This window comes from Myodes glareolus, chromosome 6 (assembly GCF_982192425.1).
Source record: "Myodes glareolus chromosome 6, mMyoGla1.1, whole genome shotgun sequence".
Lineage (NCBI taxonomy): Eukaryota > Metazoa > Chordata > Mammalia > Rodentia > Cricetidae > Myodes > Myodes glareolus.
The window spans coordinates 58,420,378-58,492,466 of record NC_142031.1 but is presented as its reverse complement, the minus strand read 5'-3'; the positions used below and the strand labels follow the sequence as shown (position 1 = coordinate 58,492,466).

Genomic DNA, 72,089 nt, shown 5'->3' with positions numbered 1-72,089 from the left:
TATCTGACGACCCACTAGGAGACATCCATGACTGCTCCTATGACTTGAATTAATGCCCTGCCTCCTGAACTAGTTCTTCAGCCTATGTCTTTAGGAACACAAGGAAGCAGACACAAATAGAGCCCACAAGCCTTGACACATGTCTGTAAACAAGAGCCATGATTGGGACCAGCTCTCTAGGGTAGATCTGGAACTCATAAAGATGGACTAACATGTCCTGTGGAAGAGGAGGCAGGAGGAGTGGGGGAGACAGAGGGGACAGGGGACTTCAGGTGAACAGGGGTCTCCCTCTAAAACAAGTGAGTGAGGCTCATATTAACTCAGAGACTGAAGCAACTAACAAAGCCTACACCAGTCTGTTCAAGATGCTCAGTATATACACCATAGCTTTCAGTTTAGTACTTCTATGGGACTCCTGAATTTGTGAACAAGTGGGTCTGATTCTTTTTTTTTAATTTTTTATTGATTCTTTGTAAATTTCATATCATGCATCCCAATCCCACACATCTCCCCATCTCCTCACTTCTGCCCTTACAACCTCCTTCCAAAACAAAATTTAAAAGTAAAGCCAAAAAAAAAAGCAAAGCAAAAACACCTAAGAAGTAATCTCAGAGTGAAAGTTGTAGTGTGGCCCAGTGAATCACGCAGTATACCCTTTAGTCCATACATCTTTACTTGTAAGTGTTCACTGCAATGAGTCATTGGTCTGGTTCGAGGCCTCTGACTTCTGATACATTATTAATGCTGGGCCCTCACTAGACTCCTCTTGGATATCTTATTGTTGCCTTGAGACATGGAGATCCTGCAGCTTTAGATCTGGCCCCTCCATATGCTCCAGTAGTACATAGATGAGAGGGATGGATGTTGGGGAGGGCTACCTCATAACCTTGGTTCTGGCCCTGTGTGTAGCTGGGTTAGTCAGTCCACCAGCTTTTCCTCATTGACACCAAGGTGAGCTCTTTAGCACTGCCCCAGCTAGCTCACCCCATGCAGCAGACAGAGAGAGGAGGGGCCAGTTCTCCTGCTCTGGGGCCCTAGCTCTAGCTCACTGGTACTCACAGCACCAGGGCCAGGTCTACTGTTTTGTCCAGGTGTGGTGCAATGTCCACCCTCCCAAGTGCTGCAGTTGGTGAGGGACAGGGACAGTTCTACCATTCTCATGTCCCTAAGGCCAAGTTTCCCACCTGTCACAGGTGGCAAAGAGTAGGGAGAAGGGCATAATTTCCTTACCCTTGTCACCCCATAGCATGGGAGGGCAGCATTCCTGCCCTCATGCCCACAGGCCCAGATCACCTGTGTCCCTGTCAACAGGGTCAACTCTAGTGTGCTGTGCAGGCAAGCTGCAGGACCTGCTCTCCCATGTACTGCCGCTGGTGAGGGGGCAGGGCCAGCTCACCCACTCTTGGGACCCAGGGGTGGTTCTCTCACCTGCTGGGGGGTCTGATTCTTGGGCCTTCTCTTTGGGCTTTTTGATTTTTCTGTTAACCTAACTTGTCAAACTTCAATATGATGGTTTTTTATCTTATATTAATTTTATTTTGTCATGTTTTGTTGTTACTCCTTAGAAGTCTGTTCTTTCCTAACAAGACACAAAATGGGATTAAATCTGGTTGCGAGAGGAGGTGGGGAAGAACAGGGAGGAGATGAACTAGCAGGAGCCAGGCCTTGTGGAGCAGACCTGCTGTTTAATAGCCAACCAGCCAGTTCTCATTCCATTCAATACTGGACTTAGAGTCAGTAGAGATAAGTGTACAATGCAGAGAAAAGCTATCTATAGTTAGGCCAAAAGATTAACCCACTGACATTGCAAAGCTCCAACGCTCAACAGCCTTGTGGCTCCCTGGCTTTCCCATCACTGAAAGCCTACTATTGCTTGTGTCTACTGCTAGCCAGTTGGATAGCCCTTGAAGGCAACACACACATCTTACCGTAACACCTGAACCCCTAGAATCAGGAACAGGGCTATATGACATACCTAGGGGAAAGAATGAATAAATCAAGAAAATGGAAATGTCATGATATCCATGAGGCCTTGAACTTGGCTGTCTATGTCTCTTTTTCTCTTGGAGGAGGGGTTTGGACTTTTGAGGCAAAGAAAGCTAATATCCCAAGAGTCCTGAGGACCAGGGAAGAGTTCTATTCCTACTCTCTCATGCCCATCAACCAATACCTATCAGTCATGGGCAGAAAAAGATATGTACCCTCGCCTTGATTGTAAGTGAAAAGGCTTGAAATGTCCCATCTAGCCTGAAGAATGACCAAGTATCTGTGACGTTTGACAAGGGAGGCTTTCCTTGTCTGGCCAAACCAGGGCCCCTAAAGCAAGATAGCAAATGTGACTTGAAGATATCAACACTGGGATTTGGTGCAGACCTCCAACGATACTTTTTGGTATAGCCTTTCTGCATTAAGCCTGCATTAATAAAGTCTTTCAATTTCTGTATTTTGATCCTTCCACATCTGGGCCTAGAGGACCCAGTAAGTTTTGACCCCTCTTAGGCTTAGCCAATTTCTAGAGTTCATCAACAACTCACCAGTGAGCTTCTCCCAAAGAGTTGAGCAGTTCATAGCCTGGACACAATGACCTCAGCCACCATCCACCTATGTACTAGCCCGCAAGATCCTAGGGCATGTGCCAGACAATGCCATATGGCCCAGAGCCCACTTAGAATCTTCAAATCAGCCAGCTTGCAGCCTATTTACTGTGGCTCACCAGCTTCTTCCCACTGGAACCATAACCAAGAATCATGGCCTCAGTTTCCCCCATCTACTCTCTGACTCCTGTCTGAGCCTAAAAGGTCTCATATGGTCCAGCCTCTTCATCTTGGAGTCATTTCATTAGTCTAAGGGTCTCATGTGTGGGCTTTGTCATATCTAAAGAGTCAGAGTAGGGAAAACAGCATTCTATAAATCAGACTGCTTCTAATAATTAGAATAGTGGATTGACCATCATTAGTAGAAAGTACAGCTAACCCACTGCAAAGCCAACCACAAATAACCAAGAATGATCAGCGGTTCCATGCTCTGGGTTTAATATCACATTGTAGAGACTCCTGTCTCAAAACTGAGCCAACAATTCTCTGCACACAGGTTAAGCCAACCAGTCCATCTTGTAAGATCTCGCTGTGAGTACTGTAGGCTAGCGACCTAATATGCAGCTAGTGGGAGCTGGCGAGAGTCAACCATGCCAGACTCAAGGGCTAACCCATCCCAACCCAATACAAGCACCTCCAGCGCACAGGTATTACTAATACAAACATTATTCCTTTTTTGTTTTGTTTTGTTTTTATTTTGTTTTGTTTTGTTTTTGTTTTGCTTTATTTATGAGAAAAACACTTGTCAAATAATCATTATGCCATATGATTAAAATGTTGCACAATGTAAGCAATAAAGAGACAACCCACAAAATGATAGTAGTACTTGGAAACTATATAATCAATAACATTAATATCCAGGATATATACATTTCTTGATGTTAATAAGCAGAATCGGTTAATAAACAAAAATGCACCACCTGATTTAAAAATATGATATCTTGCTGGGCAGTGGTGGTGCACGTTTTTAATCCCAACACTCAGGAGGCAGAGGCAGAACCATCTCCATGAGTTAGAGATCAGCCTGATCTACAAGAGCGAGTTCCAGGACAGCCAGGATTACACAGAGAAAACCTGCCTTGAAAAACAAACAAACAAAAAAATTGACATCATATCTGAATAAATATTTCTCAAAAAAAGAGTAGCATCGAGATCCCAAACTCACTGAGGCCCTGTTGTGGCTTGGTGATCTTCCCAGGAGGATACCAACAGATGCCATCTTATGGCCCTTGGTCCTTGTTCAACCCCTTCCCACATGTGCTTTTTACAGTAAGAAAGTAGACAACTGATTCAAACATTTGGTTGAGAGCCCTGGGACTCTAAGTAATTCCTTCCAAGTCTTGAAGGGCTCAGTCGCCAAAGCTCATGGGTATCAGCCTCTGTCCCCAGTCTCTCTTCTGATTCAGAGGACGTACTCTCCCTCGATCTCTCACTAGGTGCTTTGTCCTGTACTTTGGTATCCGGTCATCACTTCTCTCTTCTGACTATGTCTGTTCCCTGCTGTCTCATGAAATGCAAGCTTGCCTCCCACAGTTAATATTTTAATGCATTCAACAAATAGTACTTGTGAAAAGAAGTTGAGCTGGCGGTCAAGCACTTAACTTCCTCTTGTCCATTTCATGCCAAATTTAAAAGAAAAACAAAACCTATAAGGCCATGACCCACCTGAATAAATGCAGGGTCCAGGGACCCTGCTTACTAGGCTTCCTTGGCTCCCCAGCAGTCATGGTTCTGCAAAGCTTCCCAAAGACATGAAGGAAGAACTACACTTAACCCCGAGTTCTGGTAGGACCAGCACCTCCCATCTCTGACTCATGTCACAGAAAACAACAGTCCTACCCGCCCAGAGACCTCTCAGTTCACGTCCATTCGATGTGGATTCTGAGTCAAACTCTCAAAGGAGACTACTTTGAGATCACAAGTCAGGTAAGGCCATCTATGGTCAAGGGTGGTGTCTTAGTTAGGGTTACTATTACTGTGATGAAGCCCCATCACCAAAACAAGTTGGGGAGAAAGAGTTGATCTGGCTTACACCTCCATATCACTGGTCATCAAAAGAAGTCAGGACAGGAACTCAAACAGGGCAGGAACCTGAAAGCAGGATCTGATAGAGACCATGGAGGGTGCTGCTTACTGGCTTCCTTTCCACAGCTGTTCAGCCTCATTCTAATAGAACACAGGACCACTAGCCCAGGGATGGTACCACCCACAGTGGGCTGGGCCCTTCTCCATCTATTACTAAGAAAAGGCCCTACAGCTGGATCTTTGAAGATATTTCTTAACTGGGGTTCTCTTCTCTTAGTTGACTCTAGCCTGTGCCAGGCTGACATAAAATTAGCCAACACAACTGAGCCCTTGCCAACTTGACACACAACACTTTTGAAGATATAACCTTTCCTTTTTTGGTTCATGCCCAAGGTCTCAGATTAATAAATACCACAAAGATAAAACATACGTGCCACAATCTTTACCAATTCTCCATAAAATCCAAAACCTCTTCAAAATTCAAAGTCTCTCAGGACTGTGGGTTCCTATAAAATAAAAAAAAAAAATAAGCTAAATACGTTCTTACTCACAGAGGGAAGAACGAGGCACGGTCACTATGAAATCAAAGCAGAACCACACTCCAACAGTGTAAATAATTCAATGCCCAATAGCTGGGATTTACTCACAGTGTTTCTGGGCTCCTCCAACGGCCATGGATCACTTCTCTGGTTTCATCCTCTGCTGCACACAGCTCGTCTTCTAAGCTCAGGAAGCCTCCACTCCACCGCTGTTGCCGCTCTTGGTGGTTGTCCCATGGTACTGCCGTCCCCAGAACACTGAGGTCTTCTGCTGCAACGGGGCCACACTTTCCCCAGCATCCTCTCAGGGGCTCTCCTCGTGGTGCTAAGCCTCAGCTTTTCTCCGTCAACCTTTCAGTCCTGGGCCTTCCACTGCTACTGAGGCTAGAACTTCACCAATGGCCTCCCCTGGCCTCTCACAGTGCCGAGGCTCAGCTGTTCTCCGTGACCCTTCACGCCTTCAAAACCAATATCACCTGGGTGACGCTTACACGACCAGGTTTGGCTGCCAGCACGAGGTACAACTTTGGCAGCGCCTGGGATACAACTTCTGCACACTGGCCCTAATCAAACACTTCCAAGAAGACTTCACCTCCAGGATGCTGGTCTCTTCTTAATCATTGCTAATTTCTCAGCTCTGGCTGACCGGCATCAATCACCCCAGGAAAGGAAAAATTTCACTTTAGTGGTTCTTATCTCTTATTAATCACAACCAGTTCTTCCGCTCCAGATGACCAGATACCACGGGTTATTCACGCAAGTGACCCAGTATCCTCTTTGCTTCCCGCTGAAGCTCACAAGCCAGTCGTCCTTTGTCTGCACGGCTATCAACATTCCTATCTTCAAAGTTCTAACAGAACAGCACTGAGCTCTTAACACTCAATAGCTGTCTAGTCCAAAATTCCAGTGTCCCTCCACAATTCGCCCCAAAGCAACATGGTCAGGTCTGTCATAGAAAGACCCTGCTCCCTGGTACCTCTTTCTCTTAGGGTTTCTATGGCTGTGATGAAATGCCATGACCAAAGAAAGTGGGGAAGGAGAGGGCTTATTTCGCTTACACTTCCATATCATAGTGTGTCATTGAAGGGAGTGGGGACAGGAAGGAACTCAAGCAAGGTGGGAGCTGATGGAGAAGCCACAGACGAGTGCTGCTTACTGGCTTTATGGCTTGATCAACCTGCTTTCTTATAGAACCTAGAACCACCTGCCCAGGAATAGCCCCACCCATAATGGGCTGGGACTGTCCCCATCAATCACTAATTAAGAAAGTATCCTGCAGGCTTGCCTACAGTCCCATCTTACGGAAGCATTTTCAAGAAGTTTTCTTCTCTCAGATGACTCTTGCCTGTGCTATATAAGATTAGCCAGCACACCAGCACAGGTGGTGGTATCGCATTGTTCTTGGTCTCCTTGAAAATGTTTACCTTGCCCTTCTGCTTTCTATTGAAAATGTCCCTTTCCTCTGACATCTAAGACATCGCCTTCAAATATCTTCCTGCCTCTCTCATTGGTCCTTCATCTCCATTACAGATTCCTCTTTGATTCCAAATTTAAATGCCCACACTCCCTCAGGGTTCTTTTTAGTGATCCTCCCTTCTATACACACTATTTCGAGAAAGTTGTGGTAACTGTTGTCCCTCAGCTCCTGGTTCATTTGAGACTTTCTCTCTAACCAAATAAAATCTCCCGGCCATGCCTTCCAGTAATGCACGCCGCTAGCCTTCCAAGTGCTTGTGTGGTGGCTGGCTTGCTTTCTCACCTTCGAATACACTGAAATTCCATCTGGTCCCGTTGCGGGACATCTTGTTAGATGTTCCAGCTTTTTATTGTGTACAAACTTGATGCAATAATGCACAACCATCGGAAGCCACGCTCGACAGAAAGTGCGGGTCTGGAGACACATCATCCAGCATCTGCATCGTTAAGTATTTGAAAGGACACGGAAAGAAATGCAGCTGTGGTCGGAAGTTTGCAGAGGTAAGGCCCTCCCCTTGGATCTGTCTTGAAGATCTGGGCCTTGCAGCTTCCAGAACTGTGAGAAAATTCTTTTATTTCTGAGCACCTTTGTTGATGGTAGCCAATTAGAGCCAAACAGACTGGGGCGTAGAAATACATAGCATGATATAGTCTTCCAACAGCCGGTACCCTGGCTCAGCAGTGCCCAGCTTTGGGTGAGCCCTGGGCTCACAGCTGATCCTCCTCCAGACTCTGAGGATTGCCCCACAGCCACACCTACATCATGGTTGTCACATATCTTAGGGTGAAGGGACTGCATCAGGTCCGAGCGCGGCAAATATTGCAGTCAGGTTTTGCCTTTTTACCCCTTTCCCTCTCCCTTGCTGAAAGCCAGCACATTCCTAAAGCTAGGCCCCAAGATCTATTCCCTTATTTAACTACTAACTCATCCCTGAGACAAAACCCCAAGGTCCAACTATCAAAATGCATTATTTGGCTAGTGTTTTCAATCAGGATTTCCCAGGTCACCGTAAAGCAGACCCCCTTGGAAACCCACACGCTTGCTTTTCTTGCTTGTTTGTGTTTGCTGCTGCTGCCTTCCCTTCCCTTCCCCTCCAGGGTAATAAATCTCCCTTGGGCTAAGAATTTAGTGTTTGAATACGTCCTGTACTAACTCCAGGGTCTGTCTATATGACCCTTAGCTGAGGCTTTTCCCCAGCAAGATTGGTACAGGCCTTCTCCCTCACACTGGAAATACATTCTTCGTGCTTGCCTCCACATTTTTGTTCGGCAGCTGTAATGTGGGGAGCCGGAAAGAGCCAGAGAACCCAGCTGTTCATCATGCGGTGTCACCATGTGATACAGCCATCCAACGACCTTGGAGTAACACAGGCAGGAAAAGACCCGATCTAGGAAGAAAACAAGTCCAGTGTTCTCATAGATAAAATAGGAACATTTTACATTTCACAGTTGTGAGGATTCACAAAATAGTGAATGAAAGCTAAATGAGAAAGTAAGAGAAGATGACACCCCCCATATCCTCCCCAGAGTTTCAGAGGGGCAACAGATCACATTTCCTACCTGCTGTGGCGTCAAACCACACATTCACATCTTGGTTAAAACCTCAAACAGGCTCGGCCTGCATGTGAATCTCTCACAGGAGCCTGAAAGAAGGAAGGCTTTCAGAAACTCAATTATTCTTCATCTAGACCTGGAGCTCAGGTAAAGGGCCATGATCTCAGAGGTGAACAAACCTGGTTTTCTGCCTGCAATTCTGAAAGCCGCTTCCAGCTCTCACCCTTCCCCCCAAGGGCTAAAGACTTTCATCAGAAGAGGTGGCAGATTGCTGAGTGCGATTTCATGCAGCCCACACTCGAAACATCTGCCTTGATTGGATCCGCAGCAGCTACACTCCACTCTCAGAAGACACGGGTGCTCGTTTCGTAGAGCACAGAGGACATCTAAATACGTACTGGGGCCTAGAGTCACAGCTTGTCAAACAGCTGGCTTCTCACCTGGGGTGGCTCAGCCATACTCCTAGCATTGGAGCAACTGAAACGCAACCTCTATTATCAACAGCTGCCAGATACTGCCAAGGAGAAGCACCCCAGGGGCAGGATGCATGCCTTCAGCAGCTCTTCTGCCCTCTCTGCCCAGAGCTAATGCAGCAGACCGTCCTCTTATTCACTTTCTTTTTTAAGTCTTTCCTATATAATTCTACATTTTTTTTTCTGTTCGAGCATCAGGAGACTCTAAGTCTTTGGTTTGGTTGGTTGTTTTTCTTGTTTTGTTTTGTGGGTGGGGGAATATTGAGACAGGGTCTCATAGCTAAAAATGACTTTGGACTTCTACTCCTTCTGCCTCTACCTCCTGAAAAGAGGAATGTAACTGTGTGCCGCTGTGCCTAGTTCATGTGATACATGGGACAGAGCTCAGGACTTAGCACATTCTAGATGATAGATAGGTAGGTAGGTAGGTAGGTAGATAGATAGATAGATAGATAGATAGATAGATAGATAGATAGATAGATAGATAGATAGATGATTGATGGACAGATGACAGATAATGATAGATGACAGATAAATGATAGAGATAGATACATTATACATACATAGATGGATACATGGATGGATGGATAGATATCTTCCTGGAAAAGCCTGAATAATTTTGTCATAAATGTTTTCTTTCTTCTCAGATAATAGTTAGCTCTGTGGGAGACAGAAGACTTGCTAACAAAACAAAGAGATTCTAAGGACAGATCTGAACCACAAAGAAGATTAGACACAGACCTGGAAGTGGTTCCAGTCCCACTACTCAAGCCGCTTAGAAAGTCCCCAGATAGGTCTGAAGCCTGACCCCGAGACCTAAAGTGTCCCCAGCCTCCTCCCTACTGGGCACCTACACAGAGAGGAGTTGAAGACTGGATGCTTGATTCTCACAAAAAGGTGAGAAAAACAGGTGTTGGGGAATATTGTGATAAGGTGTGTTACTTTTGTTTATGTTGCATTTGTTTAACTCTGTGAAGCTGTGGTACTTTGCCTGTCTAGAACATCTGATGGTCTAATAAAGCTCTGAACAACAAATAGCGAGGCAGGAGAAAGGATAGGTGGGGGTGGCAGGCAGAGAGAATACACAGAAGGAAAATCTAGGAGAGAAGAAGTAGCCAAAGGAGGTCAGCCATCCAGCTACACAGAAATCCACGGAGTAAGAGTAAGATTTACAGAAGCAAGAGAATGGGAAAAGCCCAGAGGCAAAAAGGTAGACAGGATAATGTTATAGAAAGTTTTTATAAGCTCGGGTATCTTTTTGTTTAAAAAAAAATAGGAAAATTGGAAGATTGAATAATAGATTGGTTTGTGAGCTATTATTTATAGACAATTACATTGGTATAGATTTTTGTATATTGATACAAAGTTAAATAACATTGAAGCATGGATGCTTCTACCTCTGTTCAAAATATTTTCTATATATTGATATATATTTGCCATATTGCAATGTACATTTCTACATCTGATCAAGATACTTATACATTGTTTACATTTGAAGGTCACTATCCTCATTTATTGCACAGTTGTTTATTGTCTTAGTCTTTAAGTTATATAGGTATTAAGAATTATAGATCAATAGTCATCTATGTTTGTCATCTTAGAGTTAGACTAATCAGATTCTTTAGATACATAGAGATTATATTCTACATAAACAGATAATCTTCAAGCACTTCAAAGAGCTGTAGAAAATGGCATTTAAATAACTTAGAGTCCTGTTAAAGTGAGACACAATCGCTCCTGGCAGCACTGATCTATTCCTGATAGAATATTGAGCACCAAAGACACTCCACTTGGAGCTTGTTTTCTTCTTGGTCAAACCGACCTTTGGGCAAGGAACTGCCCATACCTCAACCACTGATAAAGTATGTGGTATCCAAAAATGGATCAGGAGGACTGTCAAATCTTGCCAAGACAGGGTAAGACATTTGAAGGTTTTGAAAATTTTCTTGCCTTTAAAAATAGTTTGTCAGTTATTCTAGGCCTTCACCAAAGTTGGTTGCCTCAATGTTGCAAATGAGACTTTGGGTGATTGTCCAGGTAGCCAGTTGTCTCTGTCATTTGTTGAATATTTTGAAAGTTGCTTAATTGCACTTCCTACTCACTCAGGTAACATTATTTCCCTTCTTGGATCTTCGATGGGGTTGAAGACTAGAGAAGTGTAATTACTTTCCTCTCATGACTTGGCCAAGTTATTTGTTATACAAGACTTAAGCTAGTTAGAATAGAATATTTGTTCTAATTATATATGATTCTGTATTAGGCTTAGAACTCTCTTATTTAAAGAAAAAGGGGAGGTGCTGTAGGAAGTATTACAGCTTGTATTAGCCCGGCTACTGAGGCGTGGCCTCTCTTACTATTTACTGGGAAGCCGAGCGTGCTTGCACCCCTTCTTTTGTTCCCCTTGCTCCATGCCTGGTCAGCCACTCCTTTGGGTCATGTGATTCAACCAGTCAAGCAAAGAATTCTGATTTGTGAGTTTACCCCTTAATAAATGCCTATCTATTTTTTATTTCTGAGCTAGTGTGGGATTTCTTTTAAATGTCCAACTGCCATAACTCCTGGTACAGGATAATATAAGTTAAGAAAAGCTGGCAAGAAACAAGCCGAACTAAGGCCAGACATTTCATAGCCAAGAATAAACCTCCATGTGATACATTTGGGAGCTTGGTGGTGGGCCCCTACCCCCAAAAGAGCCACAAGAGTAAAAACGTATTACCACTACAAACAAATGCGGAACTCACTCTAGTAGAAGAGTCAGTAGGACAGGACAGAAAGTCCAGAAGAGCTGACTCTATGTTTCCCTGTGGAACTGCCACATTACCCATGGAATCTATGCTGGATGGAAGGAACCGGACAGAGAAAGAACTTCAGAGACAGTGTGCCCCATAGAAGTACTCTTAAACGTATTCAAAAACATAATTTCTGGAGTTTGCTAACAATGCAGATTCCAGGGTTCAGAAAAATATAGAATCAGAAAGTGTAGCATAAAGCCCATGAGTCAGCTTTCAAAGCACACCATAGTTGACAAGTCTGACAGAGATGTCACATGACCTACCAACGATACCCGTTGTGTTGGCAAAGCCAATAACTAACATAAGGTCAACAGCGAGTTTGTGAATCTGCAGCCCTATGCCTAGCCTCAACTCATAGATCACAAGATGAAGCCAGAGGTAGCAGGAGTCAGGGGTCATACCCGTCTCTGCTGGTGAGAGTCCCATCTCTTTCTGACTCCAAGGGCAGAAAGGAAAAGTCTTCTGGGACAGAGACAAGGCGAAGTCTTTGTTGCTTGTCCAGGGACTTTGGAGAAGGAAAAGTTGATTCCAAGTATCCATTTCCTATCCTCAGTGAGCAGAGTTACGGTAAAGAAATTATCGTCAGCCACTGAAGCGTCAGATAGAGGAGGGGTTCCTAGCCTACCCTGAAATTGGAGCCTAAGAAGTGCAAATTGCTCCCTGAAAGCTGGGACCTTCTCATGTGGCCCTTGCCCTGATCCTTCCTTCTGCTCACCCAGCCTCTCACCTCCTCTTTCATTTCCATGCTAATGTGCCATCTCCATCACCTCTTCCCCTTCCTCGCCGCCATCCCTGCTGACTGCTCAGAGCCTGTAAAGGACAGGCTCTTCTCGCTGAGACGCATTATCCTGCCGCTTTAATTACTCTTGCCTTTCTCCTCCGTGACCTGAACAGAGGCCGAATACTACCCCATACTTCTCCATCCATCATTTTAACTACTCCGCAGTTGCTCATAAGTGTCCCTTGCTCTGTTCATCACCAAAGTACCCGGGGCTTCCTGAATAGCACATAAACTCAACCACACTTGCGCATGAAGGATGTGTGAGCATCCCACTTTATAACCTTAGCCTAGAGTGAGAATGCTAAAATTTACAAAGGGCAAAACAGGAGGAAGGGGGGAGGGAAGGACAGAGACACAGAGAGAATGTGTGACACAGAGACACAGAGGAAGATTTCCTACGCTTTTCAATTTGGAAAAGAGAATAAGAAGGAACGCTCCTGTCTGTTTGGTGGAATGGGGAGTAGTGAGTGGAAGGCTGGAGGTGGGCAGGCCAGAAGGGTCCGCAGATCTCTCCCGTGCCAGTAAAGGACTATCCTGAGCCAGCCTAAAGATAAATGGCTCTGTGTTTGGGATGGAGACTTGTAGTGGTGTCTGAGAAAGAATACTGGGGTCTAAGAGTTTCGTCACAGCCAAGTCCAACTGAGAACTAAGTGTCTTGTCCCTCGCCTTCTATCCTCAGCAGCCAAGGGTCTGCACAGTGAAAAGACAGAGATTGGAAGGCAAATTGCATAACAGAGCAGATATCATGTACACATAGGAGTGGACCCTTAGCTTTTGTTGTATCCCAAAACTAAATACTGTGTAGAGCAAATTTTATATGAAGGCTTCCCTATGCATATACAGACTCCTATGCAATTCCTTCCAGATTGACACAGAATAGTCCTGTGACTTACTTTGGACCATATGACATCAGCAGACATAACACAAGTCAACCTTAGGGGCTGGTTAGGGTCATGTAACATGTAACACAACTACCTAAATATTAGAAATGGGAACCCCAAGAGGCAACACAGAGGACCAGCAAGAGTAGCTCCCAGGCAGAAAGGTAGACGAGGTCCCATTGAACCTCCCTGTGCTAGTGGAGGAACCAAGCGGCATGCGTGGCCCCAGACCCAATGATCTGGTTAGCCAGGCCAACTTCAGCAGATGGGCATGTAAGGGGGTGGTGCCCACAGCAGCTGAGCCGCAAGCTGTCAGGCAGCGATGGGCAATTAGAAGAGTCTTCGGCAACCCGGAGAACATAAACAGCACAGAATCAGCGTTGGGAGCTAGTAATGACACATCTTTGTAGAACTGATTAAATACCAGCCAAATACCCACAGCAAGCAGAACCATGATGGTGAAATATTACAGCTATCACCACGGGAGCCAGAGTACAGGCTTTGCTGTGCTGGCACCCGTTAAATATGTATTAGGGTCCTCAGTAATCCTAAAGAGCCAGGCAAAAAATAAAAGGTATGTGAATTTAAAAGTAAAAAAAAAACCCTGCTTATAAACAATGTGATTATCTGTATATTGAAAAAAGGTTGCCCAAGACATCCATACCCATAGATAATTCCTTTACCAATTAATCAAGTTGTAGGTATGATTAATTCAAGGGTTTCCAGTTTGAGTCTTTAGCCTGGGTTATCATAGGCTTGACCCACTGTAATCATGGGAGCTTATTAAAGGGCTATCAGTATGGAATAAAGAAACCAAAAGAACAAGAGGCTGGGGTGATGTGAGGCAGGGATCAAGAGTCAAGGAATTTTAATGGCTTCTAGAAGCTAGACAAGGCAAGCAAACAGATTCCTCCAGAGACCCCAGAAAAATAAGAGCCCTGCTGTGACATTGCCTAGGGACAATGATTAGATATGACCTCCAAAACGGTAAGAGAGGATATCTGTGTCATCCTAAGCCACCAAGAACATTTTATCACCGTTGCCATAGGAAACCAATATATTTTCTAAAGATATCTTCAACCAACAAGGATAGAAGACATGGCCTCTATCATCAGGTAATAATAATTCTCTTGGTCTCTATATCTCTGTCTCTCCTCTCATTCACTGTCCCTATCTCTCTCTGTCTCTGTGTATCTCTCTCTCTCTCTCTCTCTCTCTCTCTCTCTCTCTCACACACACACACACACACACACACACACACATACACATTGAAAATGCCACTAAGAGCAGATTAATAAATGTAAAAGCAGAACTTGCCAAATTGTTGGGTCTGTTGGGAAAGTGACTGGAAGGAAGTGTGGATTTTTCAGGGAGATGATAGGTGGAATTGGTGGGCTGAAGCAAACATGCCATGAACGCTAACTTCGCAAAGGCTCTGTGGCCTCACTGACCCCAGACTTATGTGAGACTTGCATCCAGGGCAGAATAAATCCTTCTGCTTCCAGAAACACTTCCCTGCTTGATCCACTGGAGAGGTACAAACTCCTAAAATCCTGTTAATTCATGCACACTAATTATAAGAAATTTCTTTTTAAGCTGAGTGGTAGTAGTGCACACCTTTTATCCCAACACTCAGGAGGCAGAGGCTGGTGGATCTCTGGGAGTTCAAAGCCAGGCTGGTCTGCAAGAGCTAGTTCCAGGACAGGCAACAAAGCTACAGAGAAACCTTGTCTCAAAAAAAAAAAAAAAACAAATTCTTTTTAGGAAGAAAGATATAAAAGACTTTCTCCTTTAAAGCATTTATAGATAAAATATTGATAAATAAATAGGGACAATGCTACTTATAGAGAAATAACTTCCTGCTGACTTCCCTTCTTTGTCTTGGTCTGCTTGTTCCATGTCCAACCACACACAAGGCAGCCACCATGTCATGTGTTCCTGATTGCTTTCACTTAATTTATTTTCAAGTTTTATTTTCTTTAGTATATGTGTATGAGTGCTTTGCCTTTGTGTGTGAATATATATATTCACTACGTGCACACAGAAAAACAGTATTGGATCCCCCAGGACTGGAGTTAGAGTCAGTTGTTAGCCATCATGTGGGTGTGAGTGATTGAACCTGGAAGAACAACCATTGCTCTTAATCTTAAAGCCATCTCTTCAGATCCCTTTAATTTCATTTTAATGAATAAAAAACTAAATTAAAATTCAACACCCACATGTAGGCGGTAGCTACCAAACTACACAGGGTTGAAACAGAGCATTTCCATCAACCCATAAAGGAGCCACAGGATGAGGTTAGCTTATACTTTAGACAGCCAATGACATTGAAAATGGTCACCGTGCAGTTTATCAGAACATAGGCTCTGGCACCACACATATAAAGATGAAGGACATATCTGTCTTCAAGCAGGCAAAGCTGTAGTCAGATAAGAGATATCTACTACAGGTATATCAATGTGACTAGATTTGGAGTCACCTAGGAGACACACTCTTAAAGAATTCTGCGAGAGTTCATAGAGATTAACTGAGGGAAGACCCCAAGTGTGATGACACCATCCCTCAGGCTCGGGTGCTGGACTGAATAAAAATGGAGAAAGAGAAGTGAGTATGGCCTTATTAGTTCTTTGCTTTCTGGTTCTCTTAGATACAAGGCATCCCAGTGGCACTGTCCCACCTCCATGAATCCCACCAGGCCTTCCCTGACATTATGGACCTACCACAGTTTGAGAGCAAACTGTGAGTCAAATAAATCCTTCCTCCCATATGTTACTTTTCGTCAAGCATGCTGTCAAAACCACAAGAAAACTAGTTACTGTCAGTATTTTTTAAAAAAAAAACACATGAAGGAGAAATTAACCATATCTATTACATAAGAAAAGCTTCCAGAGAGGCCAAGAATGGTAGCATATGCCTTTAATCCAAGCATCAGAAGGCAGAGGTAGGAGGATCAAGAATGCAAGGTCAACGTGGTTAGATAGCATGTACCAAGCCAACCTGAGCTACATAGGGAGAGCCTATTTCAAAGGAATTAATTAGTTCATTTTTTCAAAAGAAAGGACAGTTGAGATAATTCATATAGGAAAGAAATTCAAAAAAAGGGATTGGATTGGGCAGGTCAAAAGGACAGTTAGGGGACCGGGGACCATGAGTTTGGGAAACAGCACATCCCTTGAAGGGGTTGAGCTGGCAAATGATATGAGGTGAGGGCTGATGGTGGCCCAACAGGACAGCACAAAGGTCACCCCGAACATGCCACAGGGTTAATATTGTCCTCTAGCACAATGAAGGGCTGAACTGGGTTTTAAATAGAAAAGCAGCGTGGCCAGACCTGTGTTCTAGAAAGGTTATTCTAGCTGCCAAGGGGGAAATGGACAGGACAGAAATAGATCAGAGATAGGGAGAGCAGAGAGGAGTCCGGTCATAAACAGAAGAGAATTAACAGTTGAGGTACGATGACAGGAAACCGGAGATGTGAGGGCTGTTTATAGAAAATGGATTAATATTTATTTTTTAAAAAAATTCTTCTTATGAAAATATAACAAGTGTAAGATGTGTGATTATTCTGACAACCCAATAGCATATGTTTTGAGAGAAGGTGTTATTGTAATTTTATGATGGGCTCTCGTTAAAGCTCACATAAATATATTCGGAAATGCTGAGCACACAGGAAATCTGAGAAAGCCATCACCACCAGCTGATCTCAGTTCCCAGCACAGCAGCCCTGGGAAGGGTGCTCGGGTCCAAGCAGACTCCAGTTGTGATGGAAGACCAAAGCACAGAACAGAAAGGCTGATGGATAGGAAGTCTGAGAAGCCATGTCCTCCAGAGACCCTGGACAGTGACCTCAAGAGTCACACAGACATTAGTTGTTTGAGGCCCAGCTCAGCAACTCACCAGAGCCAGGCCTTTTAGTGAATTGTTGACCTATTCGAACTAGTCTTCTTCCCTGAAACACAGGCAATACCATTTGACTATTAAGGTTTTCATGAGGATAATTAATAATATATTGACCATGATTGTGTGACTCACCTTGGCTTTCCCCCAGAGCACACTGTATCTGAGCAGCCAATCTCCACAGCTCTGGGAAGAAGGATTTGCATTTCACACAAAGCCTTCAGTCTTGTCCACTTTCAAGTCAGTGTCTGTTATCAAATAAAACATAAAGATCCTAGAGACTCGGGAGAGTCAAGTATTAGAGAAAGAGGAGACAACCAGAGCCGTATGGCTTCTCCTGGAGACTCCCCTAAAGAAGTGCAGCCCATGAGTGCTGAGAACCTGTGGGTTCTGACAAGTCCTTTAGTGGAAACGTGACCTAATGGGATCCAGGGTCCCCACCCAGCCTCTTTCTTGAGACAGGGCACTGCAGCTCAGAGGGAAAGCCTCTGATGACGCTGATCCATCCCATAATTCACAGAGCAGTCGGGCACCCATTTTACCAGAGTTTGGGAGACACACGAAGAACTAGGAAGAAAGTTGCATGAAGTGTTTGGATCCACCGACAGATAGCTAGAGTTCTTGTCTGCAGGATGTAGACTCTAACAATGCTGATCTCTTGGTACTGCCCAGGTCACCTCCACACAATGAAAACTGCCTTTAATAGATCACTACCAAGGGCGAATTTCCAGGTCTCTTTTGTCTTTTACTGGTGTATACTCATTGTTATGGCACTGTAATACATAAAGTCATTCATAGCCTAGAATATAATACACTCAAAAAAAATCTTCCCCACATACCCTCCACACCTTTGTTTCTACTTTCATATGATGTATACACACATGATTTTCTGTCTATATAAAATCTAGGAACCACAAGTGAGAAAAAATGCAATAGGTGTCTTTCTGAGACCAATTTATGCCAGTAGCCTTTAAGTTACCCACCCACTTGGGCATGGCCTCTTATACTATTTATGCCAATGTAAAGTGTGTGTCCAGCCTCTTTTCTAGCTGTGGGATTCGGTTGCAGTGCTCTGTTCCAGCAAAGGATTGTGATCTGTGAGTCTACCCCTAAATAAATAACCATCTATTTTTCTCTGTTCTGAGCTAGTGTGAGATTTCTTTTAAGCGCCCATCTTCAAATTTAATTTACTGAATATGGTTTCTTAAATCCATATTATCCTTATATCAGCATCTGCCTTGTTCCCCACCTGCAGTCCCCATCTTCCATAAGAGGACCCATCTCACATCCAAGCAAATGATCCTCTTTAGGGAACATCCATTGCTATAGCCCTTTGTAACAGGCCCATTATATGGCCTCGCCAGGATATACTGACACAACCCGAACTTCATGCAAAGATGAACCCCTCGAGTAATTAACAAGAATATATTCTTTATTGAAAGAAGAGAGTTGAAAACGTCCCACGCTTGTCATCTATACCATTTCTCAGAAATTTCGCAATGTATTCATGTCTTATATAAATTTAATATTCTACTCTGGGATTTTTGTTGTTGTTGTTGTTGTTTAGAAGAACAGAAAGGCTCTTTTGGCAGCTTCTGTGTGGTTGCTTTCATATAACTAGTCCTTACAACAACCCTATGTGGTCGCTTTTTAGGAACCAAATTGTGTGCCCACAAATCCACGTTGAAACCCTCCCCTGCAGGTGCGAGAATGTGGTTGCGTTTTAAAATGGCCAAGCTCAAGAGAGACCTCCGAAGCAATTCTTAAGCCATTTGGCTTGCGTCCTTGGAAAAAGAAGGGATGAGGACAAAGGAGAAAGACGCCAGGGGCAGCAACCATGCCAAGAGGCAGCCAGGGGCCAGCCATCTGCAAACCAAGGAGCCAGCCTTCCGTGAAAACCACCCTGCTTGCTCTTTGGCCATGGACCTCTGTCCTTCAGAACTGTGAGAAAGGAAGTGACTGCGGTTTAAGCCACCTCCACAGTGGGGCCTCGCTATGGTAGTCCTAGAAAACTAATGTGAATCGGCTCAAAACTACCACCTTTTCAGATGAGAAAACACTCACCCAGCTCACACTTGGATCTGAACACGTGCTTACTGTGTAACTTGTGCTTTTAACACAACCCTATATGGTTTCCTTCAGTAAAGCAAGTTAGGTTCCAGGCATACTATTATTTCTTAACCTCAGCTTGTGTCTTCGCTCTGCTTCCCACTACCATGATAAAATGCCCTGACGAAAGCAAGTTAGTAAGGAATACGTTTGTTTGGGCTCATGATTCCAGTTACCGTCCATTGCGGCATGGAATTGACAGAAAAGGCACTGAAGGTGCCTGGTCATAGGGAATCTGCACTGTGGAAACAGAGAGGGAGAAAGGCTAGTACTCCAATGTTCTCCTTTAGAGACAGCTCAGGATCCAAGCAGAGGGGATGGTGCCGCCCAGAGTAGGCAGGTCCTCCTATCTCAGATAATCCCCCATAGGCACATTCAGAAGACCATCTACCAGGGAATCCTAGATCTCCTCAGTCTGATAGTTGAGATTAACCATTTTGGTTTGTCTGAAGTTCATACCTGCTTCATCTTCTACTCATAGCCCCTCATGCCCACTCCGAACTGATGCTCATGTCCAAGCATAATAAACACCAGCCTTGACTTTGACTCCATGCTTAGCTTTTAAAATATCTGCAAATCAAATGCATGGGTACATCTAGCTCTAATTTTCACCTGTGCATGCATGTGTGTATATGCGTTTATCTGTGTACATCTGTATGTACATCTGTGTATGTATGTGCATGTCTATGCATATGTCTGTGTGTGTCTATCTGTGTGTGTCTGTGTATGTCTGTGTTTGTGTCTGTGTATGTCTGTGTTTGTGTATGTACTTCTGTGTATATATATCTCTGTGTATGTATCTCTGAGTGTGTGTTTCTGTGTGTGTATATCTGTGTGTGTGTGTGTGTGTGTGTGTGTGTGTGTGCGCGCGCGCGCGCGTGAGTGTGTTGTTTGGTGTTAGAGTACGAAAGAAAAGCAAAGATGCAGCAGAAGATGCCGGTTTGTGATGCCTTCCCCAGTCTCCTGACCTCCATCAGCAGATCCACCATCCCAGTGATGGCTTCTCATTAAGATTTACTAACTGGCTAAATCATTAAGATTTACTAACTGAATAAATATATAAATTCGTGCAATATATTCCCTATAATAACTTACAGAAGGTTGCTTTCTGTAGTTGTAGAGAGCTGTTTCAGGTCCTGGTACCTATTATACAAACGTTCTAGAACTGAGCTACATCCTCAGCCCTGAATTTGGTTTTTGTCTAGCTTTACTGAGAAGAGAAGAGACTTTGCTATGGAACAGCAAAGTCACCTCGCTGTGTCGGTTTCCTGAGACCCCATAGTGGAAGGAAGTCTCAAGATCTTCCTGGTCCAACAGACATGGGTCAAAACCTATGTTCAACCCATGTTGGCTCTAGAAACAGAACATTCTTAAATAAAAGTGAGTGTCTTAGCAGCTATAGGTACAGCCTTATCTACCACACTCATAAACAAGTCCTGAGGGGCACATCCAAAGGAAAGCCCACGTGTCAGTCCCCTGTATTTTTCTTTTGCAAAATGTACATGGAAGTGATAGAAAAAATCAGATTTTAACCCTGAGCTAAGTAACAGAAATTAGTGACTTCCTTTATTGTATGTGCGTCGATATCCTTCCCTAGAGGCCTCAACAGCCCAAAACAACTGAAAAGAGGATCCAGGTGTGTCCACGGCCCACATGTTCCACCAGAGGGATCTCCTGCCTCCCCCTCTTTCTATCTTTCTTACAGATGTTGGCAAAATGTGAGGTAGATGCCAAGTGGAATGGAGCAGACAAAAGAAAGTGTCTCTGACCACTCTGGGATCATCATACTATGAAAAATTATTCTGATTTTTTCCTTCAATATGTCTTTAAAATATGAAACATTGGGGAAGGGATATCATAACGCTAGATGTTAGCAATGCTGTGTGCTGATGTAATAAAAAATAATGGAAATTATGTATACAGTCCAGAACCTTTATTTTCAAAAAAGAACAAGAGGAAATGATTTCCTAAAGAGCCTTGCTCTCAGGGGGAAAGATTGACCCAGTCCTCCCGAATTCGCAGCTCAGACCTGACACTTTGCTACGTCCTTTGACCAGGACAAGGCTGAAGGCAGCAAGATTCAATTCTGTGGAACCCAAGGATGCCCTTGACTGCACTGTGCATTATAAACCTTCCACAGTCCAGGCCCATGGCCCTGCCTATCCTGCTTCCACTTCTGAGCTGTGCAACCTTCAGTAAGTTGCTGTACCTCTCTGAACTTGACTTTTTCCATTGCCGTAATAACTAAATCCCACAGCAAGAAGACGAGAAGAAGTGAAATACTAGTTGATCCACTCTGACCTATCTGCAGATGTAAGTTACCAACTTCCTAAGTTATATGTGCCTCAACATCCTTACCGTTACTGTGGCTTTCACAGGCTGAAACGCTGACAAAAAAATAACAATAATTATCAAAATCAACACAACCAATCTCAGAAATGTGCAAGACACTAAGAGAAGACATGCAAGGGAAGAACAAGATGAGGTTCCTGCCCCCAAGGAGCTTCTAAGAGGGTTTTAGACATAAAATATTAAATAGGGAATCATAAAAGATTACAATGAGCAAGTTTATCACTTTATGGAACAGTTACAACTAACTAGAGAGTTAGTGGTGCCAGTCAGTCACATGCACGTGGAAAGGGGAAAAAAATACAGTATGAGACAAAACTAGTCCCCTTTGGTGTCTGAGCAAACATGAAAATACCCACATCTCAGGCACCAGTGATTCTAGGAGCCCGCTCATCCCCTTCCCACACAAATAAATGGTCCTGGTCGAGCCTGGCTGAGGACTCAGAGGAAGATTCTGTGAAAGGGTGGTCTCAAACTAGTCTTGGTGGTCACCACTGTAAGCCCGGGGTGTGAATCTGCACAGTCACAATCATGGTCACCACTGTAGGTCTGGGGTGTAAACCTGCACAGTCATCATAGTGGTGACCATTGTAGGCCTGAGGTGTGAATCTGCACAGTCATCATGGTGATCACCACTGTAGGTCTGGGGTGTCAATCTGCACAGTCATCATAGTGGTCACCACTGTAGGCCTGGGGTGTGAATCTACACCGTCATCATAGTGGTCACCACTGTAGGCCTGGGGTGTGATCTGCACAGTCATCATAGTTGTCACCACTGTAGGCCTGGGGTGTGATCTGCACAGTCATCATAGTTGTCACCACTGTAGGCCTGTGGTGTGAATCTGCACCGTCATCATAGTGGTCACCACTGTAGGCCCAGGGTGTGATTCTGCTATCATCATAGTGGTCACCACTGTAAGCCTGGGGTGTGATCTGCACAGTCATCATAGTAGTCACCACTGTAGGCCTGGGGTGTGAATCTGCACCGTCATCATAGTGGTCACCACTGTAGGCCCAGGGTGTGACTCTGCTATCATCATAGTGGTCACCACTGTAAGCCTGGGGTGTGATCTGCACAGTCATCATTGTAGTCACCACTGTAGTCCTGGGGTGTGAATCTGCACCGTCATCATAGTGGTCACCATTGTAGGCCTGGGGTGTGATCTGCACAGTCACCATAGTGATCACCACTGTAGGCCTGGGGTGTGAATCTGCATAATCATCATAAGCCCCAGCCATGTCATACAAATGTTGCAGAAAGAAAATGGATGAGCACCTCCAAAAACTCATTCAGTTGCAGAGGAAAAGGCTGAGGTTGCCAGGCAACAAGGAGGAATATGCACATGCACAGAGTACCTGTTCTGTGACATCACTGTGCTAAGTGCTCTGTCACGCAGGACTCCCGTTGAGTAAATATTCCCATTTCATAAATGAGGAAACAGGATGGTAGCAGTGAAAAGGATGGTGTGAGATCTCAAGCCCATTATATGAAGGCTGAATCTGAATCTACGTCATACAACTGCCTCTGTCCAGGGTCTTCGCAGTCCATGGAGAAAGTGGACAAGACATTAAGCCAGACACCACTCCTACTTACTCACCGAAGGGTACTGAGTCAAAATGGCACAGATATATTTGCATATTAATGATAATGCAGTAGTATTCACAATAGCAGATAGGAACCAGCCTTAGAACACAATTCGCTTAGTGTCCAACAACAGGGGAACGGCATAATGGAATTTCTTTCAGCCCTAAAGAATGAAGCTATCCCACTTCAAAGAAAATGGATGCAACTAGAAATGACCATATTAAACAAACTGAGCCAGTCTCAGGAAGACAAAGATGCTTCCTCTCACTTGAAGTTCCTAGAATTATATAGATACATTAAATGATGCTTTTGTGACATGAGAGCTGAAGTGATGAGGAAGAGGGACAAAGGGATAAAATGAGACAGGGAGTGGGGAAGGAGGAGTGTGTTTGCCTCTGCACTGGAGGGTAAGTGTCCTTGGGTAACATGGTGTCACTTACAATGAATAGATACATTGAATGTTCTGAACTTTGTAAATTAAGAACAAAGCTTTAAAACTCCGCATTTTAATATTTTCTCAAGTATTTAGAAATTTCATAAGAATTAATCAAAACAAATTTAAGGACCCTAAACAAACAAAAACGGCCACCAGAGCCAGATAAAGTGCTATCTGTTTTCTTACCTTACTTTTTTCTTGGCTCGGAGAGGGGGAGGTCTTACATAGAGGATCCTCCTGACCCTTGGAAATATCTAAGCCAGAGGACAGAAGTTCAAAGGTGAAAGAAGGTTCATAGCTCCCTGAACACAAAGATGCACACCCCATCCTCAAATGAAAATGAGATACCTGTCAGAGAGGCTTCATGGAGGGTGTCTGGCTTTGCCCTGGCAAGCGGGACTTGTAAAACAAGTCTTAGGGGCAACCAAGTAAAGGAAGGCTAGAAACCTAGGTCCAGCAGCAAGGAGAGGCTTTCCCTAGAAGGGTGTCTACCCAGGGCAAAAGCAGCAAGAACTGAAGTAAGAATCCATTCTACCTTGCAAACTTTGGCATAAGGGTAAGCTGAGTTCCACATGCCAGGGACAAACATGCCCTCCTTCCTACCCCCACATCAAAGCTAAGTCATTTAAAATAATATTTTTACATTAGCACATACTTGGAAAAATGGCATCAAACTCAAAAATTTGCATAAATTTTCAAATAAAGCATGAGACTTCAAAGAAAGCCCTCACTGTAGGCAAGATCCAGCCAGCAGGTTTATAAGGAGGGAATGAAATCTGAGATGTGGGATGCATGCGGTGAACAGCCAGGCCAGTGCTCAAGGGAGGGCCAGTCTGGAACTGGAGTCAGATCCCCACAAGAAATGACATAGGAAACACCTGGCCCCTGGCCAGCAACAGGGACACTGTTTCCCGGATTTGGAAAGTTGTCTCGCAGGCCAGGAACACCTTCATATTCTAAATATCGCCCCACTTGAGTCCGAGTTGGTGCTCTCTTCTCTGACCACACCCACGTCCTCTGGATGCCACCCAGTTCCCTCCTTCCATCCCTCTGTGCCCCCTTCCTCTCTCCCCTGCCCTTGCATAGAGCTGCCGGAGGGAGCATTGCCGTTACCTGCTCCTTTGATGCTGTTTATCAAACCCACAGGGGAAGACTCTTCCGTGTTCTGAACTCCAACTCTGCTGGAGTCCCAGTTGCAGGTCACATTTCTGAGGACCTGTGAGTCTTCAAGGACTCACAAGGTCCTTGAAGGTCTTCAAGGTCAAGGAACCCACGGAAGCCCTAGAGCACAGACAAGAGGACTTGTCCAGATATCAATGTCCTAACCTCCTTAGCGGTTAACCTTACTCAGAAATAATTTGGTAAGTCATCAGTGAAATTACCCGAGTCACAACACCAATAAAATTACGTGGTGCAAGTGAGAAGGAAATGTGGAACACATAACAAACCTGCTTAGGAGTTTATTATGGGGGGATTTAAAAGCCTGGTGAGGTCAGTGTGCAGAGAGAGAGAGATGAAATTTTAAGGGCTGCCTATCGCATGCACACAGAGGGATGGCATGGTTACGCCATACTCAGATGATGGAGCTCACGCATGCATGCAAGGGCTCACACAGCTATGTCATACCTAAATAATGCAACCATGCTGCACGTGGGTCACACAGGGTCCTTTAAGATTCCCAGGGCCATTAGGCACTTCTGCCTGAGGGCTTGTCCACACATGTGTGGCCCTGGAACCCGAAAGTGTCAGCCATGTTGTGTGGCTGAATCACTACCAACAGTATAGGGTCCACTGTGTGCTGTGTTAGAAGAATTGGGTTCTAGGTCTGTGGGATGTTGGCCCCTAAGCAACCCTGGAGTTTTTTTCCACTCAGCAGCCTCATTTCCTGTCAGAATGTGCACAGGTTTGAGTCACACTGGGCGTGGGGGAGGGAGGGGGGGCTGCAGCCCTTGTTCTTGCCTATGATGGAGCTACATAGTTTTTTCTTTTTAAAGACAGTCTCCTGTTAGCCAGACTAGCCTTGTACTCACTACCTAGCCAAGGATGATCTTGACCTGTTCCTCCTTCTTTCACCTCCCAAGCACTGGGGTCACAGGTGTAATCCACCACACCCAGTTTTATGTAAACCAACTAACTGAGCAACATCCCCGGCCATAAAGACTTATCATCTTGTGGTTCTGGCTCTGTGGGCTACAAGTCAAAGGTTCAAGGGAGGGTGGGGCTGCTCATCCTGGTGCTGGAGTTCCAGGTTTCTCCTCTTCTGGTGCCATTAGTAATCTTCAGGCTCCTTGTCCTGTAGAGTTGGCTCCACCCATTTTCATGTTCAGGAGTCTTCCCACTGTGTGCTTGTCTCAGTCTCTTCACATTTGCTTTTTGTGACACAAACCATATTGGGTTGGGGTCTGCTCCAAAGTATGTAGCTCCAGTCTTGGTGCTTTGTCATGTGTTACTCCAGGTCAAAGAGGATCTCAGAAAGTGTGAGCTTCCCAGAGCTCCAAAGTTGAGTCTTCCGGAGTGAAAAAGCAGACTCCAAGGAGACGAGGGAGTAAAGTGTTCTAGGCATAGAGGAGAAGCAGAGGCGTGAAGATTTTCACAGCCACCACTGGCTTTCCAGAGCACCTAAGAACTGAGAAGGTGTGACCTGCTAGAGTTCCATCACAGGCAAAAAGAAGGGCTGCAGGGCGCACCCCGGGTATGACCCAAACCTGTACACATCCAGACTGGAAGTGAGGCTGCTGAGAGGAAAAAGGCTCCAGGGTTGCTCAGGGGTCAGCAGCCCATAGTCCTAGAACCCAGCTCTCCCAACACTCAACACAGCTCAGCATACATTACACAGAATTCTGCTCCACATGACTGCTGTCATGTGAGCTATGATTTAAAAAAAAAAAGTGGATTTCTGTCTCCAACAAATCTCATTTTCAAAAAAATAAACAAACCTTGTTCAGCCAAGAACCACCATGACCCAGTGTCCCAGTTTGTATAACAAACTATGAAGCCAAGGAGCCAAGCCAGGCAGTGCTATGACTTCTACATTGGTGGGTGTGCCCTGTGACACCTGCCCAGTGGCAGAAATCACCCGATGACTCCTTTCACGGGGGGGGGGGGGGGGGGGGTCCCTGCCGTTAAGCAGGCTGTGGCTGTATTAGAAAACAGATTCCCACGGTAAAGTGACTTTAGACCCGAAATCCTGATCTCCAAATGTTTCCAGCATCTTCCAATTCAGACCCTCATCATAGCACTCCTATCCTGAAGGTCCCAATATTTCTTCTGTGTCTCTCAAGGGCAAAACCCCCACCCATCACCTCTACCATTTCAGCTCCCTCCACCTCTGCCCTGCTTCTGTGCACTCCCCAGTGCTCTCCCTCTGACCACAGCACTGATTCCCCTCCTCAACCACTGCCAGTGGTCTGGATCTTTAGCAGGGGAATGCTGCCATTCTGGCTGGAGGAAACTAATTCTGAGGTAAGTTTTATTGGCATCTCCTTGAGTAGACATTGAGATGATTCTGACATCTGAATTTCACGTCCAGATCAGCGTTCTTGAGAGAACAAGATGACCTGGTTTTGCTTTTCCCCTGTGAGTCCTGAAGAGTCTAACAGAACAGCTGCCCTTCCCCGCAGCGCACCCAAGGGAGGCCTCCTTTTAACGGGGGCATCGGTTTCTCACGAAGTACAGAACAGTCAGGCAGGGAAATGAGTCGAGGGTCTTTTGATGTTGTTGTTTTTGGTTTTGGCTTTTCAAGGTAGGGCTTCTCTGTGAAACAGTCCTGGCTGTTCTGGAGCTCACTCGGTAGACCAGGCTGGCCTCAGACTCACAGAGATCCTCCTACCTCGGCTCCCTGGGTGCTGGGATTAAAAGCATGTGCCACTACCCCCTGGCCAAGTCAGGAGGTCTTAAGGCAGAGACACGAATGAGACCTAGAAGTAGCTGATCATGAGCCTGGGACCCCACAGTCCATGTCCCTCATTGTCTTATACAGTATTATGGAGGACAAGTGCCAGAGGGAGGGGGAACAGAGAGGACAGGGAACAGTCACAGGGAACTGGTGCTCTGTGTGGCCTTTGCTGACATGGGAGATGATTTAAAGATTGTACTCTTATATGAAATCCTCAAACAAAAATAAAAGCTTCAATTAAAAGTTTAAATAAAATACCCACTCTTTCTTCTCTGTTCTTCCTAAATAATATATTACATATTTCAAATATAATGAGGACTACTACTTGGATTTCAAACATCTCACAGTCCGAGCATGAGCAACAGTTAACAATGGAATAGAGAGGGAAGACAGGATACCAATCACATCATGAAGTTCGAAGACAAAACCAGCCTCAAATACAAACAAGCTAAATCCAAACTGACTGTGGGCAGGGGCGGGGGGCCATAGACTTAAATCCATTGGCCTGGAGATCTCACATGGAGTGTTTAGGTTCCAGAACTAAAGGCACCAGTTGTGAACATCACCTTTGAGGCGAGGGAAGAGCATATCCATGGCACCATCGCCCTGGTGGGCACATCCTGCCTGGCAAGCCTACCTGGCAGGGTGGTAATGTAGCTCACAGGGTTCACAGTTGAATGGGGCCTCTGATGACTTCTCTCGCTCAGCAGCCGGCGCACCACCTTCTGACACTATGAAAGCTAACCAGAGGGAGGAAGCTTCCAGCTCTGCTCCAGCTTGACATCTCAGTCCTGAAACGATTGTGTGTTGTCTTCAGCAACAAGGTCTTCTTATCCAGTGCTGGTGGGCAACCCTGGGCATTACCAATAGACTGTACAGTGGGTCTGGAGGGCCACTGATCGACAGCTCATAGAGCATTATCATGCTTGGTAGTAGGAATCGTGTTAATAACATTGGTGTCTGGGAACGGCATCACCTGGCCATGCAATCTTTTTGTTGTGGTGGTTGTTGTTGTCATATTTTCAATTAGCTTGCAAAATGACAGGTTTAATGTGGATTTTCAGAATGTACCTGCCAGCTGTGTTAGCCAGTCCTTCCATCACTGTGATAAAACCCCTGAGAAATCTGCTTCCAAGGAAGAAAGGGTTTATTATGACTCACAGTTTCTGCAGTCTGAATCCATGGTCTCTTTGTCCCACCCCTGGAGGCTTGTGGCAAAGCAGCAGGCATCATAGCAGTGGGAACTGTGCTGGAACGAAGCCGTTCGCCACATGACTGAGACAGAAAGACAGAGACACAGATCAAGGAGGGTCTGAGCCAACATACACCCTTTAAAGGCACATCTGCGTCTTTTAGCAGGGAAGAGAGGGGGAAAGGCGGGGGGGGGGGGGGGACTGCTGTCTTGCATGCTAATTGAAATTAATATGAATCATCTTCATCATCATCAACAACAAAAAGAGTTTTCAAGGTAAAAAGGAGATTTCTGGTGACTGCTAGGCCTTATGTCCTTATGGACCACTGTGCAAACAGCTTACCTGTGACCTAATCAGTTGACGGAGTGAGGAGTGGCTGTCATTATTCTCCAATCAATACTCAACTAGAGGCCTGCACATGTAATCTTTTGTAAAAATAAATAAATATTGATTTGGATAGTGTGGATAGTGTGGATAGGTGTCTGGGTATGTGTAGGTAATGTGGTAGGGTACCCACAAAGGCCAGAAGAGAGTATCAGATCCCCCGGACCTATAAACCATTGTGAGTCACCTAATGTGACTGCCACCGGGGATTGAACTCACGTCCCCTACAAGAGCAGCAAGCCCTTCTGGCCTCTGAGTCATTGCCCTAGGCCTCACGTAGGCCTTTTTATACCCAAGTCTTAACATCAGCACTTGGCAAGGTTTCCAATGCAGAAGAGGCCTTTCACATATGCTGAGAGAACAAAGGAACTCATGAGCCATGAATTACAGCTCATGGCACAATAATGAAAGCAAGTGAAGGAGGCCCAAGGAGCACAGGATGGGGACTCCCACCCACTAAGAGAGGCAGGGGAGAAGCAAACAGCAGAGCCGAGCTTGGGAGGTGGCCTAGAAGATGGAGAGAAACTGTTAGGCAGTTAAATGGGGCCAGCTTCCTCTCTGCCTGCCTCTGCCCCCAGGCATTAGAATCGAAGGTGTGTGCTCTCCACGCCCAGCTTCTGTATTAGTCATGCTTCCTAAATAAAGTCACTAGCACCTCCTTGGTGGTCCCACCCTCCAAATCTTCTCAAGGACTACCTCCCAAAGACCTTGCCTACAAGACAACAACAAAGCATAAACTCTGAGGTCTGCCTCCAACTCATGGCCATTGGGCAACACAGCAAACCAGAGCAATCAGGTTTGATGCACTAGGGAACACAACTTAGGAAGAAGATCTGGCAGATAAGACTGGCTTGTCTAGACACAGGACATGAAGGAGACCGAACGCCAAGAGACCTGAAAGGAGCTGCAGCTTGCCCATGCCCATGCCATTCAAGTCCAACTCCAGACCAACAAGACGAGATGTCTCTCATGCCCTGTGCATATTGGTCTATTTATAAACGTTCGGCTTTCTGGAGACCAGCAAATCTGTATTTTCAAGTACGTTTTTGTCCTCAAATATATATTTCATGGAGCACTTCATATCTATCCACTCCAGCTTCATGTACACTTTGGTCACTCATATGGCCTTCCAGGCTTTTCCAGTAGGTCCATGATATGTTTAGGAAGTCCCTTAAGCTTGGTTGGAACTCTGTGGAATTAAAAAAAAAAGAGTCAAATATTTAATTTGGCTCAATAAAGCTTGGTTTAAGCTTGATGGGTGTGATTATGCCCTGCACCCCTAAATCTCCCTGCCCAAGATGGGGTTTCCACTTGGTTCAGTCAAACAAACCAATGTCTCCATGGTGGGTGTGGTTCTTCAAGAAGGGGGTTTTCCTCCCAGGAAGAGGACCGTGCCTTAGCTGTCCATCACGAGCTGGAATCTGAAGCTGGAGGTACGACTTCATGGTCAAGAGCACTTGCTGTGTGACCGTGAGGACATGAGTGTGGGTGCCAGCCCCCACATGACAAGGTAGGCATGGGGGCTTTGCATGCATAACTCCAACTCTGTGGAAGAAGTGGAGGGTGGAGACGGGAGGATTGTTAGGGCTGGCTGATAGCCAGCCTAGCTGTAAAACACAGTTCCGTGGTCAGGGACAGATGCTGCCTCCAAGGAATAAAACAGAGGGTAACAGAGGGCACCTGGTGCCCTCCTCCAGCATCTATGCATGTACACAGGTGCTCGCAAGCCTCACATATACACCACACGTTCACACACATAAACACGCACATACGCAACAGAAAAGCAGTTAGAAAGAGGAAGAGAGAGAGCAAGCAGGGAGTGGCGGGGAGCTGAAGTAGATGCGGGGAACCTGAGGAAACCCCATCCAGCAGCAGCAGCCGCTGCTTGGGCAGGAGCCAGCCCTCCTACATGGGCACATCTCGGATCACAAATCTTTAGGACGGAGAGGGATAACTGAGATCATCTGCTCTAATATCTACCATCTGCACAGCACTTTGTAAGTGATTACTCACACCCACAGATCCCCGCAGCTTCAGTAGCAGAGGTGCTGGGAGCAACATGCTGAGTCTGGGGCCAAGGCAAAGGAGACTCAGAGAGGTGATCCACACCACCCGCCATCACGCGGTCACACTGGTCATCATGGCTGGACTCAGAGGCACAGCCTTGGCTCTCAGTCTTGGGAACTGAGTGTGACCCAATAGATGCACGACGTCCCAGGACCGACTAGGCCAGCAGAACTAAAGCTGGTCTAGCTTCTGAGCTGTCAAAGACAGAAAGAGGTGACAGCGGCACACTCCCTCCCCGTTGGCACCTTTCCTACTGACTTAACAGGCTCTACAAACACATAGCAAACAAGATCTAGAGTGTCTGTTGTGGGGGATGTTCTTCTAAATTAGTTACGGAGGAGAGACGATCCATTCTAAATATGAAGACTCACAGTTCCAGGGGCTAGAGTCTGGCCGTGAGTAAAAACAAGGAAGCCAGCTCAGTGCCAGCAATCACTGCCCTCTGCTTTCTGTGGGCACAGGGTGACCTCACACTCCTGCCTTCATGCCTTGCTGACCACGATGGATCCTACACTGGAACCCTTCGCTAAGTTGTTTGTCAGTTCATTCTGTGAGAGCAGTGAGACCACAATTACCACACCGCCCTCTCAGTGCCCCCGTCTGTCTGAGAGAGAAAGGTCAGGAGAGAAAAAAGCTGATCTCTTTTTCTGCCATTAAAGACCCTTTGAAGCCACCATCAACAGAGCTGTTCTCTTCCGCATCTACTCCTTGTAATCCTTGAGACCTGCGACAGCCAGCAACCCTCTCCCCTCAAAGAAGAAACTGAGGCTCAGGAAGGAGATTCATAGTCCATCAATGAATAATAGAGTGAAGAGCTAAACCCAGGGACTCAGGAGATGGTTCAGTTGGTGTAAGCACCTACATGAAGCATTAGGGCCTGAGTTCAACTCCCAGAACCCCTGTAAAAAGCCAGGCATGGCCTCCTGCATGCCTGTAATTCCATCCTTGGGAGGGATGGAGATAGGAGGATTGGTGGGCTTGCTCACCTCTAGTGTAACTCCAGGTCCAGTGAGTGATCCAGTCTCAGGGGAATAAAGTAGAAAGTGATAGAACAGGACCTGGCATCCTCCTGTGGCCTCTGTACACATGAGAAGAGATAAACATGCCCACATATGAAAACATCGCACGCTCACACATGTATGCACACCCATCCATGTAAACATCACACTCACACACGTATGCATGCCAGCATATGCAAACATCATATTCACACACATATATGCATACACACATGCAAACATTACACTTGCACACATATATGCACACCCACAATGCAAACATCACACTCGCACACATATATGTACACCCCACACATGCAAACATCACACTCATATACATATACATACACATAAACACACATCTACACTATACTCACAAATACACACATCCGTTCATACACACATACACCATTCACATGCAAATTCCACATTCAAACACATATACACACTCATGTGCACATATATGCATACACACAAAAGAATTAAACTTGTCAAGCAAAAGGCTCTTTCCACTAAGCCCCACCGATGACACTTGGCTGCCATCCCACCAAGATAACCAGAGACAGAAAATGAAGCCTGTAGAGGAAAAAGAGGAGAGGGTTTACTACAGCCTGCAGTTAAGATACGGGACTACTATGCAACCCACTGGTGCGGTCAAGATTTCTGAAAAGTTGTGGAAATTCTTCTGTGTGATGAACAAGACAGCCCAGGATCAGGATAGGCCTGACCTAAAACAGGGTCTGAGGGCTGCACTGTAGATGCTCGAGGGAGGCTGGCTTATCATCTCATCTCTCTCAAGTCTATGCAAACTAAGCTATAAATCTAGTGGTAATCAGTACCCGGGAGGTGCATTAATTAAAAAGTTATAATTCACGAGAGGCCCCTATTACTTGATAATGTATCACCAATGCTTATGAATACAAGAATTAATTACTTGGGCCCAGATGTTGAAAGAATGTTTTAATTTCTCAAGTGCTTGATTTGAAGCAGCCACCGATTTTACAAGGCATTAGAGTAAGACAGTGCTGTTGTGTACTGGCTGAATGATTTCCTTAGCAAGCAGCCATCTCTGATCCGTGACTTAGTGCTCGGTATTTTTCTATGCTGAGTATGTTATTGAACAAGCACAATAGTTACCAAGGGTGGACATCATTAGCAAGATTCAATACGTTAATAAGAACTGAGGTTCAGTCATCAACAGAACCAAGGGCACAAAAATCATTGAATAATTAAGTAGATAAATATGTGTCCCTGAGATGCCACCTACTGTAGTGACCCTTGTTTCAAAATGAACCTCTGATCCTTCTGACTTAACAGAATTTCAGGGAATGGGAACTTGCTCCATTGTAAACAGACTTTCCCTGATTTTCTTTTGAAACGTAGAGATATGTTTGACTCTCAAATTTACACACACACAAATCCATTCATTCCCACTGTTTTTGTTTCTCAGCTCCCCTTTTACCAGAAACAAGTCTTCCTCCACAGTGAATAGCTTGAACATAGAGACAGATTCTTGTCCTTAAAGGGAGGACCTAGGAGCAAAGGGAACATAAAAGTCACAATAAAAAATATTCATTTGGGGGAATATCATTTTAAGGTTTGTTGCTTTTGTTTATGCTGCATTCGTTTATCTCTATGAAGCTGTGATTCTTTGCCTGTTTAAAACACCTGATGGTCTAATAAAGAGCTGAATGACCAATAGTGAAGCAAGAGCAAGGATAGGCAGGGATGCCAGGCAGAGTATAAACAGAAGGAGAAGCAAGAAGGCAGAGGAGAACCAAGAAAAGGAGGAAATAGGATGCTAGGAGCCAGCCACCCAGTCAGCCATAGAGTAAGAGTGAAAGTAAGATGCACAGAAGTAAGAAAAGGAAAAATCCCAGAGACAAAAGGTAGTCAAGAAAAGCTAGCTAGAAACAAGCCAAGCTAAGACCAGGCATTCATAAGTAAGAATAATTCTCCATGAGTTATTTATCTGGGAGCTGGGTGGTGGGCCTCTCAAAAAACCAAAAGAGCAAAAGAGTAAAAGGTCCCCCAAGAACAAAGTATAAAACAACACCCAACAACAACAAATTCAAGTGTGAAAGGCTGGCCCTGTATACTTTAAGTTTCTAAGATATTTAAAAAGTCTAGTAAAATTGTTTTGTTTCCTACAATAAATATGGTTTGTTTCTTTTTGTGACAGGAAAATATACCCTACCAGAATTATTCAAATTATAAGTGACAGTTTGGTTGGGTATAGAATTTACAAGTGGCTGTCTCCGCCCAGTGGTCTAAAGGTTAAGGTTAAAGTTCCATTAACGGTCCTAAATTAGTGATAAGAAAAGAGTAGAAAACTGCCTGATCTCCTCCCCCCATTGACTCTTGGGGTTTTGCTTTGTTTTGTATTCTCTCTATTAAATATCCTAGTGTCCTTTTGCTGTCCTTGGAGTTTGATCTGTTCATCAGAATGTCAGGATATATTAAGATATTTGTCTGATCTAATTTCTTCTAATGGGGTTTCCTTGATAGGTTCCCAGCTAAGTGTCCCCTCTGCCGTTTCAGGCGATTGCTGATGCTGACTCTTCAGGCCCAGCATTCACACATCCTCTCCTTGGTATTGGTATTGTCTTCACTCTTGTCCTTTGTCATTTTTCTCTCCACCCATCAGATTTGGCTCTCTGCCATACAGTTGTGCATAACTCTGCATTTCTATGCTGTTACTATGTCTCCTTAAAAAACTTTCTGAGTTCTGTTTCATAACTCCCCTCCAAAAAAATTAGTAATGTAAAATCCAATGGAATATCTTGGGAGACAACAAGAAAAATCCTAAAGTTTATGTATAGGAGTAAATCATTTTTAAAAACTATATTTTCATTCTTTGAAAGTTTCGTACATGTATAAAGTATGTTTAGGTCATCACCATCCCACCACTACTTCCTCCAACTCTCCCTAGTTTTCCACCCCATCTTCCTCACAACACTGAGCCCCACTTTTTTTTTCCTAGTAATAATATCTAAGTCAATAAATTGGCATGAGTAAATGGAGTTATGGAATGAGAACAAGGAATTGAACAAATAAGGAGATAGGAACCAAGCAAACCAAAAGATATTAAAATGAATTTGCAGGCCAAGATAATAAACAGAGTGTGTATAATCCTATTTATTGTAATACAGGCAAAGAGAAGGACTTCTCATCCAGAGGACAAACGATTCCAACAGCAACAAGGAACTTTTTGACAAGACATGCAGAAAAAAAAAAAACACCAGGCCAGATGGGATACAGATGTAAATCAAGTTTACAGACTTAAAATCCTGGCTTACTTGATACTATGTTTTGGCTTAAATATTTTTAAAAATATATAAATATTTAAGTAAAGTGAAGACTATTGGCATAATACTCAAACTCAAGAGGACTTTTAAAATATCTCTTCAAATGAAAACCTAAATATAAAACTGATAATTCAACTGCCTGTGAATCAGATGGAAAATAAGTACCTCAGGCAATGAGGAAAGAAAATGAAAACTGACCAGAAGAACAAGAAAAGTAGATGCAGATATCCAGTTGACTTACTACGGCATTCAGCTGCACTGTATCAGAGACTCTGAGTTAAAGGAGGCAACACAAAGTCCTCTGAATGTGAGTTTACTTGCGTGTTTACTCTCTATGCATTTGTGAGCTGTAACAACAAATTTGTGTGAGACATAGAAGGTTAACCTTCACAGAACCTTCTGGAGACTGCTTGGGAAGGAGACAGAACCCAAGCTGAGACAAAATCACTGTGCTCAACAGTAAAAGTACAATGTGTGGCTCTAAGCTCAATGGTGAGGAACTGCCCCACAGACAGATGTCAAAGACTGTCTTAGTCAGTGTTTCTATTTGCTATGGTAAAACACCATGACCAAAGCAACTTGGGGAGGAAAGGACTATTTCATCATATAGCCCATCATCCAGAGAAGTCAGAACAGGATCCTGGAGGCAGGAGCTGATGCAGAGGCCATAGAGGGGTACTGCTTATTGACTTGCTCCCCATGGCTTGCTCAACCTGCTTTCTTACAGAACCCAGGACCACCAGTCCAGGGATGGCACCCCCCACAGTGGTCTGGGTCAGCACCATCAACCATCAATCAAGAAAATATGGTATAGGCCAATCTTTTGGAGGCATTTTCTCAATTGAGAGTCCCTTTTCTAAAATGAGCCTAGCATGACACATTGACAAAACTGACCAACACATTGAAATATATATATATATAGATAGATAGAGAGAGAGAGAGAGAGAGAGAGAGAGAGAGAGAGGAGAAAAATCAATGTAAGGGTCTTAGATACACTCCAATCTTGGTCACCTGCCCTTAGTAAACAAGACAGCTAGAAATTCCCAGGAGGAACTGGGCAGTGGAAAACTGATTCAGCCCAAGATACAGAAAACACGTTGTGCGTCTGCCTCTCTAGTTCAAAAGGAACAGAGTTGTGAGCTATTCTTACACGCTTGTTCAGCAATATTTAATATTTGACAAAGGGTCTAGGGGTCGTGACCCTTAGTTTAAAAAAGGAGAAACTGAGGGGAGGGCTATGCCATGCCTGCAGTTTCCTGCCATGCATCCCTGGGGGAGGAGTTTCAGCCCCACCTTGGTGAGGGGCGGGGAACTCACCTCCTTCTTTAGCAGCCCTGTTGCCTTGTGGGTCAGAGTAACCACCTCTCGGTCTCCTCCCCCCCCTCCTGCTCCTCCTCCTCCTCCTCACAGCTGATCCAGGCTCAGAGCAGATCCTCACCCAGGAGTCAAGGGCTTGTGCGCAGTCACAACTAATGTCTGGTATGAAACGCTAACAGGCAGGCACTCTCTTGCACAGTCCACACACTCTTACTATCTCAAAAGACCTTTTCCTGGGCAGAAGAGGCAAACCGCACAAGGAAAGTTCCTCCTGCAAGAGCACCATGCATAAAGCAAACTCACTTCTGGCTGTATTCACCTCCTTATCAGGGCAGAATTGTTGGGCTAATCGTCCTCGCGATGGGACTCAGCTTCTCCGGGTACAAATCTAAAGGATCAGATAGGATACTGTCGATCTCCTTCCACTCCAGGCTCCCTAGGCACCACAGTTTATGGCGGAAGCTAGCACCTGCTCAGAGAACATCTGGGGTCAAAGGCACCAGAAGTCACATAACGATGATGTATGGCCAGAGGAACCAAGGACTGGATACCAGGGCACTAACGACAGGGGAGGTGGCTGGTCCCGTGGTTAAAATAACAATTAAGACTCTCTTATAAAAGCTACCACAAGCTTTCTTCCAGTAGTCACTGCCCTGCTGAGACACATTAAGATCTAGCTGGTGTAAGTATAAATGCCCTGCGTGGCAGGAATGACTAGACTCTAAAACAGTGGTTCTCAACCTATGGGTCGTGACCCCTTTGGGGATCAAATAACCCTTTCACAGGGGATGCCTAAGCCCATCAGAAAACACAGATACTTACCTTGCAATTCTTAACAGTAGCAAAATTATAGAGATGAAGTAGCAACAAAAATACTTTGATGGTTGGGGGTCAGCACAACATGAGGAACTGTATTAAAGGAAAACAGCCTTAGGAAGGTTGAGAACCACTGCTCTAGAAGGATCCTTTGGCCCCCTCTTTGGATATCAGATTAATAAAACAAGAGACCCCAAGAAACCAGAATTACCCAGAACGCTCCTCAAAGAAAAAAAGTTTAAAGCCTTGAGGGAACCCAATGACTGGGGGCTTGTCTCCTAGAGAAGGACCCGCAACTTGTCAGCGGCAATGCTGGGCTGGGGACCGCACATTGCCGGACTGCTTAGTTATGTGTCTCTCTTGTTTTTAAACTCTGTTCTTGCATTAGATCCAAAGGTAGGCAGGCAGGTGGGGCGGGGTTTCCCCCTCTTCCCAATGCAGCCACATTAAATAAATCTGTTTCCAATTTTCACTATTTGAGGATACGTAGCCTAACCTGACTTGTGGAACCACATGCCGTACCTGGTTGCCTCACGTTACCTACCCTGGTAACGTGAGGTGCTTCCCTGGCTTCCCAGACGACTCTGGTCCTGGCAGGTGATATCCGGACCCAGGTCCTGTTATCTGAAAGTCCCTCATCATCCTCCCATGAATTTTGAGGAAGGTGAGATGCACCTTGTGAAGTGTAGCTCATTGGATGCTTCAGCCCCAGCAGACACCACCCCCACCCTAGGGATGCTAATGTAGCCATTGGGAACATTCCCCGCCACCCCCACCCTAAGGATGCTGATGTGGCCATCAGGAACATTCCCGGCCATCTCCACCCAAGGGATGCTGATGTGGCTGTCCTTCCCCCTACTCAGCGTTTCTTCAGCTCCCCAGCTCTTTCAACTGAGGCTGCGGTGTTAAATGTACAGTCTCACAAATTAATTCTTTGAAGACTTCCTCCTGTCAGTTCTCAATGCACTGAACCAAGGAAGTCACTCGCGAACAACCAAATCATCCACGAGAGCCTCCTTAATGCAAGGCGGTCTCCCAAAACCTTCTGTTCAGCAAAATTCACCAGTCATATGCAGGGAGTCTCAAAAATATTCACTTTATTAGGCAAAATGATAATGTCATTGCACCCTGGATAGGAAACGTGGTTGAATGTGTTTTCTGAGGCAAGGGAGAGCACTGAAGATGTATACGCCTGCAGTTTGTTCCACGTGGTCCACGATTTCTCTCTCCTCCCCAGCCTCCGCTCAGCCCTCGCCCAGGCCAGCAGCAATCTGGTGCCAAGCTGTGAGAACGTGCTGCTCCTGGCTCGACTCTCTCTTTCCCATAACTCCCAGCTGGGGCAGGAAAGGACACAACCCAACTCAGAGGAGGACAGGCTGTCCCCAGAGACACAAGGTAGCCTGGAACATCCCAGGCTGGGAGCTCCTGATGCATCCCAAACTTGCTCTACCAATTTAGACAAATCATTGTCCTCTCTGGGACTTAACTTGCTGGTTGAGTGGCAACAATCTTATTTTAAAAACAGTTTTTAAGGAGAACCAGCTCTTTAACTAAGTTACCTTTTACTCCCGGTTTCTGGGTCTAGCAGAACGTGGAAGGAAAATAAGAAGAGCGGTCTTCGTCAGGAGATGTGTGGACGTTCTAGAAAGGTGGTCATTGTAAGCTTTCTCAGGACTAGGGAGGCAGAGACAGGCAGATCACTCAGCCTTCCCGAATCGGTGCGCTCCAGCTTCAGTGAGAGACCCTGTCTCAAAACAGCACAGAGAGCGACTAAGAAACAGTGCTTGATGTGGACTTCTGACATGCACACACACACACACACACACATGCACACACACACACACACACACACACACACACACACACACACACTCACACCTCCACGCAGGCAGCATGCACACACCAAAAGAATGTGCATAATTTCCCTCCGCAACGTCCCAAAGGCGGGCTAGCAAATGACAAAAAGGGAGTATCTGAGAGCTAATTTGTAAACTTTATTAAACTTTTCATTTTCCCCTTGTTCACCAAATAATAATTATCCTTCTTCTATTTACCAAGAGTTACACTGCGATCACAGCCGAGCTTAGTTGAAATCTAGATTCGCTGAGACCCCTGTTTCTGTAATTTCCAAACATAGGCCTCAGAGCATCTACAAAATCGCACAATGACCCATAATATATTGCCTACACTAGCGTCATCTCGTGTGTGCTCTCTGCATGATGAGTAATGGCCATGTTGTTCTGAGGGAATAACACTTCAGCTAAGTTTATTGTTAGCAAGTCATTTGTACTTAGTTAGGAAACCAAGAGGTCATTTGGAAATGTGTGCATTGAAATCTCCCATACCTTGGCTGCACACCAAGCTATTCATTACTGCACAATGTCTTCAAGAATGGGACTAATCAGGTTAATATGCCATGGTGCAGTGTGTAGACTAGAAGTTTGAGGGAATGTTTCAGCTTGTGGTTGCTTTTCCACAAGGAACAGATTAATCTAGTCCACTAAAAGGAAAGACCACCCAAGGGCTAGCCATGCAGGTGAGGTGTGAAAACTGCCTCATAGCTATTTTTCTTCCATAATGAATGTAACCAATTGACACATTTCAGAAAGAAAAAAAATAAAAGCATGACAGAGCCATGGGCCAATGCATTCAATTCCTATTCTAGGAAATCTGTGAATTGATTCATTTAGGTTCAATTAGCCAAGACGTTGCAATATGGTACAGTAGTTTAGAAATTGTGTAAGACCAATGGCTTTCATTTCTTTGTCTCTACATAGTCAGTGGTAAGTGGGAGGCTGGGTCTGGGGTTGGGAGGGCATTAGCAGACAGCTGTTTCTGCATGGCACAACCCAGGTGACAAGTAAAATGGACCTGTGTGGGCCTAGAAAAAGAAATCACCGTGATGTGACTCTTCATGCCAGGATGTCACCAGATCACCTCAGTCCTCATGGCCACTTAACTTCTCTTACGTCATGTACCCAGTGCCAGTTTGTTAAGACCGAAAATGAATGGGATCAACCTATCCTCTCTCTCTTCCAGTGTTCATTCAGCAAAATATGCTTTTAACCATTCATTTGTTCAGAGATCATGGGCAGATCCTGACTCATAGGAAACCACACACACATACACACACACACACACACACACACACACACACACACACACACACACACACTGAAGAGTTCACCGATCCAAACTCACCTCATCCACACACCAATGTAGATGTAATCACCAATTGCATAATTATTTGCATTTTTACCTTAATGTCCAAGGCCCACCTTGTTAGCAAGTCACTGTGGCACAAAAAAACCTAGGATTGTCTGACTACAAACTCTTGGATGTGCAGTTTCCCTGACTGCCGCAGATACCTGAGCATGCCCAGTACAGGAGCAGCCTGCTGAAAGCAGAGCCTTTTTAGCATTGCTCTCAGCTGCCCACCTAGACCTAGACGTAGATGGTAAGATGCTGAGCTACACCTTGGTTGTAGTCTTACAGCTTATAGAAAAATCAAGATAGAGTTGAATTGGAAGTTTCCTCCCTGGTGGCTGGCATCCATGGTGCCAAACGGTGCTATGCGGGCTTCTGGGGCAGCAAACTCAGCTGTTTCCCTGAGCTGAAAAACATGTGTGCTACGATACCAACACATTAAGTGAGAAAACCCATAGCGACATTAGTGTCTCGGGTATAACCGACTGCCTTGGGATTAGATTTGAGGTCTAGTCTGCAAGAAGAGGTGTGTACCTGTTCTATAAACCTAGCCTATGACTGGGGGATCACAGGTTCAGGGAGTAGGGTGAGGCTTGGAACATGACACACTTTCATTGCTTCCCTAAGTGAACAAGTTGTCAAACTGCCTTCTAAATATTTAGATCTAGAGAAACACAGCTCTCAGCCTGAGCAGGAAAGGTACATTTAGGCAAAGAGGAGTGGTTAATGCAAAGACTTAGACCCAGTCCAAGTGCTAAGAATTAGTGACTGATGGGCACTGAGCCTTAAGCAATGCCCGTGAGTCACACAAGGCCTCACCGGAGTTCTGGAAACATTGTACAAGGAAGGGTAGAGAGAATTCAAGAGCTGAAGAGTGGGGACGAGCGCCTTGAAATGCTGTTGTACACACATGACTTCGTGATTGCAGCCATGGAACATGGTAACTGTGGATACCAGCACCATACTAGTCTGTAACTTTGTGCCATGGATAGAGGGGATGTACAGGATGAGGTTTGGTTCCTGGTTGCTGGAGAAGGAGTGATATTTTCTCGGATGGTGTAACTACTGAAGGACTAGGCGAGAAGAGGAGACTCCAGGAAAGGATGCCAGGATAACGGGATGTGACTATAATACAGTACATGTGTAGGGAGCTACCAAAAAACAAAGAAAACACAACTTGAACAGTGTCTGGTGCAACTGCACAATATCATCCCTGGCACTCAGTGAGCACCTGTGTTCTCACACTGCCCCACAGGCTTTAGAGTTGATGTCCACGGCATTCACCAAAGTGCTGGTGTCCTCATCCTACAAGTGAGGAAACTGGGGAGCATAAGGAACTGCCCCTAAGGGGACACACCTAGGAAATAGCAAAGTAAAGATTCAAACTCAGGTCCTCGGACTCAAGCTTGCGTTTGTAACTTCTACATTCTACTACCTTAAGCGTGCCTCCATCAGCGTCAGGAACTTTCTGATGGGCTATCATTTCTTACTAAATGGAGTCCATATGCTAGTCTCGGGCTAGGTCTGAGAACCCGAGAGTTTAAGAGATAACGTAGTCCTTCTGATACTAGAATTTGCAGGAGAGTGGGAGAGGCAGGCATTGCAGAAGCAAGGAGCTGTAGAAGAAAACACATAATGAGAACAAGTGAGAGACAGAGGGCAAGCATCGTTTCCACACCAAGAGGTCCAGAATATCCACAGGAGATTCAGCTGTTCAGAGGGACACCTTACCAAGAGGGAAGAGACAGACTCTGCCCTGACAGCCTGTTCCTCCCTTAGTCTAAATATCAGCTGGACCCCTGATGGGCCTTGTGGCTTTGAAGATGCTACTTAACTATGAGATACCTTTGCCTGTGATCATTTAAAGCAAGGCACAGAGGCTAACGCCTATAATACCAACACTGGGGAGGCTTCAGGAGAAGCATGAGTTTGTAGCCTGGGCTAAGAAGGCTCTATCAAAGGAGGAGAAGGTGATTTATAATAATAGTAACCTCCTAGGGTGCCATGACCATTAGAAACAGCATGGAGGGCTAGGGAGTTGGCTCAGTCTGTAAAGTGCTTGCTACACAAGCTGAAGGACCTGGACTGCTCCCTAGAACCCTAGCTTGAAAAGCCAGAGATGCTCATAAGAACTTAATAACCCTGTACTGTGGAGGCCAAGACAAGTAGATCTCCGAGGCTCACTGGCCAGCTAGCCTACCCTATGTAGTAAGGTAGAGGCCAGTGAAAGACTATCTTCAAAAAAAGTGGATGGCACCTGAGGACCAGCACCAAAGGCTCTCTTCTGGCCCCCATCACACACACACACACACGCAATTGCACACACATGAACACACACAAACATGCAACTGCACACACAGAAAAATAACACTGAGATTATCTCCAGTTCCATCCATTTCCTGCAAATGACATAAGCTTATTCTTCTTTATAGCTAAAAAAAAATTTCAATTTCGTATCTAAACAACATTTAAAGCAAAACTATCTGGGTAATGAAGGGAATTGGTGGCAGGGAGAGGGGTGGGGGCAAGGAGGTTTGTGAACTCTGGGAAGCATGTGCTCAAATGACATAGACAGAAAGAGAACATAAAACATCTAGAAGGAACTTGACAAGGGTTTGTCTTGCATTTCTTCTCTTCAGCCCAATCAGTCAACCTAGCCTGATCATTAACCTGGTCACTAGCCTGGTCACCAACCTAGTCACTAGCCTGGTCACTAGCCTGGTAACTAGCCTGATCCATAGCCTGGACTACCCAGACATCCTCATTTCCCAATCTTCTCAGCCAGGGATGTGACACACTCAACGTGTCTCTGTGATAAACTTTATCTGAGTGACAGCTGTAGAATTCAGCACCTGGATGTTGGATGGGCAAACAAGGGTCTGGCTTGTCAAGTAGTCTAACAGTCTAGTTGATGCTACCGCAGTGACAGGGGAAATACCACAGATGCTTGGCAAACGAAACAATGATATCCGGTCTAGAGAGCATTCACCATGAAGATCGCTTGCTGCTCTTCCAGAGGACCTAGGCTCAGTTGTGCCCATAATTCCAGCTCTGGGGGATCTGGCTCCCTCTTCTGGCCCTCATGGGCAACTGCACACACGGAATACACTCATATAGGCACACACACAATTTATTTTTTTAAAAAAGAGGTTGTTTCTAGGTACTTACACTACTGGACCCTTTTTCCAGAGATGAAGCTGGAACAATTCTAGTCTCTAACTCCCTTATGGTTGAGACCACTCAAAGCAAAATGGAGTGTGGTGTTATTCTTGTTTAAAGATATAGTAGTTGGGAACCAGTCCCACGAGGGGCAGCCAGTTCCACAAGGGGCCGCTCTTGGCCTCCAGGGGCCTTGGTAAGTCCCCTGAGGCCTTGGTGGGTCACCTTGGCAGGTGGGAGACCATGGTGGGTGAAAAACAGACAGGTACACCATGTCAAGAGAGGGTTTGGGTATTGAGTTTATTTAGTGGGTTATGGGAGAGGAAGAAAAGGGGTAAGGGGAGAAGGGGGAAGAAGAGAGTGAGGCAAAGAAAGAGAGAGCAGAAGTTACCTCTTCAGAAGAGAGATGGAAAGAGAGAGAGCACAGGTGGAGGAGGAAGGATATCTGCGTCCCTAGGTGGAAGGGGAGGGGTTGGGAGAGGGCGGGACTTGTCTCTTAAAGGGACAGGGTACCCAGGTGACAGACCAGGCCAGCAGATCGATCGATCGTAACACAGGGGACACCAGATGGTGAGGTTTCTGTTCACACTGCCACCCTTGTGCTGATGTCCGTAGCAAGCCTCACAACCGCCCGCATTTGAGTAGGGACAATTGGATGGGAAAGATACAATTCTGTTGAAACATTGGAAAGGGAAGAGGTCATCCATGAGCAACAAAGACCCCCCCCCCCCAGAATAAAAAACACTCTGTGCCTGTTACTGAGCCAGAATGGAGAGGAGAGTTCCCAGCAAGGTCTCATCAGTATGTCTGCCCACCATCTTCACGCTCCTTTATGAAGAAGCTCCTCCCATTCAGAATGTCTCTGATGCTAAGGAAGCTGGTGCTCAAACCTTTACTTCTTTCAGGGCCTCAAGGATCCGCTCCCATGCAGTGTCGTTGAGTTTTACCCTCCATTCTGCTGGCTATCACTGGGAGTTTTCACATCAAAATCAAAATTAATGTTCGTCGAAGTTGTGTGGAGCACACCAGGTAGGGTCCCTTCACAGATGACTCATTAGATTGTGTCCCTGGATCTGCAGCTCAAGAACAGATGACGGGCAGTCCAGAAAGCTATGCCCTAAGTAGTCACAAACTGCTTACCTGCGTAGCTTTTCTTTATCTGGATGAAAATACCATCTGCCATGATATTCCCTGAGCACGTGTGATGTGGCAACCATCATCTCCTACCCCTGCAGCAGCTCTCTGTGAATCGGAGGCTGCAGCAAGAGTTTCTGGAGGGATACGGGTTAGAAGCGCAGGACCCTTGAGCAGCTTGTCAGCTCCACTAAGCCGGTGGAGAAATCCCTCCTAGCTTCGCTGCCACCCCACCCCCTTTCGCCTTTACCTGGGCAGGCAGCAAACTCAGCTCTCCATCTTTATAAAGAGGGTCTCTGGCACTAAGTGCGTTTCCATCACCAGTACACGACACTGGCTCCCCTTCAAGGGAACACTTATCCTCTGTCATAAAACCGTGCAAGCCCCTAAGTGGGTATGCATCACGGGACGGGCTCCATAGCCACTGAGACGCAAATCTGCACCATGAGGAAGAGGCAAGCTACAGTGTGGTGTGCAGCCCTTTGAGGTCTGTGATGGTGAACCAAACCAAGACTGCAAAAAGCAGAAAGCAGAGCTACCTGCCCAGTCCTGGGCCCTGGGCCAGCCCCCAGACCAGGCTAACGCCCGCCCACTATAGGAGAAGACGGGAGGAGGAAGCCTCGGGTGTGAATGCTATGCCATTTTTTACTGGCCTCACAGCTATATAACTTGAGGCCTTTGCTGCTCAGCCCCATGTCAGCTAAATAGGGGCCCTGGAGGCAGTCTGCCCTGCTCAGCTAGAGGGGAAATCATCTCACAGAAGACTCAGTTCCACCTGTCAGTTCTGGTTCCAGAGACAGACAGCCCTTCCCTGCTCCTCTGCTAAGTGGCAAAGCCTCGATATTTGACAGTTTTTGAGAGATGGATTAAGACTGACATTCTAAGCATGAAAGCAGGGGAAGTTACAAGACAAAAATAAAAAATAAAATAAAATAAAGAAAAGCAGATTCAACCCTGGAAAAAACACAAATCGCCATATGTCTAGAAACAAATTAACAAGCAAGGGCTGCGAGTGAGTGTGTCAGCAAACTGTCTGCCCTGCAAGCCTGGAAACCTGGAACCCTAGCCCTGAAGGGTAGAGACAGGGGCATCCCTAGAGCTCATTGGCCAGCTGGTCTGGCTGAATTGGTGAGCTCCAGGTTCAGTGAGCAACCCTGTCTCACGAAGCAAAGTGAAAAGTAATAGTGAAAGAAAATGTCAACCACTGGCCTCTGTATGTGCATGTACACGCGCGCGCGCGCGCACGCACACACACACACACACACACACACACACACACACACACACACCAAGCAAAGGATAAGATAAATGAAGAACTGCCTGCAGCTTAGGCAATAATATGTCGATAACATTAACACAGGACGATTTATACACTTGATCTCCTATGCACATCTTTTCATAAATGGAAAAAGCCTTTACTCAACAAACAGCCATTGGGACATTCCTAAAACAGTGGTCCTGATTGGTAATCGCAAATGAAAATGAAAATGAAAATGTTTTCACCTGGTGAATCCTTTTGGGGTTTTGATTTGGGGGGTGATGTTATGCAGTATCCTGGAGAGTCCTATGCTGGTGCTGTTGCTGTAGAAGGGGAAATTCCAGGAGCACATCTTGCAAGAGGTACCCAAAGCCGTCGCACTATCTTCTGCAATCTTATGGTTCATTTCTGGGACTAGGAAAAGCATCAGAAGCATGGAATAAGCGATTTACCCCCAGAATATCTGATATCTCAGACAAAAGAAGAGAACCAACCTAGACAAGAAGAAAACATAAAAACATGCAGACTAGGACTAAACAAGATACGATGGGGATGATGTAATAGAGTATTTAAAAGTATCCTATTTTCAGGAATGATTGCATGGCATCAGAAGCTGTTCATGTCAATCAAAAAGACAGACCTTTTACCACTCTTAAAAATAAGTATTGACTAAGCATGTATTCACACATGCAATAACACATCATTTCCCTGCTAGCGAGATGGATAAGAAAGAAACATGCTAAGATGTGAGTACCATTATCTCGGAATGGTGCATTATAGGAAAGTTCTATGCATTGCCCAAATTTTACAGACTAACTTACACACATACACACATAAACACACACACATGCACACATACACACACACACATTTGTACCATTAAAATGTCTTTGGAAAAAGCAAATAAAGCAGACTGAAAACTTTGCCACAAATTACTTCTCTTCCAGCATCTACACCCTGGGGCAGGGACACACCTACTGACCACTGACCTTAGCACCCACTTCTTTGGGAACGCAGCAGAGATGGGAAGGAGGCAGTGCTCTGCGACTCCCTTGGGACTCAAACACCACATTGGGACAGCTGAGACACCCAGTATCGCGGACTGAACGACTCCTGGGTTTTTAGCCTTTCTTGCCAGGAGACAGTCGTTCGTTGTGGGAATACCCCAGCCACAGTGTGTGTTTTCTTTCTAGGGGGGCTGTTCCTTCAGAAGACCCTGATAACTACACCTTGTATAGCAAGATCACTCCGTTCCTGAGATTCTTGTTCGTGCACACCTCTCAGACATAACCTCCTCAGGATTTCAGCTGGTGGATTTCATCCAAGTGAGACTTTTTGGATTGGTCACAGTTTCGGGGGAGAGTTAAAGGAGAGAGAGTAATAGGGAGAACCGAGGCCCCACTGTTGTGCTCCTCTTGAGGTGACATCTGAACTAACCAGCCACCTCTTCCATAGTACCTAAACAAATCTCCCTGGTGGATCCAACCAGGAAGAAGTTACAGCCCTTGGGGTTGATGGACTCATGTTACCTGATGGTTGCAGGTGCCTGCTGGAAACCAAAGCCTCCAGATCCTCACTGGAGAACTAACATTACAGGGATCCGCAAATCTCCCCGTGGTTCCTGAGTGACAGGGAGCAGGCCACTCTATGTCATCTCTTAGCTCCCGGGCTTTGTGGTTTCCACGGCATGCTCACCTGGGAATATCTGTGTCTGTCTTCTTAACCGCCCCTCCCTTTGGTCAGGGGCTCTTAGAAGTGTCCGTCTTCTTAACAGTCCCCCCCACACACACCCTGCTGCTTTGGTTAGGAGCTCCTGCAGAACATAGTCCATTTTTACATATCTCTGTACATATACAAAAATAACCCCTATTGTCTGACATAGCGGGTGGGCGGCAGGTGGAACAAAACACCATTTTCATGTGTATGCCTGTGTGTGTTTATTTGTACACAGATGCACACATGTGTGTGTGCGCGCGCGCAAATGCATGTAGAGGCTGGAGAATGACCTCAGGTATCTTTCCTCGGGGGCTAGTCCCCCTTGTTTTGGGATGACAGGAGGGTAGCTCACTGGCCTGGAACTTGCCGAGTACGCTAGCTAGACTGGTTACACAACGAGCCCCATTAATCTGACTCTTTCTGCTACCCCACTGCTGGTACTGGAAGCAAGAGCTACCATACCCCGCTTCCTTTCACATGAGTTCTTGGGGGTAAAACGTAGTTCCTTGTGCTTTGCTGACTGAGCCATCTCCTAAGTCTTAAGGATACTTTTTTATACCATGGCTATCCTGTTTCTGGAAAGTCTGACCTTAAATACCAACCATAGTCCTGAGAGCTAATGTGGAGTCCATAGGCTGGAGTTCCCATTGGAACTATCACAGGCTACCTGCACAACCAAACAGCTGCCCAATTTGGGTAGCTGGAGAGTCAGCAAAGTTACAATATCACGGGTGGTCAGTCCACCTGTGGTCGGAAAGAGAAAAAGCAAGCCGGCACTGGCCTTTCCAAGAGACCTGGCAGTGGGGAAAATCAGGTCTGAATATAAGACTCCTCTCACTGCTGGCCAAAGCTCACCTTATTTGGAAATCAAAGCAAAGAGGTCAGCAGGAGGCACCACAGCCAAAGAGTAGGGTTCTGTCTGCAGGGCCTGAAGCCCTTCAGGTTCTGGGGTTAAGGGACAGAGCGGACATAGAGAGTGTGGGATAAAGGCCAGCTCTCTGCCATGTCTTTCCTCCTCCACCAGAAAGAACCTGGAGAGGAGGCAGCCAGGGAACAATTGGGAAAGGGCTAAAGCCACCTGGAGTCCGCTGTGCAAAGCCAGTAGGCAGCCAATGAGCTGTTCGCAGGAGACAAAAAGAGAGAGAAGAGGTCAATAGAGCCCTCCAACCCTGCTCGGTAGCAAGCATCATTCAATTCGATCTTCCAGGAATCTGCTGACAGACACAAAGTGTTTTACGTGACTTTCTGCCTGGGACCTGAAAGGAGAAGCCCCTCCCAGAGAAGGAGAGGAAGGGGTTGAAAGAGGAAACCACAGGAAGTCATGGCCTCGGTTCCCACGGGAGTGTTTGGCGCCATCTGCTGGTAAACCAAGGAACCACACACGCCTTTTGAAGAAGAAGGCTGATTTCTAAGAAGTGGGTGTGTATACAGAGAGGAAAACAGAACCCTTCTCATCTCCGGGAGTCAGCTCTCCCACCCTGCACGTGGTATCCCCGCTATGAAGGACTCATCCTGCAGTGAGAATCTGGGGTCCAGAAAAGGGATGGTTAATTTGCCAAGAGCAAGAATGACCACTACGCATTCAGAATTCAGTCACTGGAAGTGTTCCTGGAACATCACTTGCTGACTGAGTGGCTGAATAGGGCTGAGTAACCGGTCCTTTTGTCATCTGCCTGTAGGAATCCAGCAGAATAAAAAGACAGCAAACGCAAAGATGTGAGGAGTAGCTGCGGTAGCAGGTGACTGTCGGGATGCCGAGGGCATCGCCCTCCCTCCTCCTTTGTCATCTCCGACATGGCAAACACTTCAAAGCTCGGAGTTGATTTCATTCCTTTCTGACCTCTGCCCGTCACTCAGCTGTCCTAGAAGAGCTGCAGAAGGGAGAGAGAATAGATCAAGCTGGCTAGGCAGGAATCAGACTTCGAAGATCCTTGAACCAGTCTGAGGTGGCAGGTGACAGGCCACCACAGAAGGTTGCGAAATAGCTTTGAGAATCTAATAGTTTACACCAGCTGCCGCATTGTTTCCTGGCTTGGAGCAAGACCCTCATTATCTTAAAAGTCCTGTGATATCTCAGCACACCTAGCCTTTGCTGGCCGTATTAACTCTTCCACCCAGCCCCTCTTCACCTGCCTTTCTTAACCCAGAGCCTGTCTGCAGGCTGGTCCTTTGCACACAAACCAACCGCAGCTACTGCCTTGGCCATGGTGTCTCTTCGCAGCAACAGAACGGTGGCTAAGATTCTCACCCACCCCAATTAGCAATCAAGACAACCCCCCCCCCCCCAAAGACATGACCATGGCTCAAGTAACCCAGTAACTGATCTTGATCATTTTCTCATTAATACCACTTCTTGGGCAATTCGAGGTTGCATCAAATTGACAATTAAAAGTAACTTGCATATTACATACCTGAGATTTTTCTCCTCTGCCCTAAGACTCTAAGATATTGCCATATCCCCTCCAGGAAGGGAAGAGGGCACCAAACATCGCTGAGCATCAATAACACACTTATGACTTTACCTGTACCCCCCCTGCTCCTGGGCAAACATTTGCATTCTTTTCTGACAGAGGAAGAAAGAAGCTCTCAGGGGAAAAGCCAGTGGCCCAAGAACCTGCAGCTGCCAGTAGGCATTGGGGCTCTCTCCAGGCTTATGGTACAATGACCCTGTCCTCTGCCTACACTGTTCCCTAAGGACTGGAGGTGAAGACCACAGGCTGGCCCTCTTCTTATGTAAGATTCTCCTCTGTATGCTGTGAATATCATTGGTTAATAAAGAAACTGTCTTGCCCCCCCGCCCCCGCGCAGAGCAGAATGGAGGTAGGTGGGGAAAACTAAACTGAATGCTGGGGAAAAGGAGGCGGAGTAAAGAGAAGCCATGGAACTGCCGAAATTTTGCCATTAAGTCACAGCCACATGGCAATACACAGATTAATGGAGATGGATTGGTTTATGATATAAGAATTAGCCGGAAATGTGCTTAAGCTATTGGCCTATCAGTATTGCAAATAATATAGTTTCTGTGGTTATTTTGAGTCTGGGCGGCCGGGAAATGAAAAAGCAGCCTCTTACAACACTCTTTTTGGAGGCTTTCTCTTTAAATGACTCCATTGCAACCCCTACCCACACAGGGGAATAACATTAACTCTGTTGAAGATTTGTGAGTTCTTCCACCTATTCAAAGGGACACAGCAGAGAAGAAGGTGGCATATCTATTGTTATCCACTCTGTGACAATACGTGTGTGTGCCCTGCAGGACCAGGAGACACTGCCTGTTTTATTCTAGGTATGGGGACCTATGCTGCCCACACCTGGATCAGAAAGCAGTCTGGATACTGACCAGGGACCATGATTCACACAGCTCCAAGCCATTCCTGAGATCTTGAGGAAAACCACTTGTGCAACAGTAGATTGGCTTGCTTAAGCTGTGATTCTCTGAAGGTTGGAGACATTTCTCATGGTTTCCTTCAACTTGGGATATTTTCAACCAATGGCTGCATAGAGATGAAGCTCACTGTAAACTGAGAAGCATCCATATACATGATATCAAGTTATGAGTCCTGTGGGAAAGTCATGCTGCAAGAAGCGTGGCTACTACAGGGTGAAGGTCTGGGAATACAGCTGTGATGGAATGGGTTTCTGGTCCCCTCTGAGGAGCTCATTGGCAAAGCAGTATTGGGTGATGGATGTCCTCACTGGAGCCTACACAGGGAAGGAAACAGGGGATGCTACAGAGAGAAAGGATTCATATACTTCCTTCTCCGTGGTGGAACCCTGGAGCCTGTGCCAGTCAACAATCACTTGGATCAGGTCATTTCTGGCAGTACTCAAAGGTCCAGCGTCCAGGGAGATACCAGACCTGAAGAGATGGGCTGGCCTGGTATGCCTAGTTTCAAGGGCTGCTGCATCCTAGGGATTAAGCAACAGATGTTCCTCGTGTCATGTTTCACATCAACATTAAGGTGTTGGCCATCGGGCTTCTCCCAAGACCTCTCTTGCTCGCCTTCAGCAGTTACCATCTCACTACGCCCTCTTGTGGCCATTCCTTTACACACGCAACTGCTTACATCCAACCTCTTCTTAAACTTGTCCAGTTGAGCTAGAGTCACACGAATGGCCTTCTCATCCCATCACCTTTGGAAAGGCAGTATCTACAAAGGCGTTCACATTCAGAGGTGTCAGGGAGCTGAGAGTTTTGAGGCGACACAGTTCAACCCCACCACCTGCCATCTGACTAGGGGGTCAAAGCACAGTCCTTGGCACAGAGTAGATGCTCAGAACTAGTTGATCATAGGGGTCTGTGACTGACAAGTTGAAACTCTTTTGTCTAATCAAATCGCTCCCCACCATTCCTGAGTCCATTTCTCCGCCTACAAGATAGAGACATTACCTCAGGAAATGAATGAGTAAATCCTTCACATTGGCCTATGCCTTAATTAGGATTTCTCCTGCTCGATTGCTGTGAAGAGACACCATGACCATGGCAACTCATAAAGGAAAACATTTAATTGTGTCTGGCTTACAGTCCAGAGATTTAGGCTGGTGTGGGAAATCCTTCTGTATATGTGCTGCTTTTATTTGTTAATGAATAAAGAAGCTGGCTTGGCCTGTGATAGGGCAGAGTAGAGCTAGGTGGGGAAAACTAAACTGAATTCTGGGAGAAAGAAGGCAGAGTCAGGAGACACCATGTAGCCGCCAGAGGAGAAAGAGGCGAGATGCCTGCAGGAACCTTGCCAGTAGGCCATGTGCCTCATAGTAAAATATAAAATAATTGAAATGAGTTAACTAAAGATGTAAGCGCTAACTACCAATATGCTTAAGTGATTGGCCAAGCAGTGATTTAAATAATATAGTTTCTGAGTGATTATTTTGGGTCTGAGCGGCTGGGAAACAAACAAGCAGCCTCCCCCAATATTAGTCCACCGTCATCATCGTGGGAAGCACAATGGTACACAGGCAGACATGGTGCTGGAGAAGGAGCTGAGAGTTCCACACCTTTACCAACAGACTGCAGGAAGAGATAGTCACACTAGGCCTGCTTTGAACATTTGAGACCTCAAAGCTCACCCCCAATGACACACTTCCTACAACAAGGCCACACCTATTCCAACAAAGCCACAGTTCCTAATAATGCCACTCCCTACGACCAAGCATTCAAACACATGAGTATATGGGGACCACCCATTCAAACCACCACAGCCTATGTCACACTTTGTTTCTAGACGTTTTCCTGAGTTAGAGGTCCCACTTCCTACCTAAGTACCAGTGATCATCATGTGTCTTGAGGCATCACGGGACATCTGTAAAATGAAGAACATTCCTCCAGTGCAGACATGTGCCATGGTTTGAACATGAAGTATCTGTGCCAGTTCGTGAGGTAAAGGCTCGGTCCCTGGCTGGTGATGCTCTTTGTGGTGATGGTGGAACCTTAAGGAACTAGCTTGAGGAAGTAGATCCCTGGGGGGTAACTTTTAAGGGCTGGCTGTGACCTGCCCTTTCCTGTCTCCTTCTCTAATGGCAGTGCCCACCATGTTTTTCTGACTCACCACAGGCCTGAAAGCAATGGAGCCAACAACCCTGAGCTAGAGCCTTTAAAAACCTGAGCCAAAGGAAAGCCCACCCTCACCTACTTTGTTTGCTTTTCTTGGACATTTGTCAAAGGAACAAAAAAAAAATCTCACTACCACAAATCTTAATAATACCAAACCCTCACCAAATGGCTCATCCTATCAGCATCACCTGAGTCACCTAGAAGAACACCCATCGGGGAACATCTACATTCTCAGAGAAAGCCATTGCTTGCCATTGAAGGCTAAAGGACATGACCCTTGGCCAGGAAGAGTTTCTTCTGGACCACTCTCATACTCGGCCCCTGCAGGAACCTAGTGACAAACAGGTTTGATGGCACTCACCCATCCAGACAGCCACAGAGGTGCGACTGCACTAGAACCATTTTCCTGTTGGTAACAGTGGGCAAGCTGACCTCCAGCCTTGAGCCTACGTGTCCACATCCACACAAACAGTACAATTTAAATTTCAAGATGGAACTGTGAAGATTGGGATAGATAGAACCATTAGACAGTATAACCAAAGAAACAAATCACGTATAGAAACCCACCATGTAAGAGATGGTATTTAGTTGCACAGTCTGTTAGTTCTCTCCTCGCTGTGATGTCACACCTGAGAAACAACAGCAGTGAGGAAGTGTTTGTAGTATTGGGATCAGTCCATTGTGGCAGAGAAGGCATGCCTGCTGGGGTGGCCCCTCTGAGGTGATGGAAGTGCAGGGCAACGCCTATTCACATCTCGACAGGCCGTGAAGCCGTGCACAGGATAGGAACAGAACCCTGCCTAGAGCCTCCAAAAGCCTGGCCCTAAAAACCTACACCCTCCAGCTCAGGCCCACATCTCACAAAACAGCACCACAAACTGAGGACCACGTGAGCCTGCCTCAGGGGACATTTCAGACGCAAGCCATCAAACGGTCGATATTCTATAAATGAAAGCAAATTCTATAACATGACTCTATTGTGTATTTCTTGTACAACTTTTGTCGGGATATTTATGGGAGGGGGGCTTGATTTTCACCTGGAAATTGCACACAGACCTTAATAGCAATCCTTTCGCTGCACCAGAGACAAGAAACTATCCAGCCACCATATGGAGCTCTTCCAAAACAATGTTGACTCCCTGCCATCGCTCTCCCAGGACATGAAGGGCAGAGGCTGAAACGGAGGAGACTATGTGATGGCCTCTCACTGCATCTCCAGGGAGCAACCAACAAGCATGGTTCTGGGGCCTCAAAGCCTTGCTAAGAATGACCCAACACAGTTCAAATGACTGCTCGCTGCTGGTTGTTCCAGACCAGGAGCTGGGTCCTAGGGCCCAAGATAACTGTTTGCTGGCTCAGTCAGTGGCCAGCCCCAGAAAGCAGACCCTCCCAGCCACAAACCTATCAACAGGAGCTGGGAATGCCTCCCATGGGAACAGACCGCCCTTCTCAGGCCACAGGCACAGTTCCAGCAGAGCTGGGCACCAAGCACATCTGGAGGCCTGCTGAGCCCGCACACACTTACCCGATTGTGTCGGGAACCAATCTGAGAAGCTCGATGCTGCCTGCTGCGGATCACCCTGTTCTCCAGGTGCTGCCTCGGGGAGCCTTTCCAGGGACTGTTCAGGACAAGGACATCTCTTCAGGGACATCAGGACCTTCTCATGGGGTGGGGAAGTCTGGGAATATAATATAAGTAATGCCATACTCTGTGAAGCCTTAAAGGGACTTCCAGGGTGACTGTGTATTTTGCTCTCTCTGGGTAAGGCCTCTCTCTCTCTCTCTCTCTCTCTCCCTCTGATCCTCGCTCTCTCCTTCTCGCTCATCCATGGGCATCCCATATGTCAAGGCAATAGGCCTAGCATTCTTTTAACCAGGTCTCAGACTTTAGTCTCTCGAGAACGCTCTCACTTCCCCAGGCAGAGTAAACATAGCTGTACTGTGCTCTGCTGCAGGGACTCTGAACTTGCATTCCTAGGAGTTCCCAGTTGAGGGTCAGGGGTGACTCTGGGAAGCCAGTGACCCAGCCAATCTATTGGTGCCACGCAGAGATAGGGGCAGGACTTCTGCACTGAGGTCTGCTGTTGCCCAGGGAGATCTGAACTCAACCAAGCCAGGTTCAGCTTCATGTCCCTGTGACTCCTCCCTATGGGATGCCTGCAGCTCTGTACCTTCCCACCGAGAGACAAGAACAGAATGAGTTGGAAGACAGGGCAAGGATTGCCAAGGACCTGCCCCAGTGGATCCTGAATGCCTCATTAGAACAAGTAGAGTGTGCAGGGGTGAGGACCACAGCCCTTCCAATGAGAGAGGAACAGTAGGAACCAAGACAAGCTGCCTTTAGAGACTCTGCAGACAATGGGAAAGAGCGTCGGAAGTGTGGTATCCTGTGGAATCCGGCTGTGCACACTAGAGAGAAGTGCAAGCAGAGAAGTGCCTCGAGCCAAGACAAGTAGATGGTATTATGATTTGTTTCAAACTGGCGGGAAGGAGGAACACCATACAACAGGGTTCACGTGGGAGGATTTTTGGAAGAGGAGAGAGAAGGGGCAGAGAAGGGAACAGAGAGGGGGACAGAGACCAGTCCCTGGAGACAAGAATGGCAGAAGAGAAAGAGAGAGGGAAGACGGGAAAGAGGGAGGGAGAGAGAGAGAGAGAGAGAGAGAGAGAGAGAGAGAGAAGGCAAGGCCCACCTTTTAAAAGGGAATGTAGCAAATGCGCACAGGAGGCGCTCTTAGTGGTGGCAGCTGAAGATGTATCCTGTCGGGACTCCAAGGGCAGGGCAGGGCAGATACCCGCATACTAACAGATGGGGTGCATCAGAAACAAGAGTCCCCTCAAACACCTGACTTGGAGTAGATGCTCCATACACCCAGGTTCGGGACATAAATTACTTCACCGCCTGCACCTCCCACAGGCTAGAAACCACACAGCGCTGCCAACAGAGCTCATCCAGTTAGGATAGCACCACCCCACCCCACCCCCCACCCCACCCCCGCATCTGTGTGGCTCCTTCCGACCAATGTGTCCGCTCAGCAATGTAGCAGCGTGAAAGTCTGCTCCAGGAGCCATAGCACCTCCCGGGCATCCCCATCCACCACAGGCACCAGCATACAAGAGAGAGCAGCCCACCGTGCCCTACTTCTTCCTATGTTCAGTCTGTCTGCAGGTCAGAGACTGCCAAGGGCTCGTTCCCTTTATAGGGACAATGCCTGGTACCTGCCTTCCAGTCAGATCCCAGGTCCCTTGGATACGGGGGCCCCCCATAGCCTTACTTGGAGGGCAGTTTGAAGAACATGATTATAACCTAAAGTGACCGTGAGGTAGGTGCTCAGTAAACACACACTTGCCATCATGACTTTACCCTGGCCCAAGATTGGCACGTCTCCCTCTGCACTTTCTACAGGAACGGGTGTTACCTGCGCAAGTGTCTCATATGTTGAGACTACTCGGTGCTAGTTCTTCTACAGTCAGATGGGAACACCAAGCAATGCCACCCACGGTCCAGGATAAAGCAGATGGTACAGTACTGTTGTTCTGCCTGGATGTGGCACCCGTCATATCTATCCCATGCCAGCTGAAACCTGAAAGGCCATGCAACGTGGCCAACGTGACTCCCACCCCCATGGAAGTCAACCACCCATCCCAGTGGTTATGAGCACACAACTGTGTCCAGAATAAAAGAGCCTGTAGGAGTCCCGAGGACTCCACCGTGTGCATAGAGTCGAAACCTGTAAGATGAACAAGCCAATCAACATTCTAGCGTGGAGAGAGGAGTTTGCAAGACCCCACCCCTGAGGACCTTTCTGATGCTGAGGGGAAGTCAGTCTCTTTAAGGGCGTGACCCTGATCAGTCAACCACGGTCTAATGAATGACTACACACCCAGGAGTATAAGCACATGCAAACTGAGCTCATGGGTTATTAATAAAAAAAATAGGACACGAAATCGCACACGGTAGGAAGATGAGATGGGTTTTAGAGGAATGGGAGTAAATAGGATCCAAAAATATTGTATGAATTTCTCAAAGAATAAATTTTTTAAAAAAAGCTAAACCAAGGCTGAAGGAATTGAGGCTCAGAGGCTGTGGCACCAGCGAGATGGATTCAGACTTCATCTGCCTCAGAAGGAAATTTCCTAATAGCAGAAAGCCTACAAATATAAGCGTAGAGTTTGGTAGATCACGCAGGTACACAGCGGGTTCCTTGGATGCACACTTGAGAGATGCTTCTTAAATTACTCATGTGCCAATATAACCTTTCAGAGGGAACATGGGTAAGTATAAAGTGAGTTTGTACCCAAGTGTGCTCTAACCATTCGGTCTAGCAGCAAACACACAACAGGCTTTGCTTTTCCCTAACTTGGGTTTTATCCGTGCTTGGCCGTGCCTAAACAGTAACAGCAAATACTCAGCCTTATACTCAAACCTGTGCAAGATCAATGAACCAGCACTATCACCTACAGGCATCATTTCTTGTCTAGAAAGAACCGAGAGGCACGCACGGTGCAGACTCTTGACCCTCAAGGCACTGCCATCAAATCCTGTATGCCCTCCCTAAGGATGCCCTCCCTAAGGATGCCCTCCCTAAGGATGTCCTCCCTAAAGATGCCCTCCCTAGGGATGCCCTCCCTAGGGATGTCCTCCCTAAGGATGCCCTCCCTAAGGATGCCCTCCCTAGGGATGCCCTCCCTAAGATTGTCCTCCCTAAGGATGCCCTCCAGGATTCTCAGTACGGTGTGTCACAGAAAACCATAACTAATTCTTCCCTTGTCAGTCTCACTACTGTCACCCAGGCCTGAACTCCGTGAGGTGTTCAGTGTGTGTTCGCTAGCTATGCATTAGCTTAGCACGAGCCCGGTACAGCAAGCCCTCAGCACACATCAAATAAACAAATGCATAATGAAAGATTTGCTGGGAATAAATCCAGACTTTAAAAAGAAAAAAAAAAGAAGAAGGAGTTCTACTATTGAGCGTGTGTGCACACAGATATTCAGCCTAAGGAAATATATATGTGAATATAAAATCATTTTTAATCTCCAAGATAAACCAATGAAGAGATACCAGCTCCACTTCACAGGTAAACAGATTAAGTAACCAACACAAAGCTATTTATATCTTCCTATTCGCCAATATTTTTTTTTAATGAGGAAGATATTGAGGTGAGGAAAAACTATATTTACGGGCATTTTTCCCCAAGAATTCTCCCAGGTTATCTACTTCTCTGGGCATCTCTGGGATTTCCGCGTCCTCTGTGAGTTGTAGAAAGTGGACCGTAGCAGGAGTAGCCCTTGTCTGTGGAAATGAACTCTGGCTAGTGGATAAACAGTGGATTATTATCCATATAGTCATTCCCCTTGCTTTGCATTTATCTGCCCATTCTTTCCTAATTCCCAATTGCCTGTTATTTGTATAACTGTTTGAATTCCGCATAGGATAGAATTCATTTAACATTTTACTGGTTCCCTCATTAATGCAAAGCACCCTTGGCATGTATTAATTAAACACTTTCACGAAGTCATGATTTTACTTTTGTCTTCATTGTAACAACACTTGGGATTCAAACTCAAGGTTATTGGTCCTTTCTGATTAATTAATTACACACACACACACACACACTAATCGCAAGTTCTTTATCATTAAATTCTCTATCAGAGGCAAGCAAGCTAACCTTGGTTTAAATATAATAATAACCTTGAAAACAGGTTAGGGGTGTAGCTCAGCTTTAGAACACGTGCTTGGCATGCTTGAGGATCTGGGCTCAAATCCCAGAGCAAACACACACACACACACACACACACACACACACACACACACTACACTAATTCAAAAGACCTTACAAAAATTGTCTTTTTCTTTCTCTGAGATAGACTGACCTCAAACACGCCACGTAGCTGAGGGTGGCTTTGAAGTCTCCTGCCTCCACTTCCCAAATGCTCAGATTGCAGGTGTGTTCCACCACATCTGAGTTTACCAAGCTGGAGATTGAACCCAGGGTTCTGCGGCTGCTAAACAGGCTCTCTGACAACTGGGGTCCAATTCCAGCTCCTTCAAACTGTATTTTTTTTTTAACATGGCCTAGCAAAAACTAAAGCAGGAAGCACGCTTGATGGTGTGGTGGGTCAGCCATCTGTGACAGACTCTGGTTCCCTGGAGAGCGAGCATCCCAGGCTTTTGTTCTGTTTTGCTTGCAAATCTTTCTTGTGCTTGCCTGCCAGCTTCTCTGCCAGATCCAAAATGACCTGAGTCCTCCATTTCCAGATGCTTTTCAGAGCAGGTTGGCACGTGGGCAGGAACAAGCAACATGGGTTAGATTGCACTGGGTAAACCAAACAAAACCTGAGCCCAGTCACAAATACCTGTTCAGGAATGAGAAAGAACATGCCTTCCCATATATGGGACCCAGGAGTGGTCTTTTGGAGGCTCGCTGTGCAAAAGCCTGGAAAAATCCTAAAGGATTTTCCCTAAGAAGACAATAGAGGCTCTCTAAAGCGAGTACAACTGCAGCTGAGGTTAGCTGACCCTGAGGTAATAGTTCCAGTAATAATACCTGAGTAATAGACCCTGAGGTAATAGTTCCAGTAATAATACCTGAGTAATAGACCCTGAGTAATAGTCACACACACACACACACACACACGTGCGTGCATGCACTCAAATATGCATGCACACAAACATGCATCCACCTACACACGCACGCACGAATGCACACACACTGAGACCTTGTGTTTGATGGACAACATCCACAGCCATAAAACCCTCAGTGAAAATCCCAGATAATAGCTCCTCATACTTTCCTGGTGAATTTTATACATCACCCCGGTCTAACTATGGTATCCGGATTTGCATTTGGACATCCATTTAAATGTCGCACTGAAAGCAGTTCTCAATGTGACTAACACTTGAACTGGACAGGCACCACCATAATGCTCTCCCATAATGCCCCCAGTCAGAACGCAGAAGAGTTCAAGGCCAACCTGGTCTGCCTAATGATTTCCAGGTCAGCCAGAGCTCTATAGAAAAACCCAGTCTTGAAACAAAGCAAGCATTCCAGTGGGGAGACTTAGAGCATAGTCGATGGACCTCTGGTGTGGGTGGGCCTCCTCCAATGAACCGGAATCTTGAGAAACACCAACAGAGAAGGAATCTTGGCATCAGAAATCTCTGGATTGAGTTGCTTCCCCAGCTTCTTCCCTGGGTCTTCAGCTGCTGGCCTGCCATGCGGACATCACACATATCCGTCAGTCGATTTTACGAGAGGTTGGGAGCCATCTATAGAATTGGATTTGCTGGGATGCTGTGGAGCAACAGAATGTGGCTGCTCAGACTCAGCAGAAACCTCTCTGGGGAGGCTGCCACCCTGCAGGGAAAGGAGGGCCTCCTCTGCCCTGCTCCAAGTAGCTCTTTACCTTAAAAAATGATCGGCATTTTAAGCTAAATAAATAAGAACCCTTAAAGCGGCTATTTGGGTACAGCTCCATACGCCACCTAAAATGTGACCAGATTAAAAGGAATTAAAGATAACCCACTACAACTCCCCATTTTTTGACTTCTTCTCTATTGAAAGGTTAATGAAGAGAACAGGATGGTAGAACATGCTAGAAGAACACTGACCACAGACTTCCAAGCCACTCTTTTTGATCCATTGCAGACCAAAATCAGTAGGATGACCGCTCTCACCAGTTCTGGGCAGCAGATTCAATTGTACATGTGTGCCTAGGAGCTCAGCTGTCCCCTTAGACAAAGACATCAGCTGTGACCCCCCCTTTCAACACTATTACTTTGTGTGTATCCACAAAGGCTCCAAAAAAAAAAACACAGGATATTAATTCAGTTAACTCCAAGGTTACACCAAACAGCATGCTGAATACTCCCAACTTTTTCACCCTATAAAAACAGTTCAGCCATATAGTCTAAAACAGCCCTAAGGCAATTTCATGACCGTAATACACACTTCTCTCAAATGTAACACTAAAAATTCTCCATTTATTGACTTCCATATAGGAACAAGCCCAAATAATCTGGAGTCTAGAATATCTTGTTGGTTATATTCATTGTTAAGAGGCCCTTGGTGCCCATAGCTCTCAGGTGGGTCTCTGGAAGCCCTGGCTTCCTGCCCACTTTCAGTGGAAAGATGTCATTCCTTCCTTCAGCACTTGGCAAGGACCACAAACCTACTGCCAGATTTCATGGGTCCTACTTGCCCTGAGAGCCACTAGAGCCATGGGATCATCTCACAAAAGCTAGAAACTTCAAAACCAAAAATCTCCCAGCAAAATGATGGTGGCAGAAACAATTCCTAGTGCATTTGAGACCCCAGACAAAGTCTGTAACAGGCATCTGTGCCATAGGGGGAGGAAATAAAAGACATGAAAATATTAAACAGTCATGACGTCAGTCACACCGCCAGCGTGTGTTGGCTTCTGTTGTGTATGTGCTTCTGTCAACTTAACTTGAGCAGGAAAACTAACCCTCCAGGTAGACCAGGAGACAGTGGTCAGACATTCCTCTCCAAACACTAGCTCGTCTTCCTCCTGAAAGCCTGAGAAGTTTGACTCTCTGCATTTTACAAAGCATTCTTGTCTGTCTTTTCAAATAAATCTCTTCATTTCTGGCTCCCCCAGGTATTCTTGGCACCCTGACGCTCAACCAAAGTATTGGATCTGTCTCCACTCCATCCTGTGGGCCAAGCATGACATGTTTATTTTTAGCTTTCCATTTCCTGATAATTCCATTTTTATTTTCCGGTGGACTTGCCCCAAAACCATCCTTTCCACAGCCCACAAAGGTTTTTATCTTTTTGTAGATAAAAACCCACCGTTATAGGGCTGTGGTTAAACCCACAGTCTGGTACTTTCAAATCCATAATGACAAACTAGGGTTTATAGGTATAATCCAGCAAGAACTGAGGGCAAGAACCTAGAGCCGAGACCAGGGATGGCTTGCTTGCTTCCAGATTCAAGCTGAGCTGCCAAGAATTTATATACCTCAGGCCCACCTGCCCACCTGCGTAGGAATGGCACCATCCACAATAGGCGGGGTCCTCCTACTTCAATCAGCAGTCAAGAAATTGCCCCACAGACATCCCCACCAGCCACTCTGATGGAGGCAATTCTTTAATTGAGACTCCCTCATCGTGGATGTCAAATTGACAACCCAAATAAACTATCACACCAACTTTGGCTAATTCTAGCAGTGCCCTTGGCTGCCTCTGTTTACCAGGCCCTGTAATAACTCTCCCTTACAGCCCTATGTCCATGTGGGTGACAGATTCCTCTTTCTTTAGTGTCCATAACTTCTTCATACCCAACTTGCTGCCCTCAGCCTCGCTACTTTTGAGCTCCCTGGTAGCCTCCAAGTTAACATCCTGAGCCTTTCCAACACTCCTCTGTACCCCCTCCTCAATCATGAGAGGTGGCAGCTAGGGTTAAGAACACTAGCTGCTCTTTCAGAGGTCCTGAGCTCAATGCCCAGCAACCATATGATGGCTCCCAGCCACCTGTCATGGGATCTGACTTCCTCTTATGGCACGTATGAAGACAGACCCTTCATATACATAAAATATAGATAAATACATCTATAAAGAACAGACTATCTGTGTATCACTTGAAGCTAAGGTCCCTGCCCTCCTGACACCCAACTACAGTGATCTCTGGGGACCCCAAGATTACCTCTCCACAGGGTGTCCCTCTTCTCCCAGATACAAAATGTCCACTCATGACTCCAGACTCAGCCCAAGCGGCCCCTCTCAGGGTCAACTTTCTTTACCCTGGAAGCACCCAGTCTTCCCTACCCTCAGAGAAATGTCCTTCTGCGGTACCTGGCAGCATGCAGGCCTTCTGCTTGCTGTGCTTGACGCACCGTCTGTCCCCGGAACTGCCACGGCCGTGGCACACAGCAGGCTTCCCCTTCCAAACGTCTCCCTTATTGTCAAGTGTGCCTCTAAAGTATCAAACACCATGCGGATCAGTACAAGGGTGATTATTTAACACTCACTACAGGCGCTCTCAAAATTGGACACCGTGTTGAACAAAGGCACTTGTCCTGCAGGACGACCAGTGGACTGTAACACCTTCACAACCTAGTTAGAACAGATAGAGGCCCCTAGTGACCTCTAGCCACCTCCCCACGTCTCATTTCTCTCCTGCCTCTGCCATCTCTTTCCTCCCTGCCCTCCTTTTTGTTTTCTTCCTTGATCCCTTTATTCCCTTAGCTTTTGCTAAGGGTTGCTAGTCTGTTGTTTTCTCCAAACCTAAGTATACAGTCATGTAGTTCTGAAAGTGGAAGAAGTTTATCAGAAGGCCTGTGGCAGAAATCCACAGGGGCCCCATCTGCTCCTCTGAGCCTTTTACTTTTCTCTAGTTTATATATCGTTTTTCCCTTCTTACTCTGTGGCTGGTTGTATGGTTGGGTGGCTGGCTGCTGGTGTCCTCTCCTTCTCTTGTTCCTCCCTCCTCTCTAGAGCCTAGACTTTTCCTCCTATTTATCCTTTCTGCCTGCTAGTCCTGCCTATTTCTCTCTCCTGCCTAGCTATTGGCCAGTTAGCTCTTTATTTGACCAATCAGATGCTTTAGGAAGGCAAAGTAACATAGCTTTTCATAGTTAAACAAACACAACATAAAAGAATACAACACATCTTTGCAACATTAAAAAAAGATATGCATGGGGCTGGAGAGATGGCTCAGAGGTTAAGAGCATTGCCTGCTCTTCCAAAGGTCCTGAGTTCAATTCCCAGCAACCACATGGTGGCTCACAACCATCTGTAAGGGGATCTGGTGCCCTCTTTTGGCCTGCGGGCATACACACAGAAAGAATATTGTATACATAATAAATAAATAAATAAATAAATAAATAAATAAATAAATATTTTTTTAAAAAAAGACATGCACTGCCCGGTTTCTATGGCAACCAGTGTGGCTACTGGGATTAAAGGTGTGTGTTATCATAACTTGGTCTGTAAGGCTTACCAGTGGGGCTGTTTTACTCTCAGATCTTCAGGTCATCTTTATTTATTAAAACACAATTGAGCCTGGCAGTGGTGGCACATGCCTTTAATCCCAGCACTTGGAAGGTGGAGATAGGTGGATCTCTTTGAGTTCGAGGTCAGCCTGGTCTACAAGAACTAGTTCCAGGACAAGCTCCAAAACCACAGAGAATCCCTGTCTCAAAAAAACAAACAAAAAAAGGAAAAATATGAAAAATTATAATTGAAATGCTACTACACAGGGCTCCAGTTTTTGAGCAGCAATTGTATAACATAGAAGGAGAGTAGGCCCTAAGAGGACCAACCAGCCACTTCAAGCACACCTCCCTGGCTCAGGGTCTCTGAACTCCATCTCTGTGCCCTGGACCAATTCCCCTGCTATCCAGTGCTACACACCCAATTCCTTTGCGTTGTCACTCTGCTTAATACACCAGTGACAGTGACAGAGAACAGAAGGCAGAGAGGGGAGTGGTGTTCCCGTCCTTGCCTGAACTCACACTCTAGGGTGTCAAATTAGCTGGTTTGGATTGTGTCTCCCTGGCTCAGCTTCTTCCAGGAGAGTGTATGCCCCATGGGTGTTCCCATTGCCTGGGGTATACCCCCTCTCCACCCAAACATAGTTGGGTTCTTACAGATACTGCTGAGACAAAATGAGTGAGCTCCGCTTGCTGAGACGAACCAGGTCTGGTTCACATTTGTTCCTGGTCAAAACAGGAAGTGCTTACCCCAGTTTCCAGAATGCACATCTCTAGAGCAACTCTTTTGAAAATCAAATGCACTGCGGTTAGCACAATGATTCAGCCCTGAGAGCGATGTGAGCTATGCTGCTAGCATTTCTCACAGCCAATTGTCCTCCCCTTGACCCCACTGCAGGCTGTTTCCTGCAGGTCACGTGCAATGCGGCCATCACTCCCGCATTGGCTATTTCCCCTTCATTGACACAGTGGCTGCAGATCCGCTTCTGTGAAAATACCTGGAAAGGCCATGTGTCACCTGAAACCGTGGCGCAACTCTCCTAGACACAGAAGACAGCTTCGCTTCTGATGTCTGCCCTTTTCACAGCTCACATCGCCATTCGCTCTACAGCCACCACCTTAAACCCACCGAACTTCAACTGCTGGGCATTGATTTCCTGCTGCTGTCCAAATGATCCTGATGGCAGGCACTGCTGCTACTGCTGGGGACAAAAATACATAGGCTTCCCCTGAGGTCAAAATCAAGGCTGTTGTCTGTTTTCTCCTCCCCACAGATGTCAAGGGTGCCTCAGGATCGCTCCCTGTCCCCCAGGGTCTAGAGCCTTCCGAGCAGCTTGGTGTCACAGAGGGAGGAGGTGTGGGTGAAATGGACACCACCTGAAGTCCCCACGCATCTCAAGAGCTCTTCTCTAGGGACTTCAATGAATCCTGATAGACCTCATCTTCGGGCTTCTGCTGTGAAGAAACACCATGACCTAAGGCAACTTGCCAGGGAAAGGGTTTATTTGACTCACTATTCTCTATCACCGCTCATCATCGAAGGAAGTCAGGACAGAAACTCAAGCAGGGCAGGAACCTGTAGACAGGAGCTGATGCAGAGGCCATGGAGGGATGCTGCTTACCGGCTTGCTCAGCCTGCGTTCTCATAGAACCCAGGACCACCTTGCCCAAGTGTAGCTCTACCCACATAATCATCAATCAAGAAAACAGCACAGGTTTTGCCACTAGCCAATATGACTATAGCATTTTCTCTTCCAAAGTGACTGTAGCTTATTTCAAGTTGACATTAAAATAATAAAAATAATGCTGCTGATGATAATGATAATAATAATAAAATAATAATAATAATAATAAAGTAGCCTCAAACCCTTCAGCACAGACCTGAAGGGTTTGAGGCTACTTGGCTATTCCACAATTCCTGGTACAGGCATCCCTGGGAATGAGCGGTAACTAGGTTAGGCTCCTCCGTTCCTAGAGAAAACTACCATTCATTCCAGGATCCACCAAATGCCTGCAAGATTCTTCTTCTTTACTGATATCCCCTAGATGACTCTCAGATCAGGTAAAAAAAAAAAAAAAAAAAAAAGATAAAGGAGAAAGGAGAAAGTTAAAAATATCTGTGGCTCCCCAAAGACGGAAGGACTCACACGTCTCTTTTGTTCTTTCTGGCAATGTGGCAATGAAACCCAGGACCTTGTACCTGCAAGGCAAGAGCTCTTCCCAGGACTGTCTCCGGGCCCCCATCAGTTTCTTTAACCAGTTAGACAGTCTGCCTCACAATGAGCATCGGCAGCACCTGCTGTGAGTTCCCATGGCACCTTGGTAGGAGGAGCTCTCCCTCGGTGGGAGCACTCAGCTTTGACTCATAGGATCTGGGCACAGGTCTACTCAGCATGGAAGGAGCTGCCCACTCCTAGGTACCAATACCATTACAGGCTGTGTCCTAGCTTCCTTTCCCCTACTGTGAACAAACTCTCAGGCCAAAAAAATTTAGGGAAGGGAAGGGTTTACCGAGCTTACACTTCCAGGTCGCAGTCCAGCAGTGAGGGAAGCCAGGGAAGGAACTTCTGGCAGGAACTTGAAGCAGATGCCATGGAGGAATGCTGACTAGATCTCTAGCTCATTCAGGCTCAGGCTCAGGCTCAGGCTCAGGCTCAGCCTGAATTCTTTTTCCACTTTGAAAGACATGGTCTCAACCAGGCATGGCTGCATATACGCCTGTAATCCCAGCACTGGGGAGGCATCGACAAGTGGATCTCTGTGAGTTCAAGGCCTGCCTGGTCTGCAGAGCAAGTTCCAGGACAACCAGGGATACATAGTGAGACACTGTCTCACAAACAAAAGCAAATGGATAAAGAATAAAATAAAGGCATGGTCTCACTGTGTAGCTTCAGCTGACCCTGGAACTTGCTATGTAGACCAGGCTGATCTCGAACTTACAAAGATCTGCCTGCCTCTGCCTTCTGAGCCGAAATGAAAGGAGTGCCCCACTCTACCTGACTCTTAGCAATTGGTTCACAACCCAGGCCCCACTGCCTGCGGTTAGGGCTGCCCACAAAGGACTGGGCTCTCCTGCATCAGTTAATAATTAGGACAAACCCCCACAGACATGCTCACAAGCCTATTTCTCAACTGAGGCATTCCTCTCAGATGACTCTAGACTGTGTCTAGTTAACAATTAAAGTTAACTTTAGAGTAGTTGGGGAGCCCCTCTCTCATCTTCATGGTGTCGGAGAAAGGAGGAATTCTCCCTCTTTAGCTGTAAAAAGGAAATGGTTTAAGTAAGCATCTATAAAGCGAGCATTCCTACAGGGGGATGGGAAGGAAGTAGAAACAGGGAAATCCTGGAAGCTTGCAGGCCAGCTAGCCTGGGTGCAAATAGAGACAAACCAGGTGCAGGGGGGACCAGCACCCAAGGTTGTCCTTGAACCTCCACACATATAACATGGCAGATACACACCCAAAATCACAAACATGACACATGTGTATATACAACCATACATACAATCACACACATGAATTCATGTTCATATACATGAACACATGTGCCTATACAATCACACACCTGAATACACATTAGCACATGAGCATGTGTACATACACAATCACATACATGGATATGCACATATACAATCACACACATGTTCACATACATGACACATGCATACACTATCATATACATGAATACATATACAATCACACACAATCACAAACATGAAGACATATTCACACATATGAACAGATGTGTATATGCAATCACATATATGCAATCACATTCATGAACATAAGTGTACCTACACAATCACACACAAGAGAACACATGCACTACAATCACACACAAGAATATATATGCAGACACAATCATACAAACACAACCACACATATGAATACATGTTCACAAACATGAACATGTGTGTATATGCAATCATATACACAATCACATACATTAATACATGCTCACATACATGACACACGTGCATTCATAATCACACACGTGAACACATGTATGCACAATCACACACATGAACACATGTTCACATGCATGGTATCTGTGTATACACAATCACACACATGAACACATGCGCATATTCAATCACAGTCACAAACCTGAACATATATTCAGACACATGAACACATGTGCATATACAATCACATATACACAATCACATACATGAACATAAATGTGCCCACACAATCACACACATGAAAACACATACACCCACAATCACATACATGAACACATATGCACAATCACACATCACATACAGAAACATACCAAAAAAGACCTTTTTAAAGTACCTTGTCAAACCCAGTGCCATATCCACCCACTTACCCTGCAATGCTGAGCAGAGGAAAAGCGCTCAGTAAAAGAACGCTTGCCTCACATCCATGAGGCTTGGCTTCTATCCCCAGCATCAGAGGAAACAAAGCAGCAAAACACACACAGGGAGTAAGACTGTCCACCCTAACTCTCGTAGTGGTCCATGTTTAATGACAACAACGATTTAAGTGACAGCCCTCCTTGCACAGAGGCTGAAAGAACTGAATTGAGAAATGAAGCATCAAATGAATCCCTTATAAACCCAAATTTAGCATCAACTTTGCAGAATGTCACATTCATACTAAGTGAGACTCTGACCACTACCATTTTAGCTGTATTTGATTTTAAATGCATTTGGGATTTATTATTGTACATAAAAAGAATTATAGCAAAAAAAAAAAACCATTTTGAAGCTGGGGGTGTAGCTCACATTTTAGGGTCCTTGACTACCATGCAAGAAGCCCAGAGTTAGATTCCCAGTACCATACATGTTGGGTGTGGTGATCTATGCCTGTAATGGAGGGGAAGACAGACCATCTTCATTCACATAGCAAGTTCCAGTTCCCAACCATTTCGGGGAGGCAGGGACCATTAGAAACCTGGGCACATCCACTTCTGCCCATCCTGGGCTCCTTGCAATCCCATCTCAAAACAATAGTAAGAAACTGAGCTGGAGAAGTTCGGCAGCTTCCGAGGACTGCCACTTGGTTCCCAGCACTCTTGCTGGGCCACTCGCAATCACAGGGAACTCAGGTACAAGGGAATCCAGTCCCCTCTTCTGGCCTCCACTGGTACCAGGTATGCTCGTGGTACTTACATACAAGCAGTCAAAAACACTCATATGCATAAAAAAGACTTTAAAAATATAATATAATTTGGTTCAACTCTACAACATTTTGAAAAAGACTCTTCAAACTTAAGGGGGAGGGGGATCACTCTGCAATACTTACCCACTTAACCCCCTACGGCTTATTTTAAGAAATGCTCGTGTGCAGGGCCCAGGACTGTTTGCTGGGGAGGATCCAGTTGAAATACACTTTCAATCAACACCATTAGCATCATTCTTTCTGTGTAGTGAGAACCCAAACTGTGGTCCAGATCTGAGTCACTTTCAGTCAACTAGGGGATGGATTGCCCAATCAACTAGCACCATGTATCTCTCTCTCTCTCTCTCTCTCTCTCTCTCTCTCTCTCTCTCTCTCTCTCTCTCTCTCTCTCTCAGATAACCCTGAAAAATGGATCAAGAAGACAAGGCGTTCTAGAAGGCAAACACAAAGCCCTGAAATGAATGTGTGCCTTGAGAGTGTAAACCGTTTCTCCTCAGCTTGGCTTGCAGACCATCTCGGGAAAAGGATGTTTGTACAATCAGGGCAGAAACATGACTGGCTGCGCCTCCATTTACATTTCTTTGTTGCAAAATGAATGCAACATGTTGGGGTTCCAGCCTCAGGAGAAAGCGGCGGTGCTGGTGTTTACTTTCCGAAGTGAAACTTCAAACCGCGATCTCTGGCGCACAAAAGGCAGTGAGTCACATAAAGGAAGAGGCCACTTGCTTGCAAAACACATTAAAAGCAAAGCAGGCTGAATGGGCTTCCTGCACCAATGAACAGGTCGCTGGCACCGGGACAGGCTCCTCGAGGTTCCCAACCATTTCAGGGAGGAAGGGACCATTAGAAACCTGGGCACACCCACCTCTGCCCTGTTCCCTTCTTTCTCGCTCTGCCTAGGCTGTCAGGCCTGTCCGTCGCCTCCTCCCAGGTCAGTGACTCTCAATGAGATTCCCCAAGAAAGGCAGATCTGACTGGATACTTCCAACCACAGGGTCATGAGGACATCTCACCACTTAAGGAAATACCTGTGGCTGGGTCTCCAAGGTCCTTGCTAGAAGGAGCTGTGGACGTTATTTTTCACCCGGGCTTGAGCAGGATGGGGTGGAGCAGATGTAAGTCCTAAATGAACAGCATTCCTGAGGTAGCCAGATGTTAGGCAGGCTTAAGCACAGGCCCGGGTTGCATTCTTCACAGCACATGCATGCACCCAAAACCCCACAAGGACTTACTGAAATGTATCTCAAAGGCCCAAGCCATTAGGGTCAGTAGGACAAGGTAAGATCCCCAACATTTGCATTTTTAACGAACTCCCTGCTCCTCCAGGACCAAACTAGACATAGAGAATTACAAAGAAGGCATTTTAAATTCAAACAGACAGACTGTCCAGCCTCCAAAGTCCACTAAGATTGGCCTCGGGTGGAGCCAATCTGAGGGACATCAGTACTCAAACAGTCCCCTGAAGAAACCCCCCTGCCCCTATACAAATCCAATCCACAGTCTGGCTAGTCTGCAAGCTACATGTAGGGAGGGGCCTTTTTGAAAAGCAGAGGCTCCTTTGCAAGGCCATTTGACCAAACCAGAACCAACTGTGCCCCCCGGTGGTCACTGGCTTCCACTGACTTCCAGGGTCATTGTCATACCCTGGGGACCAAGCCTGGCTTGCACCAAAAGTGACATCCATCTTGCACCAAAAGTGACATCCATTGTCCTCTTGGATGCCACAGGATTGAAGGAGGGGTGAAAGGCCTTGCTGGAGATACAGGGCAAATGGCAGTGTTTGCCTAGCATGCAGGAGGCTCTGGTTCCAATTCCCATACCAAATAAACCAGTCACCAGGGCACATACCTGTGGTACCAGAACTTGAGGAGTGGAGGGAAAATGATCAAAATTCAAAGTCATCCTTGGATACAAATGGAGTTCCAGACCATCCATGACCAGCATTCAGATTCCCCAGAACCCATGCAAAATCTGGGCAGATAAGGGGTCCGCTTGCAATCCTTGCCATTCACAAGGCAGAAATGGGATCCTCATGCAAGCTGACTAGAAAAGAGAGAAATCTTACAGGGCTTTTGCCCATCCTACGTTCAAGGGAATGGGTTCCGCGCTCTTCACACTGCACAGATGGACAAAGTGAGGTGAGTGGGCGGGGTTATAGGTCTCAGCTCTGATGCTGGGACCTCAGGCCTGCGGGGCTATGTCTAGTCCCAGAACTTGCTCGTTTCAAACTGGGCTTCTTTAACTTCCCTCCATGACGGTTCCAGTCCAGGATTACACATTATCTTTTACAAAAGGGCTAAGACCTGTCATTTATGTTCTTGGCCCTGATGGCAAGACAGAGGCCTATTACTCTTTGAAATCAGAACACCAAGCACTTCAAATGCATAGGTGATCACAGCTCATTAGTGGGAATGTCTAAGCTCTGTCTGCAGTTCTGTGAGCTATGGGACACAGGAGAGCCTCGGGTGCCACCATGGGGTGAGGTGTCAA

General features: G+C 46.0%; 1 long non-coding RNA gene across 2 annotated transcripts; it reads right to left on the bottom strand.

Annotated features, from left to right (window-relative positions):
- Positions 1 to 30,992: 30,992 nt before the first annotated feature.
- Positions 30,993 to 50,466, bottom strand: LOC125404051 (uncharacterized). Of its 2 annotated transcripts, XR_015002335.2 has the most exons (6): positions 50,355 to 50,466; positions 46,473 to 46,641; positions 39,029 to 39,213; positions 33,491 to 33,560; positions 32,017 to 32,108; positions 30,993 to 31,224 (listed from the first exon to the last, which is right to left on the bottom strand). It is a non-coding gene; the product is annotated as an uncharacterized LOC125404051 (long non-coding RNA). The 2 variants fall into 2 exon arrangements; XR_015738120.1 differs by lacking the exons at positions 30,993 to 31,224; positions 32,017 to 32,108; positions 33,491 to 33,560 and adding an exon at positions 38,541 to 38,803.
- Positions 50,467 to 72,089: the final 21,623 nt, after the last annotated feature.